The sequence below is a fragment of the Megascapheus bottae genome, chromosome 32 (genome assembly GCF_031878675.1).
Source record: "Megascapheus bottae isolate mThoBot1 chromosome 32, mThoBot2.hap1, whole genome shotgun sequence".
In the NCBI taxonomy this organism is placed as follows: Eukaryota; Metazoa; Chordata; class Mammalia; order Rodentia; family Geomyidae; genus Megascapheus; species Megascapheus bottae.
The window spans coordinates 6,426,426-6,480,537 of NC_143540.1; the positions used below are offsets into that span (position 1 = coordinate 6,426,426).

At 54.9% G+C, this 54,112-nt stretch overlaps 2 protein-coding genes and 1 long non-coding RNA gene across 4 annotated transcripts; 2 read left to right on the forward strand and 1 right to left on the reverse strand.

Moving 5' to 3' along the window:
* The first annotated feature begins 580 nt into the window (after window positions 1–580).
* On the forward strand, window positions 581–39,259 carry Poc1a (POC1 centriolar protein A). Of its 2 annotated transcripts, XM_090323103.1 has the most exons (11): window positions 581–744; window positions 2,537–2,621; window positions 3,386–3,557; window positions 4,196–4,375; window positions 5,675–5,782; window positions 6,164–6,279; window positions 9,897–10,030; window positions 14,485–14,553; window positions 17,347–17,445; window positions 30,733–30,876; window positions 39,116–39,259. In XM_090323103.1, the coding sequence occupies exons 1-11, from the start codon at window positions 727–729 to the stop codon at window positions 39,212–39,214; spliced, it is 1,224 nt and encodes a 407-aa protein (XP_090179229.1). In that variant the 5' UTR covers window positions 581–726; the 3' UTR covers window positions 39,215–39,259. The 2 variants fall into 2 exon arrangements, with proteins under 2 accessions (XP_090179229.1, XP_090179230.1); XM_090323104.1 differs by lacking the exon at window positions 581–744 and having other exon boundaries at window positions 2,536–2,621; window positions 3,390–3,557.
* LOC150043112 (uncharacterized) lies at window positions 19,356–22,039 on the reverse strand. The gene is made up of 2 exons (XR_016533448.1): window positions 21,927–22,039; window positions 19,356–19,623 (listed from the first exon to the last, which is right to left on the reverse strand). It is a non-coding gene; the product is annotated as an uncharacterized LOC150043112 (long non-coding RNA).
* Window positions 39,260–48,323: 9,064 nt separating the features above from the next.
* On the forward strand, window positions 48,324–53,903 carry Dusp7 (dual specificity phosphatase 7). The gene is made up of 3 exons (XM_090323232.1): window positions 48,324–48,841; window positions 50,179–50,613; window positions 53,188–53,903. Exons 1-3 carry the CDS (start codon window positions 48,343–48,345, stop codon window positions 53,493–53,495), a joined length of 1,242 nt encoding a protein of 413 aa, XP_090179358.1. The 5' UTR covers window positions 48,324–48,342; the 3' UTR covers window positions 53,496–53,903.
* Window positions 53,904–54,112: the final 209 nt, after the last annotated feature.

Genomic DNA, 54,112 nt, shown 5'->3' on the forward strand with positions numbered 1-54,112 from the left:
ATAACAGTTTTTCAGGGCTGCATCGTATTCCCCATAACAGAGAGGCAGAGGCATTTGAGCCCCTGAGGTGCCAGGAAGAATCAGGCCAGCACTGAGATTCGAACCTGTAGATCTCTCCAGTCCACGGCTGAGATTCTGAGCGTCACTTGCCTCGAGCGACATTCGGACGACCGAACCATTCATACTCCCGGAGATGCTGGAAAGGAACGTTCAACCGGAACCTCTCGCTGTTGCCCTTCCGGATCTTTCAAAGCTGTAGCGCCAACGCTCCCGAGGCATCTCGGGAAGTGTAGTTCCACCAGACTGGACCGCTGCAGTGAGGGCAGCACGGACTGCATTTCCCAGAAGGCTGCGCTCCCTCTGACGCGGAGTTGGGCGACGCGCCGGTTTCGTGAAACCCTCGTCAGGGGTTTTATTAAGTCCTCAGAAAGAAATGAATGACAGCGGGCAGAGGCCTTTCGTCATCCAGTCTGTGTATTTCCTGGCCTTGGCGCAGCTGAGCGCAGAAGCCGGAGTATCTGCTGCATTTGTCCTGCTTCCGGTCGGAGGACAAAAAAACCCTCCCCCAAAGCAAAGCGGAAGCCTGTCTCCTTTAATGGCGGTGGGCGGGGCGAAGCCGCGCTTCCCGCGTTGCTATTGGCGGCGGTTGGGGGGGCGCGGAAACTGAACGGGCTCAACTGTCGCCCGGGAGTTCCCGGCGGCGTCTCCGGCGTTCTCAGCCCCGTCATGGCCGCGCCGGGCCAGGTAAGCTGCCTGAGGGGGCTTGAGTCTCTCCTTCCGGACTGCGGTGAGCCGCCTGGCCGGCTGGGAGCCATTGCCAACGAGAGGGGTGCGTGCGTGGGGTGCCGGGTCCCCGGGCGGCCGCGTCCGCCTCAGGCTCCGGGCCGACCCCGCACCCGGACCTGCCCAGCCCGGTGCGGGGACTCCAACGGGAGCGGGACGAGGAGGCGGGGAACGAGCCCCTGAGTTCTAGGGGTTCTGCACGTTAGACACGCGCACCACCCCGCCTGAGGCCTGGGGCCGGCCTGTCACCTCGCTCCCACCCGGGTGGGGGGCTGGGGTCTCACGGGTGGGATCCCCCCCCCCCCCCGCCTCCAGGGTTCTCTCTCCGAGTTCCAGACTCCCTGAGGGACGCGGGGTGGAGGGGGGCACCGGGGGGGGGTGTCAAAAGGAGACTGGAGGAGGAGGGAACGACAGAGAGGAGAAGAACCCAGCACCTCTTCATGAGAGTTTGCGTGTCTGTGGGGCCTGCGGGTTCTGGGGAGTCTTGGCAGAGATAATTCCACCCTCTCTTATTTATTTTTATTTTTATTTATTTATTTATTTATTTTTGGCCAATCCTAGGGCTTGAACTCAGGGCCTGGACCCTGTCCCTGAGCTTTAGTGCTCTACCACCTGAGTCACAGTTTTCCACTTCTGGCTTTTTTTTTGTGTGTGCGTGTGTTGTTTTGTTGTCACCGTTCTGTTTCTGGCTTTTGTTGTTTTGTGTTGTGTTATTGTTCTTTGTTGTTCTTTCTGAGCCTCACTGACTTTCCTGCCTCACCTGACTTTGAACCGGGATCCTCAAATCTCAAGTCTCCTGAGTAGCTAGGATTACAGGTGTGAGTCCCCTGGCCTGCCTCCTCCCCGCTCTTTTTGATGTCCTTCTGCAATCTCCCCCCCCCTCCCATCCTCCACATTGCCTACCCCTGGGAGGGGGGCTGCTTAAGGGCCTCACTGACACCCCAGGTTTCCTGGCCCGAGTTGCACCTGAACTTGCTTCTGGCCCACTGAGTGCAGAGCTGCACTGGTTTCACACCTTATGTTCCTGAGAAGCCCAATGGGGAATTGGCGTTGGAAGCTCTCTGCACACCTGCCACTCTACCTGTTATTGAAAGGGGTGGGAGTGGGGGCTGGGCATAAGGCCAGGGAGCCTTTGTTCTGGTGCAATGGATGGAGTGACAGTGGTTTTGCTCTGTTTCAGAGATTTATTATTATTTTTTTTAAATCACCAAGAAAAATCTTTACTGGATTCTCCGGAAGCACCTAGAACTGTTTTCTGAGGTTGAGATGATCATATAACTCCTAACAGGCTGAAATACAAACTACTGGTGGATGGGAGATTCTGGAATGTTCCCTTGGTTGGCTCTCCTTTAAGCAGTGTTCTCGAGCAGGTCTACTGTTTCTCCTTGGGTAGAGCCCAGAGATGAGGATGACGTCACCAGAGCCTACTAGGGCTGGGGAATCATGCGTAGTTCTTTTCATTCCAAGAACAATTTATGAAAGTTTTTTCTTTTTGCCATTTCTAGGGCTTGGACTCAGGGCCTGGGCACTATCCTTGTACTTTCTGAAGGTTAGCACTCTACCACTTGAGCCACAGCACCACTTCTGGCTTTTTCTGTGTATGTGGTACTGAGGAATTGAAGCCAGGTCTTCGTGCATGCTAGGCAAGCACTCTTACCACTAAGTCACACTCCTGGTCCTACGCTGAGCCCTTTTTAACCTCAAGAGTCTTGACCCTAGGAAAGGCCAGTCCTCACCCAGCCTTCTCTTGCAGGAGGACCCCTCACTAGAGAGGCATTTTAAGGGCCACCGTGATGCAGTTACCTGCGTGGACTTCAGTCTCAACACGAAGCAGCTGGGTAAGAGACAGCATGTTGGCCAGGCACTAGGCTAGGAGCTGGGAAGGTGTTTCTCCCTGGAAGGGGTTGGGTCGCAGAACTTGGTGCTTTGTCTGGACCCCATCTTGCTTTCACCTGCCAACTTTTTTGGGCACTGGTCTTCATGGGCTCCATTTTACATAAAAAGAATGTGACACTCAAATCAGGGACCCTGTGAAAGTCACACAGCCTTGGACAGTAAAGGAATCTGTTGTGTGGCATGGGCTGTCACGTGGCTCCTTAGATTTCCTTGTCCACAATGATATGGTCTCTACCTGACCCCCCCACATCCTTTGGCTGTGTCTTGGGGTGCTGTGGAAATGCTCATACCCAGCTTTCTTGTTCCCCATAGATCAGTCTCATCCCATACCCTGTTGTCAAGTCCTCCACCAAACGCCATTGGTCTGGAATTTGCTATAGGCAGAGAGTTGTTTTGTTTTTTCTCTGTATTGGTTGCTCCGACTGCTGATGGGAGTCAGGCAATTTTTTTTAGTGGTCCAAGGGCCCTCTGGGTGGGGCTGGCTGGGGGTGTTGGGAGAACACAAGAGAATTGTGCCCTCATGCTTTCCGTTGTCACCCCACATGAGTGAGTTGTCCTGGCCCGCAGACTCTGGGTGTCACCAGAAGTGGGCTGCTCCTGGGGAAGGTGGAGCAAGGCTCCTGGTCCCTTGTGGAAGCTTCCCCAGCATCCTATCAAGGCCCGAGACCCCAGAGCCAAGAGTCATGGCATTGCCCGCTCTTCTCAGCCAGCAGTTCCATGGACTCGTGCCTTATGGTCTGGCACATGAAGCCCCAGTCCCGCGCCTACCGCTTCACGGGCCACAAGGACGCCGTCACCTGTGTGAACTTCTCCCCCTCTGGACACTTGCTTGCCTCAGGTTCCCGGGACAAGACAGTCCGCATCTGGGTACCCAATGTGTGAGTTAAAGCTATCGAGGGAGCCAGGTGCCTGTGGCTCACGCCTGTCACCCTAGCTACTCAGGAGGCTGAGATCTGACGGATCATGGTTCAGAGCCAGCCCAGGCAGAAAAGTCTGAGACTCTTTATGTCCAGTGAACCACCAGCACATCAGTGGTGGCTCTGTGGAGCAAAGTGGTAGAGCATTAGTCCAGAGCAAAAGGAGCTCAGGGATAGTGCATAGGCTCTGAGTTCAAATTCCAGGAACAACCCCCCCCCCAAAAAAAAAAAAAGACTTTGAGAAGCTTAACCATTGTGTAGGACCTGGGGGCCAGAGCTGTCCCCACCAAGGTCTACACTGGTCATGGTGGGGCATGCCCTACCGCTAAGGAGGTGCTACCATCAGAGGCTGAGGCTTCAGTGGTGGCCCTCTCTCCCCTCTGGTTGGAATAGAGATTCTGGCTAGCTCAAGTTCCCTCCTGGTGTTGACTCTGTGTGTGTGTGGGGGGGGGGTGCTTTGGCTTTCTTTGGGATATTTAGGGGTTCAGGCCTGGACTGACATTGGGAGGGGTACATGAGGGTGGGAAGAGCTTTGATGTTATCTGTGGGCCTCCTGTCACCATCACGAGATTCCTGAAGGGGGACATCTGTCCTTGCAGCAAGGGCGAGTCCACCGTGTTTCGTGCACACACAGCCACAGTGAGGAGTGTCCATTTCTGCAATGACGGCCAGTCCCTCGTGACAGCCTCGGATGACAAGACAGTCAAGGTGTGGTCCACTCATCGCCAGAGGTTCCTCTTCTCCCTGAGCCAGCACATCAACTGGGTCCGCTGTGCCAGGTGAGCACGGTCCTGTCTGGAGACCCTGGAAGGACCTGTGATTGACAGGACATCCGCTTGTGACCCTGGGCTGTCCCTCAGCCAGCTTCTAATCTTCCCAGTCCTTAGTTTCCTCATTTGTAAAATGTCAACAACAGTTGTTTTTTTTTTTTTTCTTATTATTTTTTGAGTAGTTTATTGGAAATAAGAGGCTCACAGACGTTCCTCCCCAGGCTGGCTTTGAACCACAGTTCTCAAATCTCAGCTTCCTGACTAGCTAAGATTATAGGCATGAGCACCAGCACCTGGCTGTCACTGTTAAATCCACTGAGCTGGTGCCCGACACCCTGTTAGCCAGCCAAGATCTCTGAACTCTGTGTGGGGTCCACAGGGGCCACTCTTTAGAGGCTGTCAGAGTTCCCATTATGCGGTTTCTTCTTCCACCTCGCCGCAGACCCTTCTGCCAGCTAGGTGATGTCATTCCACTAAGTAGATAAGTAAACAAGCTTGGAACAGCACTGTTTCTTCCCCAGGGTGCCTGGTGGGAACGTGGCAGAGCTGGGGTTGAATCTGGTGCTCCCTGGCACCAGCTTGCCCCCTTTCCTCCAGCCCTTCTCCCCCTCAGAGGCTGATTGTGCTCCAGAGCAACCGGATGGGTTCCTTGGGGCTGCTGAGGGGCCCGGGCTCTGGCGTGGGAAAGGCAGTGCTGTGTGCTTGGGGACCCAGGTATCCTGAGGGACTTTTCAAGGTCCCCAAATTGCGTGCACAGAGAAGCCTGCTTCAGCTTATCCAGTTCCTTCAACAGAACTTCCTGTTTCCAGTCTCTTTGCCCCAAAAGAGGGGGTTCAGATAGTCTGGGGACACTAGGACACGGATGGGGGCTACTGAGCTGTCTTCTTTGGAGAAGCAGGTCAGGTTCACTGTCACCTAGCTCCTTAGTCCTGAGATGTCTCATAGAGCCCTAAGAGCAGGAGGGACCAGGCGGCAAAATGACACCATGCATCCACGGCAGGCTTTGAGTGGGGGCTGGGTGCCCTTTAGCACTGTGGAGCTCTGCCTCTTCCTGTGTGGATGGACGACACAGGTGTATCTTCATCTTCAGACTGGTGACGGCATCAGGTGGCACTGGCTAGGCATTGCCACTTGCCATGTGCCTGCTGGGCTGTGGGGGTGTGTTGCGCCCACTCCATGCTTAGCATGAGGGTGGCCAGTGCTGTCTTCCGTCTCATGGAATCCTCTGGTGTAAGCGGGGCTGGTCCTGAGGAAAAGGGGCGTGGAGTCTAGGGGGAGTCCGCTAACGGGGTGTGACCATTGACTTAGGTTCTCCCCTGATGGGCGGCTCATCGTGTCTGCCAGCGATGACAAGACTGTGAAGCTGTGGGACAAGACCAGCCGGGAATGTGTCCACTCGTATTGTGAGCATGGCGGGTGAGTCTCCAAGGCCAGGGGCCCTCCTGAGACAGCCTGAGTGTCTCACATGGACACCTGGGAGGTGCTTGGCCTGCCCGCAGGTAGATGGGGCCAGCAGTCCTGCTCACCCCCCCCCCCCCCGTGCCTCTGCTAGCCCCTCAAGGGTACCAACCGCACCTCGGGAGCCCAGAGCAGCCCTCTGGCTTGTAGGTCTACAGACGACTTTCCCCCCTGTTTAAAAACAAAAGAAAAGGCAGCAGTCCGTCCACCCTTCCACCAGGTTCTTGCTCTTCCTTGACTGCCTAGTAAAGCAGCATGGCAAAAATGCAGTGCCCTGGGCGCAGGGACACATGGGGTGGGTGGTTCCCTCCTGAGCTGGCTCTGACCCCGTCCTTCCAGCTTCGTCACTTACGTGGATTTCCACCCGAGCGGGACGTGCATCGCTGCCGCCGGCATGGACAACACAGTGAAGCTGTGGGATGTGAGGACCCACCGGCTGCTGCAGCATTACCAGCGTGAGTGTTGAGCCGGCCACGGAGGCACTGCACGTGTGTCAGGCGTCTGAGTCCCGACCCACGGGCCTGAGGTGGGGAGGAGTCCTGGGGCAGATTCTCCAAGGCCCGGGAGAAAAATTCAGCATGAGTGGAAGATGTTGCTATTGAATGTGGCATTGGCAGGTCACTCCTGGGACAATGATGGCGGGTGTGTGTGTGTGTATGTGTGTATGTGGAGGTTCTGTGAATTGGTTCATGTCAAGAACAAGAGCAGCTGGCACAAAGTTGGGAACAAGGTACCTGTTAACTGGGGGGAAAGCTGTGGCTGAGTCTTAACTTCTGCTGTCCCAGATTGGTCCAGACCTGTAGTTCCCGACAACGACCACCAGGCGGCAGGGTGCAGCCACCAGAAGCAGGTCTTTCTCACACCGCCACCTCCGCCCTGGCTCACCCCATGCTCTGCAGAGGCTTCAGAACAGAATACAGCACTGGGGACTGTCTCCACTTGGAGATGTGTGGTCTGTGCCTTCAGGCTTCCAGGCTACTCTGCCCTGGTCGTGGCGGTCAGGCACTTGTGCACCTTGACTGATGGTGATAGTGGGCGGGTTCTGAGCAGGAAAGGCTTGGACGGCGAGGCACTTGTTTACCTCGTGGCTCTCCTGTGAAAATTTGGTTAATGATACGGTGGCATGTGTCCTCGCCTCCCCATTGTCAGGCCTCGGAGGCCATGGCTGGTGCATGATTAGTGTGTCGATGGCTGAGTAGTGGTCCTCGCAGGCAGGGTGTTTCTTGGCTCTGGCTTCTTGTGTAGAGTCTTTGTGATTTCCTAACCCATGGAAGTGGGTTAGGCTCCTCCATATGCTCGGAGCCCACGTCAAGACTGTTCAACCATCTGAGCAGCAGCCCCCGTCCAAGCACCCAGAATGCTTTGTGCTTTTCAGGCTCTTGCAGGTTGGTGATCCAGTGACAGGCCCCAACAAGGCAGGGCTTCCGCCCATGTCACCAGTGGGGTGAGGACATGACGCTAGCCCACAGTCACGCGGCTAGGAGGCAGAGACCCTGGGTCTCAGGGCCTCTGAGTCTGTTCTGCCCACTGCTCGCTCTCACTCAGAGTTCCCTGTACTGCTATGACCTGAGCGCGTTATTCCCCAGGCGTCTGGGAGAGGTCGTCTCCCCGCCTGGCTTGGCTTAGTCTTTTCCAGACGCTTGATTTGGAAATCCAAGCCCTGGGTTTTCATCAAGCTCTGGACCGGATGGAAAGTGGGTTGTTGTTCAGAGTTTTAACATAGAAGTAGCCTCCCCCCCACCCCCATTGCCAGTAGAACCCCTGTGGGAGTACTGTACAGGGATGGTTCTCTTTCTTTCTTTCCTTCTTTCTTCCTTCCTTTCTTTTCTTTTCTTTTTTTTTTTTTTTTTTGCCAGTCCTGGGCTTGAGCTCAGGGCCTGAGCACTGTCCTTGGACTTTCTCAAGGCTAGAGGTCTACCACTTGAGCCTCAGCACCACTTCCAGCTTTCTTCTATGTATGTGATGCAGAGGAATCGAACCTGGGTTGTTGTGCATGCTAGGCAAGCACTCTACCACTAGGCCAAACTCTCGGCCCAAGGGATGGTTCTTAAGACTAGGACCCCTTGGCTGGGAATGAGGCTTAGTGGCAGAGTGCTTGCCTGGCATGCATGAAGGTGCTGGGGGAGCCTGCACGTCCCAGAACACACCCTTCCCTCCTCTTACTCCCCTGCCCCTGCTGTTCCTCTGCCAGCTTTGTCTTACTGGGGAGGCGTGACGGCCACCCCCGTGCAGGCTGAGGGGTCCCTACACCGGGCGGCAGGACCCTTGCATCGTCCCCAGGCTGTCTCCCGGAGCTGCTGGCACTAGAGTATGTTGTGCGGCTATAAATACCGTGTTACGTAAAGCTTTGGCTGGCTCTCCTAAGTGTGCATGGGAACACTTCTCCGCACTTGCCTGCACCTCAGTGGGGTTGGCCTCGGAGGGGCTCTGTGCACCCCTGTGGGATCTGCTGAGCACTGTTATTGGTGGGTGTGTTTCCTGGTCCAGCAGTGCTTGGTCTAGCATCTCAGTGCCAGGCTGAGGGCTCTGGGCCTGCCCTTACGTGTGGCAGTGCCAGCTTGGCAGAATCATGATTACCTTTGGCCACACTGGTTTCCCTTACCAGGCCTGTGCCCATGGAAACAAAGGCCCTGGGGTCTTCTGTTCCAGCAACACTAAGAGGCTGTGCAGGGCAGGTTCACGTACTGGCTGTGGCACAGCTCCCTGCCACGTGGGCTGCATGGGCCTGTGGCTCTACCCATTCCATGCACACACAGAGCCTTGGCCTTGAGGAAAAGCTGTAGACCCTATGGAGATTCTGGACACCAGGCAGATGCTCCCCAGCCACTGTGTGAAGCCTGCTCAGTGCCAGGCCCTGAGCCAGGACCAGGGATCAACTTACCCCTGCCCGATGAAGTTCATGCTGTCGTGGAGGTGCAGGCGTGAATGTGAGTCACCGTGCAGTGACTTGGTGGGAGGCTGGTGGTGCTTTGCAAGGACAAAGGAAGGGCAGCCCAAGAGGGCGGTCACAGAGGGAGGAAGCCTTCTACTGGAGGAGTGACGAACAGGCTGGCTTTGCCCTGAAATCCTCAGACCTCAAGACCTCAGCCTCCTGAGTAGCTAGGATGACAGGCGTGAGCCACTGGTGTCTAACTGCAACTCTGTGTTGCTACAGACCGCCCCCCCACCATCCTTGGTCACGTCTGCCATCTATTCTGGTGTTCCTCACTATAAGACAAGGCCACCCCAGATTTGTGGGTTCTTCCGGCCTGAAGCCTTTCCACCCCTTGGGTCTAAGTGCCTCTTGCCTTCCTGTCCCCCGGCCACCTGTTTGTCACCAGAAAATGGGAAGTGCTGCTGTGGTTCTTAAGTGGTAGAGCTCTATCCTTGAGCAAAAGGAGCTCACAGGACAGGGCCCAGACCTGAGTCCAAGCCCCCTCACCACCACCACCACCACCACCAACAGACTCTTGAGTTGCACGGGCCAACTCCAGGGCAGAGAAGAGGGACATGCCATGCAGACTGCTGAGGTTCAGGCCTTACCTTTGTGCGTTTAGCCTGACAGCATGCCCATGGCACCCCTAACATGGAGACACTGACTGCCCATTTCGGTCAAGGGTTTTGTCGAAGGTCGCACGAGGTGAGCCAGTGGGGAGGTTGGGGTGGGAGCCCAGGCCCAGCTGGCTCCTGAGAGCATCCTAGCCTTCACATATCCTTTCCTGTAGGACAGTGGCACCATGGTGGCACGGTGACCATGTAAATTATACTCAGCTGCTCTGTTGGGGTGGTGTTTTTGCCTCCCGCTTGACTGCTGAGTGTTGTGCGAGAGGGGAAAGATTTCCCCTGGCTTGCACATCTGTGTCCTTGTCCCCATGTCCCCATTGCCTGCCCTCTGCTGACCAGTCTTCTCCCAATCCTTGATTGTACTGCTCTCTGGGGAAATCCACGTGGGGCTCCTCACAGCTCTTTCGAGCAGTGAGCGACCTGGCCCAGCTCTGACAAACATGGGCCAAGGTCCCATTTGCCCCAATTGTTTGTCTCCAGCTGCTGAGGGGCGTCCGCTGGCACCTGACTCCCTGTCCGCCCTTTCCAGTGCATAGCTCAGCCGTGAACTCCGTCTCCTTCCACCCCTCCGGAAACTACCTGATCACCGCCTCCAGTGACTCAACCCTGAAGATCGTGGACCTGATGGAGGGCCGGCTCCTCTACACGCTCCACGGCCATCAGGTGAGCGGCAGTGTCCGGTACTCAGTGGCACCGAGTGGGTCGAAGCCGGGTCTCCAGGCCAGTGTGCCTGCTGAACCTCAGCTGATGTTTTGTTGTGGTTGTTTTCCCCCTCATTGATTTTTGTTTGGTGCCAGTCCTAGGGCTTGAACACAGGGCTTGGATGCTGACCCTTAGCCCTTGTGCTCAGGGCTATTGCTCTACCACTTGGGGCCTCAGCACCATATCTAGCCTTTTGGTAGTTAATTGGAGCTAAGAGTCTCACAGACTTTCCTGCCTGAGCTGGCTTTGAACCATGATCCTCAGGTCTCAGCTTCCTAAGTAGCTGGGATTACAGGCATGAGCCATGGATGCCAAGCTAGGGTTTTCCCCTTTGTTACCGACCATTGTTTTGTACAGCCTGGGCAGTAGAGTGAGGTGCAGAGATGGGATGCATCTGTGTGACCTCCAAGGGGGAGATGGAGGTCTTCCCATGACCTTGGCTAGTGACCGTGGCTAGTATGGCTGAGAGGAATAGGAAGTCAAGTTGGGAGTCCAAAAATTGTGACGTGTCTCCTGCTATGCAGAGCGGCCATCAGGATGACGTTCTGTTGGGACAGAGTCACCACACTCAAGTGGGGCAGGGGAGAATGGAGCCCACAGATTTCAAGTTTGCCTCCTCCTCCACCTATGACCTGGAGACAGACCTGGGACAGGCTGCCAGGGGCTGCTGGCAGTCCTGAGAGTGCTCATGTGTCCCCACCCAGCAGTCAGATGTGAGCCGTGGTTTAGGATCCCGTTGCCTTCTGAGATACTGAGAGCTGGTTGGTCAAGGCTGTGGGGTGGGGATGGGCCTTTTCCTCTGCTTCCTTGGGATCTTGAGCGTCTCAAGGGCGTTCTCTCTGGACCAGCACATTCAGGTGTACAGCAGAGCTACACTGGGCTGGGGCGACTGTGACCCTGCTGGCGGCCACCTGGGCTGTCCCAGCTGTTAGTCCTTTAGCAAACTGGTGAGCTAGACAGACAAGTAGCCAGTTTGGGGCTTAGAACCAAGAGTGAATGCTCCTACCTCTTCTGCTTTCCCTGAATAGAACTAGAACAAAAGCACTTCTGAGAAATCTGCTAGCAGGTGCATGCTGAGTGATCACCACGACTTCTCTTTGTGTAAGGGTCTGTGGTGTGTGTGTGTGTGTGTGTGTGTGTGTGTGTGTTTGTGTTTGTGTTTGTTTGTTTTCTTTTATGAGAGCCCTTTAAACAGCTGACATCTTTCTTAGCCCAAGGACCCTTCCCCGTGGATTGTAAAATGTCATTCCTCCTGTTCTTGTGCATTATCCAGCACATCAAGATAAAACCAGTGACCTTGTTCTGGCTCTGAATCACAATCCTCCAGGTCTCAGCCTCTTTAAGCAGACAGGATTACAGGTGTGAGCAGCTGGCATCGAGCTCTTGGGAGCTGAAGGGTGAGGTCACCTGGTTGGGCTTTTGCCAGGATGGCTGTTATGGTCTCTGTTGTCAGAGGTGAGGCATTCAGCAACATCCTTGCCCAGAGCTGAGACCTGATGTATTAACACCGCATCCTAGAAACTTCTTGGATCTGAAGTCATCATCAGAGATGAGTTTATAGCCTTAAGTGAAGATACTTAAAGAACAATAAAAGAACAAAAAAACCCCATCAACTTATGAGCTTACTGAAGGAGGCGGCGACAGAAAAAGCAATGAGGAAGAGAAGACCTTTAAGAACCCAGCCTGTCTGGTGGGCAGGAGCATTGGTGAAGGGAGAAGAGCGAAGGCTTAGCAAGGTAGACAGGGCCTCACTTATCTGAGTCCTCAAAGGCATCACCATTAGAGTCCAATATGTGCAGTCGCGTGGTGCTTAACAAAGCTGACATGCTCTAAGAAGTTTGTCATGGGTGATTTCATCATTGGGCAAACATCCATAGCAGGTACTTGCACAAACTAAAGGTGACAAGACACTGGTGGTACAATCTGATAAAATTGCTGCTTACCCCCACCCTCTGAGTTCTCTGGTGTGAACATTTGTTTGGCATCTTAATTTACTCCACGAAGTCAGACAGGCAGAGGGCCCATCTTTGTTTGAAACTCTTACATACTGGTTTCTTTCCCTTCTCTTTGATCCTCTTTTATTTTTCCTCCAGGTCAAAACCATTTTGGATGATTGTGTGCTTTTCTATTTATGTAGTAATAGCATATACTCATATAAAAAGCTAAAGGAAAAGCTGAGTGCGGTGGCTCACACCTGTAATCCTAGCTACTCAGGAGCCTGAGATGTGAGGATCACGGTTCAAAGCCAGACGAGGCACTAAAGTCTGCGAGACTCTTTATCTCCAATGAATCACCAGAAAATCGGAAGTGGCACTGTGGCTCAAGGGGCAAGGCAGTAGCCTTGAGCTGAAGAGCTCAGGAACAGTGTCCAGGCCCAGTGTTCAAGCTCCATGACCGACCCCCGCCAAAAAAAGCTAACGGATAGCTGGGCAGCAGTGTCGTCTATCTGAAAGCCTAACTACCCAGGAGGCTAGGAGGCTCAGATCTGAGGATCACAGTTCAAAACCCAATCAGGGCAGGCAGATCCGTGAGAAGAGCCTCAATAAACTCGAGTAAACTACCAGAAAGCACCCAAGTGGAGCAGTGGCTCAAGTGATAGATCATTAACCTTGAGAGAAAAACAAACAAACAAAAAAAACAAAGTGCCTACGCCGTGAGTTCAAAACTGAGGGCCACTAAAAAAAAAAAAAAAGCTAAGGTATAAACATGCCAAGTTACCTGAGATTCCACCCTCTCCATCTGTCAAACCCTTTGTTTGCTTCCTGTGCACTTGCTCCCTGCCCTGTCCCGCTCGGTGCATGCGTGAACATTAGTGTTACGCAGAAGGAGGCACGTGGCTCACGCTGTCTTGCACGCTGTCTTGCACGCTGTCCTGGTATTTGACTCTCCACCCATGTTTAGTGGGCATTGTCCTCCATCACTTAAAAGTGGATCCACTTTATCCTGGTTAATGGCAGCTTAAGATTCCTGGGGCTGGGGGGATGGAAGGGGCATGCCCAAGCCTGGGGTTCCACCTGCGTCAGGCAGGCATGGGTTAGCGGCTTTGTTGCCCAGCTCGGGAGAGCAAGCGCCCAGATTGTCCTCCGATGAAGTGGATTAGTGCAGGTGAAGTGGTGTTGAGTCTTGTCTTCTTTGTCATCCTGTTCTGAGCTCCTCAGAGAGAAAGAGAGAGAGAGAGGAAAAAAGCATAGCTGGATTCTAGAAGCATGAGCAGGCATGTGTCCTCCTGTCTGTGCCCAGGCCGAGCCCGGGTGATGTCTCTCCACCTCCCCCTCTCTGGAGGAGCAGAAGCTGCTTTGTTCCATGGCCCCCGACACAAGCCAAGGCTGGTCCTTTCTGGTGCTGCATACAGGAGCTTCCCAGCACTACGCCATCTCCAGGCCAGGCTGTCCTGCTTAACCCCCTCTTGTGGGCCCTTGGGCGCTTCTCCCTCCCGGCCTTGGTCATTGTGACAGTAGCAATACTATCTGTCACCTAAGAAAGAACTCTTTCCTGATTTGTCACGGGGAATACCAGGTACTGGCTCTAATACAACTTCGGGGGGAAGAAGTAAGCGCCGCTGTGGTTGGGTGGGCAGATGCTTGCCCAGGGGCATTCTTCTGGAATGAGTTTCAGTGCTGTGAGGAAGAATTGTCTTTCTTCTCCCAAGCTGGGTGTGCTTGCTGGCCCTAGCATTCCCCCGTGGATGGTCATGCCTGTCTGCAGCCCTGCAAAGGTGGACAGGCACATCCCCCACCCCCCGACAGGAAAATGGCAGGTTATAGGATTGAGTCCCATTGGTTCACTGCCCAGACCTTCCTACCACCCCTGCCCCAGATAGCACCTTGTTCTGTGAGCCCTTGGCTTCTCAGGACTGCTACTTCTCTGGCCAGCAGTAGGGAAGTGTTGGTCCTAAGTCTCTCTGGTTCCAGGGCTGTGGTCTTGGCAAAGTTGGTATGCATCTCTGACATTCCACGTGTGTGTGGGGGGAAAGGGGGTTGGTGTGTTGGTCCTGGGGCTTAAACTCAGAGCTTAAAGTCCCTGAGCTCTTCTGCTCAAGTCTAGTGCTCTGCCACTTGAACCACAACACCAGCTTTATCAGGATGCTTAATTGGAGATTATTGGACTTTCCTGCCCAGGCTGGCTTTGAACTGTGATCTTCAGATCTCAGCCTCCTGAGTAGCTAGGATTACAGGCATGAGCCACTAGTGCTCGGTAACATTCTAGTTGTGATTGGAGAAGCGAGACCAGTGATGCCAGCCCCACAGAACTGCCCATGTGAGCCGTCCTGGCGACACACGGCCTGCTGAGATGCCTGGGGGCAGAGAACCCAGCACCTGGCCACACTCGAGATTCCTCTGGAAAGGCTCACAGAGACTTATTAGCCATTGGATAGTAGACTAACCTTTCTGTTCATTTTTGTATCTTCTGTTTAGGGACCTGCCACCACTGTTGTGTTTTCAAGAACAGGGGAGTATTTTGCTTCTGGAGGCTCTGATGAACAGGTAAGAAAAATAAAAAGGCTAAGGAATCTGAGCTGATCTGGAGGACCCCACAGGGGGCTAGAGGTCGCCTGGGGGCGAGGCAGGCCTTACGGGCTTTCTATAATTCTGTCAGCATGACAAGTGTTAGATACCTCACTTAATTCTCATGACTGCTTTATCGTACAAACCCTCATCTCCTCACTCTGAAAGTAAGGAAACTGAGTCTCTGCACATGGCAGCGCTAGGACCAATGCCGGGCCCCTGCCCCTGGGAGCCTCAGCTCCCCTGTTCCCCTGCCCACCTGGGCACTGTTGGAGAGGTCAGCATTTTCAATGTCCTTGGCCATGGAGAGAAAACAGTGCGGAAAAACTCGTATCCTGCCCCATTGTCCTTTCTGCCCTGGCTTTGCCTGTCAGCCCTGGAGCCTGTGTGTCCACATTGCTGAAGGACAGTTACCTGCAGATGGGTGCCTTCACCTGGAGTCTGCCAGAGCCTGGCATGGGAAGGTCTGAAGCAGGAAGGAGTCCACATGGCAGCCGTCTTACCCCCATAGTGTGAACTCAGTGCCCCTCATGCAGCAGTGGCTGCTGTCAGCTTCATGGGTTACGTGTGCCCACCTCTCAGTCCTGTTGGCCCTACATGAGCCAGGCACCAGCCAAATGGACCCATTTTGGTTGGATTTTGCCTATAAGGTGCAGGGGATCTTGAGGGTTTTTTTTGATCACAGCCTAGTGGGCATCTTCCCATCTGCCTGGGAAGGCTGGTGAAGAAGACAGAAGGTAGAGAAGACCTTAAAAGCTCCCCTGAGCATGGAGGCCTGGATAAGAAGTTGTTATAGGGGCCGGGAGTTTGGCCTAGTGGTTAAAGTGCTTGCCTAGCATGCATGAAGACCCGGGTTCGATTCCTTGGTACCACATATATAGAAAAGCCGGAAGTGGTGCTGAGGCTCAAGTGGTAGAGCTCTAGCCTTGAGAAAGTCCAAGGACAGGGCTCAGGCCCTGAGCTCAAGCCCAGGACTGGCAAAAAAAAAAAAAGTTGTTACAGAAGAGGCATGGCAGCTATAAGTAGATTGACATAGCACAAGATGCAGCTCATTCTGACCCCTCCACCTCTCTTCAGGCAGCCACCACTATCAGCTCTCTAGCTACCTACCTTCTTATTTATTTACTTTTTTGTGTCAATCCTGAGGTTTGAACTCAGTGCCTAAATGCTGTCCCTGAGCTGTTTTGTTTAAGGCTAAAACTCACTACTTGAGCCACAGCTCTATATCTGGTTTTGGTGTGATAGATTGGAAATAAGAGTCCCATAGACTTTTTCTGCCCCAGCTGGCTTCGAACCACGATCCACAAATCCCAGCTTCCTGAGTAACTAGGATGACAGGCATGAGACAGCGGCACCCAATTTGCTTGTTTATTTATTGTGCTGGGATTTGAATTCAGGGCTGGCACTTGCGAGGCAGGTGCTCTGCCCCTCGCGCTGTGCCTTTGCCCTGGTGGCCACCTTTGTTTGCTTTCGAGAGCGTTCTGGAGTGACTGTGGGCCTTGCCTCTTCATATTCACGCCAGCCACTCTGGCGAGGAGTTTAATCAGCATTTGATCTGCCCAGCGTACATATATGCCAGTGTACCTTTTGTAAAGTGACCAACAGGAGCCCCTAGGCGGCCGTCACACAGCCGTGCTGGTTGCTGGGAGGTGGAGAAGGGCGATCAGCTGTGCAGCCACAGGGCTGGCGGCCAGGGCACGTGGAGCGGTAAGTTTCTAGGTTGCCATGGCTCCCCATGATTGCTTGGCCACACTCCACAATTCCTGTTGATGGCCTAAGCCAGCCATCCTGGAAGGGGTCCTACAAGTCCCCCGCTGGACATGGCCTCTTGGCCTCCAGCAGGGAGCGCTCTTGCTCCCCAGCAGGGCTGGAAGCAGCTCTGTGCATACATAGGCAGATACTGTGCTGTGTGTGTATGGCCCAGCATATGAACCTAGGATACCAGGTCTCTGCCTTGCTGGGCCCTGGGACCCCCACCTGCCCAGCCCCTGTGAAGTAGGACTTGGGGTTCTTTTCCACAGAAGAGGGATACTATGGTAGAGGCTGAGTCCCTTGGCTATGGCCTCATAGTGAGGAGCATTCTGGTCTGGTGTCTATATGTCCACCACTTCCCCCGTTGTCCTAGACCACACCACCACCCCAGACACAGGGGATAAGTTAGAGCTGAGGCTAGCAGGGGTGTACAGGATGTGTTATCCTGATGCTGCTGCCAGGGCCTCAGCAAATGAAATAAGTCATTTGGATCTTAAAAAAAAAAAAAAGAACATAAAAGAGGGTCTGTTTTGGGGTGAATATGACCAAAGTACATGGTACACCTAAATGCAAATGTCATCATTAAACCTATTATTATTTTTTTTTTTTGCCAGTCCTGGGGCTTGAACTCAGGGCTTGGCACTGTCTTTGGACATTTTTTGCTCAAGGCTAGTGCTCTCTCTGCCACTTGGGCACATGGTACTGAGGCATCAAAACCCTGAGGCTCTGTGCATGCTAGGCGAGCACTCTACCACTGGAACCACATTCCCAGCCCTTGTCCAGGGCTTGGCCTCAGGGCCTGAGCACTGTCCTTGGACTTTCTCAAGGCTAGAGCTCTACCACTTGAGCCTCAGCACCACTTCTGGCTTTTTTCTGTGTATGTGGTGCTGAGGAATCGAATCCCAGGTCTTCATGCATGCTAGGCAAGCATTTTACCACTAGGCCAAAATCCCAGCCCTGTGTTCAACTTCTTAAAAGGCTGACCTGTTTTCCCTCTCCTTATTCTATGTACCTTGGCAGGTAATGGTTTGGAAGAGTAACTTCGATGTTGTTGATCATGGAGAAATCACAAAAGGGCAGAAGCTCCCAGCCACATTGGCCAGCTCAGCGAAGACTCTGGTAAGTGGCTTGTCTGGTGTGTCACCTTGGGCTCTGTGATTGGGTAGGTACTGGAGACTTGGATTGGTTCCAGGAAAGCAACTCTGGTGAGATCTGTAATCACTTACCAAAGACTATTTTGGCACTTGTGCTTGATTCTGATCTAGAATAAGGCTGGAAGGAACCTGGTGAGTGGCACACCATTTGATGGGGGCAATATTTCTGTGGCACATGCTATTACAACATTGACACCCGAGGAAAAGACTGCCAAAGCCTTAGGCCACAGGACCCCCGAGTGGGGTTCCTAGAGGGCTCAGGACCTAGTCACTGCCAAGGCAAAGGGGAAAAACCTCTCCTCTTTTGCTTTTACTTCTCCCTTTTCTTTTAAAACCACGGAGAGCAAGTTCCTTAGCCGCAAGCCATTTTTAGTGCCTTTCTTGGTTAGAAGGACATTCTGTGTTCTTGAATACAGAGAATACATTTTGACAAATAATCTGGGGAAAAAAATTGATCCTGGGTACAGTCTCAAGTAAAATCACATTCATCTATAGCTGAAATGAACACAATGGGGAGTCTCAGGACTATCAGATTCCTGCGAGTTTCAAGTTCATGTGCGCCTCAGGCTGTCTGAAATCTCTCCCCCACACTGAACCTTAGAGGCAGCATGGCCTCCCCCACGGGCGGAAATTGGCCCGAACAACAGGAAGTGACTCGCCCAAATCCACCAGCAAGTCAAGGCTGGGGCCCAGAATAGAATCAGGAAGCCTCCTTAGTCTGCCCGTACTCTGCACTGGGCTGACTCTAGGAATAGACCCAGGTGGGTTCTGTAGCCGTGTCCGGGATTGGCCCTTCCATCTGACAGCCATCACTGGGACGGTCCATTCATTCTTGGCACTTGTTCATTAGCCATTGGCTTTTGGGTTTGTTGAAATGATTGGCCTGCACGATGACCTTGCTGCCAGTTCATATACCACCTACAAAATCCTTCCCAACCACAAGGTGAGGCGCCTCCAGCAACCCTGCCCTCTCCCCTGACTCCTTGCCTGTGGGCCACTTCTGCTACCCCACTCATTTCCCCCTCTCCCCTGTCCTGGGGCTTGAATGCAGGGCCTGGGCATTGTCTCTGAGCTTTTTTTGCTCAAGGCTATCACTCTTACCACTGGAGCTATGGCACCACCTCCAGCTTTTTCTGTATGCATGGTGCTGAGCTTCATACGTGCTAGGCAAGCAGTGTACCATTAGGCCACATTCCCACCCCCCTCCTCACTTCTTATTCTTTGTCATAATGAATGGTCAAGGTGCAACTCCAGTTTACAGGGGGCCATCTGTGCTGGCCCCTTGATCAGGGCAAAACAAAGTAGCTACTGCAGGTAGCAGGAGGCTGCCTAGAAGCTCCCCTCCCCCACCCCCATCCCGGGTGGCACTAATGTAGGCACTAATGTCTGCTTCTTGGCAGTGGTTAGTAAACACCAGGTGGAGTAAATTCCATGTTTTTTTCCTTACGGTTTCTGGGGAAATAATCTTCCCTGCCTTGCCTCTTGGTCCTTCAGTACTGATTCTGAATTGGAGTTTGGGATATCCTTGTTCCTCAGAGCTTTGGGGTCCTAGTTCTTTGGATGAAGTCATAAAGTGGTGGGGTGAGCAGGATGGGCTTAGGGCAGGGTGGGCCAACAGCTCAGTGGGGCTTAAAGCCAGCCAGTGTCCCCCTGAGACCCAGAACAGAGCTGGCGTCGCGACTCTGCCCACTGAGCACCTTTGTTTGGGGCTTGACTGGGGGACAGGATATGGGCTCGACCCCTGCTAAGTACCCCCTCTCCTACATCTATTTCCTGGGCCAGCCCCCAGACAGGCTGTGAGGACCCCATGTCTATGTAACATCTGCCTGCCTCTGCAACCCCCAAGCTACCTGCCAGCCCTGCAATGATTCTGGGTTGACATTGGGGCTCTTTGTCATAAGCCCCTTTGAGAGTCTTTTCGTTTATTGGTTTATTCTTCCTGACGGGGCCTTGATGACATGTAGGCCATGGGGGTTGTTAAGTTCCCCGCTCCCGCCTCAGCCTCCCAAGTGCTGGGAGTACAGGGGATTCAGGGGTGTGCTACCATTCCCGCTTGGCGCCCGGCCCTCTGCAGTTCCTCAGCAGATGTGGAGGGTTCCCCTGGGACATGCCACTGCACAGCACACATGCCATGTGGGGCTTTCTGAAGAGAAAAGACAAGAGGGCTTGGGTGTGTGCTTTTATGTTTTGGGTTGTCAATATACACATATAAAAAGGGTCATTTTAGCCTCTTTTTTTTTTTTTTTTTTTTTTTTTTTTTTTTTTTTTTGCCAGTCCTGGGCTTGGGCTCAGGGCCTGAGCACTGTCCTTGGACTTCTCAAGGCTAGAGCTCTACCACTTGAGCCTCAGCACCACTTCCGGCATTTTTCTATGTATGTGGTGCCAAGGATAGGCAAGCACTCTACCACTAGGCCAAACTCCCAGCCCTCATTTTAGCCATTGTTAAGGGCAGTTCTCAAAGTGCCCTTAAGCAAGTACAGCTGTCACCAACCAACTCCAGAATGTTCATCCTCCCAGACTGAGAATTGGTGTTACTTTTTTGCATCTGTGCTGGTCCTGGGGCTTGAACTCAGGACCTGGGCTCTGTTCCTGAGCTGCTTTTGCTTCAGGCTAGTGATCTACCACCTGAGCCACACAGCTCTTCTTCCAGCTTTCCCGGACATTCCTGCCCATGATGCCTTCAAGCCTTGATCCTCAGGTCCCTGCCTCCTAAATAGCTAGGATTACAGGTGTGAGCCACAAGTGCCTGGCTATAATTTTCTGGTTATTTTATCCGCATATATTAGTGGTTGGGGGAGGGGATTTACGATGATTCTGAAATAGATGTATATAGTATACTTTGAGCAAGTTCACTCTTTAGTAATTTGGCTTTCTTCATTGAAAGCTGGGGTGCATTCCTGGCCTTGCTGCAGAACAGTGCCCCAGGCTAAGAGATAATATCTGAGGTTTAGAGGCCAACCCAGATAATCTGATTTCTCAAAAAGCCCATAAACTTGTACACAAGCCCGTGAAGCCAAGAGTGCGGATGTCCCCTCCCCTTTCAGCTCTTTCTATTGCTGGACTCACCCAGCACAATTAGGCATTTGGAGATGTTAGGAGCTCCATGGAGCAAGGTATGGGTGCTGAATTCATGGCCAAGAACTTGTTGTTCCACCGTGCCCATCAAAAGCCAGAGGGAGCCGGGCGCCAGTGGCTCACGCCTATCACCCTGGCTACTCAGGAGGCTGGATCTGAAGATCATGGTTCAAAGCCAGTCCAGACAGAGTCTCATCTCCAGTGGATTGGTACTATGGCTTCCCTTGGTCCAGTGCTAGCCTTGAGCACAAAGAGGCTTAGGGACAGCACCCAATCTCTGAGTTCAAGACCCAGGACTGGCCAAAAAATAAAGCTAGAGGGAGGCAGTAGCTCATGCCTACCTGGAAGACCAAGGTTCAAGGCCATGCCAGACAGAAAAGTTCACTAGACTCCAGCTCCAGATAACCAACGAAAAGCAGTGCTGGAGAGCACGGCCCAGACGGTAAAAACGTCAGCCAGCCCAGCAAGCTTCAAGGCCCTGAGTTCAAATCCAAATCCTAATATTGCCCAATAAAAGGCTGGAGGGGAAAGCCCTGCCTGGGTCTCCACACTGTGCTTCTCACCAGCCCTGTGTGCCTTGGCAGCCCCTTCTCTCCAGAAACCTCCCTGCCCATCGTGACACCCTGTGCCCCCCTTCCCCGGACTCCAGCTCTCAGATCTTGGATTGAAGGCTGCCCTTGAGCCCACTCGGCACAGTCTGCTCACTGCAGAGCTATTTTCAACTTCTGCTTGAGATTCACAGGCTTATTTTTAGGCGCATTTCGTGTTGAAAAGCAAAAGCCATTTCCCTCAGCCATTCAGAATGAGAATAATGGGTTCCATTTTCCCTCTATTCTTGGCAGAGCAAGGCTCAGGGCCAGGAACTTTCTCTGCTCACAGGGCTCTGAGGGTGGGCTGGGAGCCCCACATTTACTCCTGGGACACCCTGCAAGCCTGGAGGAGGGTTGGAAGGGCTACTTAGAGGAGGTGTAAGTGGAGCAAGGCGTTCAAGAGCCTCTCCCCGCCCCCCAGCACTGCTACAGCAGGTGCTTAGACGGTGTTTTCAGAGTCTAGTGCTTGATCCCTCTAATTCACTCTCTTGCTGTTTGTGCCTTGGGGGCACCCCTGAAACCAAAAGACACCTATGTCTTTTAAAATTTTTTTGGCTGGTCTTGGAGCTTGAACTCAGGGCCTGGGCACTGTCCCCAAGCTTCTTTGCGCTCAAGGCTAGAGCTTCACCACTTACCACTTAAGCCACTGCACCACTCCCGGCTTTTTTCTGTGCATGTAGTACTGAGGACTCGAACCCAGAACCCAGGGCTTCATGCATGCCAGGCAAGCACTCTACCACTAAGCCACAGTCCCAGCTCTGACCCGTATGTCTTGACTGACCTTGGAGTTAGCATCCCACCCAAACTTCTGCACCCCACAGCCAGATTTCCTCCTGCAGGGGAACCACAGAAAGCACTTTAGCAAAATCTGCATTTATTTGGATGTGCTCTTACTTTTACCCTCCCTTCTGTGGCCTAGAGGCCCATTATGCAATTGGGAAGGAAGGCTGGACTGGGCGTGGTGCGTGAGGAAGAACACTGAGTTCTAGGTAGTTCAATGAAATTGAAAAAAAAAAAAAGGAACAAAACCACTTCCTGAGTTCTCTGGGTTGGCCAGTCTCCTATTTTGGCATTAACCTTGAGTTGTGGGGCGAGGGTTTTTCTCTGGCTCACCTCAGTATTGAGTTTGAAAGGAACAAAAGCCCACCTGTGGTTTAAAGAGCCAGGCTTCTGGCTTCCGACCAGTCTGAGATTGAATACTGCCCCAGCCCCTTGCGGTCTGGGACCCTTGATCCCCAGGCTGGGTCTCCCAGACCCCATTTCCTCTCTGAAATGGGGGAAAAGCCAGACCCTCCTTCATGAGATTTCACAAGTGGCATGCCAGAGCAGTACTTGGCACTGTGCCTGGCACATGGCAAGCACTCACCACGCTGTAGCTATTTTAAAAATGTTCTTTTTTTTTTCTCCTGTCCCACTGAAAGATATTCAGGGTGACAGCACTACCAGGAATGGAAAGATAGGGACACGACCTGAAGAGTTTCCACAGAGCTGTCTAGGTCCCGTCTGCTGGGCTTAACCTAGTGGGGCCACCCCAATGGGAAGTGGCTCTCCTGCTGCCTCAAGCAGGAGTTGTTTTGATTTCGGTGCTCCGTAATCTCTCCCTTCCTGCCTCTGCGCATTACATTCTCTGAGTATTTTCTATATTATGGGACACACACACACGCACGTGTGTGGATATGTGTATACATAAATGTATATATGTGTGTGGTGTGTGTGTGTATATATATACTCAGGAGGCTGAGATCTGAAGATCTCAGTTCAAAGCCAGTCTAGGCAGGAAAGTCTGTGAGACTCCTATCTCCAATCAGCCACCAGAAAAAGCCAGAAGTGGCACTATGGCTCAAAATGGTAGAGCATTAGCCTTAAGCAGAAAAAACTCAGAAACTCAGAGACAGTGCACAGGTCTGGAGTTCAAGCCCCAGGACCAGCAAAAAAAAAAAAAAAAAAAATGAGAATTCATGGGCTGAATTCTGAGGCGAGCTCAAACTGAGAGTACAAGGCAGGCTGTGACTAGTAGAGTTTTCTTTTTCTTTCTTCACACTCCCAGATTAAGTGAAGGAAGTCGCCTTCCAGCCTTGTCAGTTTTGCCGCAGATGAAGGGCCGTGTAGATAGTGGGCAAGCCACAAAGGGTAGTAGAATCTGCATGCTGGGGCTGGAATTCCAGATCTCCCCCCACCAGATTGGATAGCCGTGTGGCCTGTGAGGTACAAGTGTGTTGGAAAACACTTGTGTTTGTATTCTCACTGGTTACCATAGAGAAAAGGAAAGAAAAAAAAAAAACCAGAGTAGATAGTTTCCATGGATATTATCTTACAATTAGCTTCTTTAAAGGTCCGGAAGTGGCTGGAGGGTTCAGTGAATACTGTGGGTGCCATATGAGGGGCTCGCTCTCTCGGGGACTTGAGTCACCTGCCTTCCATGCTAGCAGGCTCCCAGTGGACCCTGGGGCCCAGCTTCCTGTTGGGGTCCCACCCCCCCTCACCTAGCTCACTCCAGTCACTAGAAAACATTTTATTAAACACAAAACAAACAAAAAATTCTTCATATTGTGGGAATGTTCAAAACTAGCACACATGCTCAAAAAAATAATTTTAGACAGGCAGAATAAATGTAGAGCATTAAATGAGCAATTGACCCTGGATAGATTTGGGGAGATGTATTGAATACTGACAAGCAATAATGCCTTATGTACTGGAAGCTTAAAAATAAATGTGCATTGGGCCGAGAGTTTAGCTTAGTGGTAGAGTGCTTACCTAGCATGCACGAAGACCTGGGTTCAATTCCTTGGTACCACATACATAGAAAAAAGCTGAAAGTGGTGCTGAGGCTCAAAGGATAGAGCTCTGGCCTTGAGAAAGTCCAAGGACAGTACTCAGGCCCTGAGCTCAAGCCCAGGACTGGCAAAAGCAAAAAACAATAAATATGCATTAATTTGAAACAAAATAAAAATATAGCAACCCACCACATATTCCTCACATATGTCCCAGTCTTATCCCCCCACCCCTTCCTGTCATGGGGCTTGAACTCTGGGCCTGGGTACTGTCCCTGAGCTCTTCAGCTCAGGGGTACTACTCTACCCCTTGAGCCACAGTGCCACTTCTGTCTTTTTTCTGGCAGACTTTTGTGCCCAGGCTGGCTTTGAACCGTGATCCTCAGATCTCAGCCTCCTGAGTAGCTAGGATTATAGGCGTGAGCCACCGCACTTGGCATGTCCCAGGCTTATTTCCATCTTCTTTCCCATACTTTTTAGAAGTTAGTGGTGGTGGTTTTTTGTTTTGTTTTAATTCCAGATACATCATTTTACCTCAAGGATTTTTCTTGGTTATATAATAGCAAGGCCTTTTATCACACCCAGCAAAATGAACAATTCAGCCCAGTGCTGGTGGCTTGCCCCAGTCATCCTAGCTCTTCAGGAGGCTGAAGTCTGAGGTGCAGGCACCGATCCAGAAAGCCACACGGACACAAGTCACACAGAAAAGAGCAAGATGTCATGTCCCAAGTGGACAGGCCAATCTCCCGCAGGAAAGAGAGGAGTGAACTGCTCTCAGGCAGGGGGAACAGTTATAGGATATAGGGGCTTGGGGTCCAGAGAAGGGGCTGGGAACAGGAAATCTCTGTGACTGCAGCTGGACAATGGAGATACCAGCCGGGCAGGGCCAAACATCCTATAGCTGGCTTATCGCCAGAAAAACATCCTATAGCTGGCACATAGCTGAGACAATACATTCTACAGCCTGCCCACAGCCAGGGAAAACATTCTATATTGGGGCACACAGTCAAATGTGGGCATCTTGCGTCTGGACACTAGAAATAGCCTGTGACCGGGAACGGGTACCGGGACAAAGGCGACATCATGATGCACGCCGTTGGGGCTGGGGTGGGTACAGTTTGGTGGGAATGGGTGACTGTGGCCTGGCCGGGCCTGCGGACGTCCCAGGATGAAGGCTCTCAACCTGAAATGTGGCAAATATGCCTACATGAGGGTGAGGATGAGGATCGTGGTTCACAGCGAGCCCAGGCAGGAACGCCCACGAGACTCTTCTCTCCAGTGAACCACCAGAAAACTGGAAGTGGCCCTGTGGCTCAAAGTGGAGGAGCACTAGCCTTGAGCAAAAGAGCTCAGGGTTAGTGCCCAGTTGTGAGTTCAAGCCCCAGGACTGACCAAAAATGAGTAATTCCTTCATATTCAATAACTTGCACACTGCATTCACCTTTCTCCACGAAGGGCCCAGAATGTCATTTTGTGCTTCTTATTCAAATAAGGAGAGGAGAAACTTGGACAGGCACATGTCCTGACATTGTGTGTCACCCCCCCTCCCCCAGAGGGGTTGAGAGTCTTTAGCTTACAGCTTTGCCAGGACTGAGGGGAGAGTCTTTGGGCCAATGCCACCCATCCTGTCCTCAGGGCTGGCATCTGAGACTGATGTAGGCATCATCTGGCTCTCTTTGCAGCCATAAGGGGGAGGGAGGGAATGAGGTGATGTAACCCCCTCTTGTACCCTCTTTTTCATGTTCTAGAAAAGAGACTCTGAAACACCTCTTCTCCCCACCCTCCCCACCCCAAGCCCAGGACACACACACACACACACACACACACACACACACACAGAGGTCTCTGGGAAGCAGGGGGATGTAAGCCTCAGATTGGCAAGTTGGGCAGATTCAATGTGGCTATCAGTCTTGACTCAGTGTGAATTACTGAGCTTGGAAGTGGTGTCTGTGGTATGGCCTGGGGCTCTAACCCTCTCCATTGAACTAAGTGTAAGGAGAGTTTAAAATAGCCAGCCTTTGTTCCTGGGGGTTTTAACAATTCAACTCCAGTAGTTCCAGTGAGCTGTTTTCAAGTGGATGTATAAATAAGCTGCTGCTGTTCCTCTTTGTCACTGAGAGAGCCTCGGTGCCTTCTAGGGGCGTCTAATAGGGACATGCACTGCTGGCTTCCTCGTCTTCATTACGTGCCTCTCTTCATTTGGGCAGCCACAGCCAGTAGTAAGCTAGGCTGACACGTGGAATTAGTAAGGGCATTCCTTTAAAAAAAAAATCCAGTTCCCCAAATATGAAGCACTCAGGGGAAGATGGAGGCTTCAGCATTCTTCCAGCGTAGCAGAGCCAAGTGTGAGTGGCTCACACCTGCCATTCTAGCCACCCAGGAGACTGAGATCTGAGGATCACTGTTCAAAACTAGTCCGGGGGGGGGGGGGCGGGAGTTTGGCCTAGGACAGTGCTCAGACCCTTAGCTTAAGCCCAGGACTGGCAAAAAACAACAACAACAACAAAAACAAACTAGTCTGGGGAAGGAATGTCTATGAGACTTTTTTCTTTTTAATTTTCAATTAACCACCAAAAAGCCAGAAGTGGAGCTGTGGCACAAGTGGTAGAGTACTAGATGTGAAGGGGGGGAAAAAAAAACCCAAAAACTCTCAGGGCAGGGACAGTGGCCATGCCCTTGAGTTCAAGCCCCAGAACTGGCACACACACACACACAAAAAAAAAAAGCATTGAAGGAGTCATGAAAGCAAAGTGACAGACACTGCAAGAGGCCAGGTCTAAAATAAAATGTGAATGAACCTCTACTAGACTTGTTGTATCTGCACAGCCCAAGGGCTATGTCAAGAAAAACCCGGGAAGCTCATGTAGGGTGCTTAGCTTGGTTGCTGGTATTTCCCAGTGTTCGTTTCTGATCATTGTCCCTAGCTTACGTAAGACGTTGACGCTGGAGGAGGAAGAGATGGAAATTCTCTGTACCATTTTCTGCAACTCTTCTCTGAGTCTAAAATTAGTTCCAAGCAGTTTTAATTTAAAAAGAAAAAAACACTACAGTCAACACTTGGGATTTTTTTCTTTGTTTAATCAGAAGCCTCAGATCTTCTCTCTCCTTAGGTATCTTGGCTGTGGGGAGGGAAGGGAGAGGCTAGTTTTTGTCCAGGTAGGGAGAAGGTGAGCTCAGCAACCAGGCCCCTTCCCTATCAGGGAAGCCCACACCTGTTCCTCTTACTGGGGCTTGAGCCACGAGATTCAGCCAACTTCCCCCCGCACACACATACCTCCAAGGTAGGGCCCTTTTGCTCTTTGGAAGAATTGGGGTATGTGTCTGTATGTCTGTGTGTCTTGGTAATCTTGTCAGAACGTGGCCAGGAAGGCACCCAGTTAAATTCTTGGGGCAAGGAGAGGCAGCCAGAAATGAAGCTGTGGCTCAAGTGGTAGAGCACCAGCCTTAAGCTTTAAAAAAAAAAAAAAGGCACAAGGACAGTGCCTAGTCCCAGGACCTGCACAAACAAAACAAGTGACCCTTAGTTGAGGAAGTGTGTGTGTATGCCATGTTGCCTGTGGGCTTGGAACCCACATTGTTATGGCTGTGTGGGTCACTCTTCCTCTTAAGGATATCTTATCAGTTTCCCAGGGTCAAAGGGCAGCCCTGGGGCCTGTGACCTGTGGTACAGGGTCACTGACAGAATGGAGACTGCTGCTTTGGCCCCAGGCTCCGTCTGCCCCCCTGGCCTTGGACACTGACTCAGTACCTCCTCCTTACCAGGAACAGGAAAGGTCCTTCTCCATGTTCACGCCACTAGATCAAAGCCAGCGGCCTTCCAAACCACAAACTCATGTCCCCTGCCGGCTGGGGGAAAGCCTGATTGAGTTTGCCAAACAATTAGGATTTTTTGAGAAACCAGAGTTCCTGGTTGGGCTCAAGGCTATGTTTAGAACCAGAAGTTTCTTCTCGTGTTGGATTCCAGGCCGGAGCCCCAAATTATAGGGCAGATAACACCAAAGTGTATTTAGTCTGCAGATACGTATGGTAAGTCCAGTACCAGGTTTCTTTGGAGCTTTGATTAGAGAGAAGAAAGCTAGACATGAAGCCATGCTCTTTGCCCACTTTGCTCACCAGGCCCAGTGTTGGCCTAATGTGGAGAAAACTGTCTCGTGGCCCCAAGTCACCTCCCTCTCCCATCTTTGGCCTAGATTCAATCCACCAGTCACTTCCAATACTTCTGTCCAGTAATTTTTGCGTGTGTGTGTTGGTCCTGGGCCTAGAACTCTAGGGCCTGGGCACTGTCCCTGAGATGCTTTTGTTCTAGGCAAGCGCTCTACCACTTGATCCACAGCTCCACTTCCCGCTTTTTCTGTGATTCACCCGACATGAGAGTCTCACAGAATTTCCTGCCCCCATCCAGCTTCAGAGGGCAGTCCTCAGATCTCAACCTCCTGGGTAGCTAGGATGACAAGTGTGAGCCACTGACACCCAGCGGTCCAATACTTTGTATCTACTACAGAGTTTCTGTTTTAGGAGCAGACCAGGCAGAGGACCAGAGTTAAGAGGGTTTGGTTTTTTTTTTAAGTCAGAAATTTGTATCTTGAGGGTTGATCAGCACCCTTTCTACCCACCAGAGTGTTGTGTCATGTCAGCTCATGACATCTGTGGTCAGACTCCACCCACCGCTGGCTGCCGGCCCACTGTTTGCTTCCCAACGTCCAGCAATGTAGCTAAGTAGTTGAGGCAACTCCGCCTGCGTCCGCTGCAGCAAGAAGTAAGGTTTCCAGACCTATGAGGAGCCGCCTGGGTTCATCCGAGGTCTTCAGCCTGGGGTTTGGCCCACTGGCAATGCCCTAGGGCAGGTGGTTTTCACTTCAAGGTAATCGAAGTGGCTGGGCAGGCATCTAGGGCGGCTATCACTAGACTTCTAGATGCAGTTGTAACTGCGTCTTCAGACTTGTTTGGGACAGGCTTCTCACGTGTGTGTGCCCACACATGCACCAATGCTAGGGCTTGAACTCAGGGCCTGAGTGCTGTCCCTGAGCTTTTTTTTTTTTTTTTTTTTTTTTTTTTTTGGCTAACACTACCACTTGAGCCACAAGCTCCATTTCTGGCTTTTGTTGCTTCATTGGAGATAAGAGTCTCATGGACTTTCCTGCCCAAGCTGGCTTTGAACCATGACCCTCAGATCCCAGCCTTCTAAGTGGTTAGGATTACAGGCGTGAGCCACCAGCACCTGGGTAGCAATCCCTATTTTACAGGCCCATCATAAGGATTTAGAATTACCAAGTAAGTGTTCAATAAAGGAGTCTCCCGTTCGCCTCACACTCAAGTTCTCCCTTAGTCATCAGGACCTCTGTTGTCCAGAGTGTCCTGAAGAGTTTGTGGTTCAGGAGATGAAAGCTGCCTTGGTTATCTGGGAATCTCCTTTTCAAGACTTAAGGTGAGCATGTCCACAGTGGCAGAGCATCCATCCAGCAGAGGAGCTAGAAGCTGCTGAGGAGATGCAATCAGCTGTTGATGGCAAGTCGCCATCGATAGTGTTGTCAGGACTTAGTGAAGGCCTAAGTTGTCGCCAGTGAAGTGCCCTGGCCCTGGCACTAGGTGTTTCCCGGGCTTGGCAGTAGAATTTAGCCTTGCCTCTGTGGCACATGGGTAATTGGTAATGTTTGAGAAGAGGAATGATGGGTGGAGAAAGGAAGAAAGAAGGAGCCTTCCATTGATATACGGGTTGGTGGTAAGCCAGCATTGATTCATCCAGTCACCATGTCCTGGTCTTTGCCCTGGAAAGGCAGGGGGCATTCCTCATTAGGAATGGGGAGAGATGGGGAGAGGAGGGGAGCACTGGATTCTTGGAGCAGAGAGGGTAGAAGAGCGGCATTCCATGGAGAGGGCCCTGGAAAGGGGTCCCAAAGGTGGTAGAAAGCCCCAAGGGACTGGCAGAACTAGGCAGGGCATCCCATTTGAATTACGCATTAGTGATAGTGGTTTAAAAATCCCAGTCCCCCCTCCTCAAAAAAGTTGGGGTCACTGAGGCTTTGTGGCCGGCCAGGAGTGTGACATCCTTGCTAGGGCACAAGTCCACAGAGGGCTGCAGCTTCTAAAACCAGAACCTAGGTATCTGTTGGCCCAGCCCTGTGGTCCTCATGGCTCTAAGCATCCGCTAAACCTGTGGGTCTAGAGACACTTCCCTCCCTGTAGTGCAGGAGCCCAGCCCTGGTGATCTGGGGGTTGAAGAGCCTTAGGTCAGAAGCACCAGGTGCTGCACATTCCTAGAGTTCTGTTGGCCGGAGTCCACGCGGTGCCTCTCCTGTGGATTCCACCCCTACATGGACATTACCGAGAACACTTTGTTTTCCCTGGGGATCAGGGACATTGGACCATCACCCCTTTCTAAACATCCCTGGTTCTGGAGGGCCCCTGGGCCCAGCTGCTCATCTCCGCCTCCCAGACTCCTCCTAACCTGGACTTCCAGCCACCAATTCCATGCCTTGCCCATGGCCTCTGCTCTGAAAGATGGGGTACGTGGATCTAGACATGAGGAACTTGTCACAGGTGACTTTTTTTTTTTTTTGCCAGTCCTGGGGCCATGAACTCGAGGCCTGGGCACTGTCCTTGAGCTCTCTCAAGGCTAGAGCTCTACCACTTGAGCCACAGCACAACTTCTGGCTTTTTCTGTGTATGTGTACCAAGGAATGGAACCCAGAGCTTCGTGCATACTAAGCAAGTACTCTACCACTAGGCCATGCTCCTGGCCCTTCCTGGTGACTTTGTAAGGTGTTTGTTTTGACGAGGCTATTATTCTTACTTTGTTGGGTTCTTTTTTTTCTTTAGTCAGAAGTGGATATGCCAGACCCACCAGGCCAAGTCAAGAGTCTGGAGTCAGTACAGACCCAGCCCCAGGACCCCACCAGCATACCCCAGACGCTCACCAGCACTCTGGAGCACATCGTGGGCCAGTTGGACGTCCTCACTCAGGTAGGCCATCTCACTGTGCCATCCTTGCTCTGGCATGTGGACCTTTGGAAGTTGACTCATAGGTGCTGGGTTATTTTATTGTCATTTTATGTTTGAGCCAGAGTCTCACTGTGTTGCTCAGGTGAGCCTGAAAGTCCTGATCCTCTTGCCCCCGCCTCTTGAGTGCAGCACCACACAGGGCAGATTCTAGAATGACTTAAGAACCTAACTCCCATGGACCTGTTTTCCAGCCGAAATTAATGAACTAGCAGTGCTTTTCTCTGGGATCCGACGTATTTCTTAGTACTAAGCAAAAGTCTCTGGAGCCTGGGCTAAGCGAGAAGACTTCCTATCTCATGTCATTGGTCAGTGAAGTCTCCAGAGGCCAGGTGTCAGTAAATACGGGGTTCAGGGGGTGGGGGGAGCACTCCAGGCCATGTTGTACTGGCATTTTAGAAAGCCTGTGAACCTCTGGGATTGGGGGGGAAGGGGAGTACTAAGAGAGAGATGTGAGCAGCATGGAAAGACTTAAAAACAAAAACAAAAAAAACCCACTTCAAACCCATCAGAAACCGCCTAATGTTCTTCACAGCCTTGTCAAGTGAGAGATCAGGGGAGGTGGAATCAATTAGAACTTTATAGGATAAAATTGGAAATTAAGTCTGAGAAGACAGGTTAAAAATAGCTTTCACTGGATCCAGAGGAGTATAAGACTTAAAAAAAAAAATTTCCTGTCACTGGAGGGGGTGGGGCCGCGTGGAAGCTTTTGTTATGTGTTAGCAGTTAGGTCTGTAGTAACTGCAAGCAGAGGGTGTCGCCGTCACGCCCTCCTGTGGCCTGTGTCCGTGTCTGGATGTCCTGGTGGCACTTCCACCCCCACACTGACTCCCCCCTCACCCCTTTACAAATCACCCCTCTACACTGCTCAGCAGCATTCCTCAGCACTGCTGGACAAGTCCTCGTTCATGCACACCGAGGCCACTCTGGTGGCCTTCGTCCCACCATGCTCTCCCGGGGCTTGGCCGTCTGTGGCCTTACAGGCTCACCTTCCTCTCCTGGCTTTAGAACTCTGGGCTTTTGTCCCAGACAACAGCCAGGCCAGGGATTTTAGGTTTTCCTCAGCCACCTCCCCCCCCCAGCCCAGGAGCCACCACCCCTTGGCCCTCAGAGTCCGGGTAGAAGATCCCTCACTCGCACATTCACTGACCGGGTCCCTGTGTGAGACCCAGGCCACCCTCACTGCTCAGCAGAACTGGATCTGCTAGGGATAGAGTCAGAGTTCTGAGGAGGAGCAGACAGATGGAGGCCATGTCTGGCTGGGTCAAGGGGGCTTTAGGCCCTCCGCAGCTGTGTTTCCACACATCCACCTGTCTGTCTCCTGAGGTCAACATCGTAGGTCAGCATCTCAGGTAGGGCAGGCCTTCCCTTGGGACCCGACTTCATCTGCTCGGACCCAAGGGAGGCAGCTCTATTATGGCTCCCAGCTGGACCCAGGCGTGGTACCCCAGAGCCCAGAAGGCCGCTGTGGGGCCCGGCACGGACTCAGCTAGCAGCTTGGCGGTTTTGCCTCCAAAGCCCACAGCAAAGTTATTTTTTGCTCCAGTTTCACATCTTGCTGCTTTTTAAAAAATACTGAACCATGAAATACTTGCTCCAACTGCTTTTTTATGGCACCCAGCACTTGAGGCTGGCCCCAGTCTATGTGTGATATCACATTCAGGCTCCTATGGCTCATGGAAGCTTTGGGGCTCCAGGATTTGAAATTCACAGGGTGGCAACAAAGCCCACCTTGCTTTGAGTCTCTTTAACAGGTGACCCAAAAATGTCTAGATCACCAGGCTCTGTTGACATAGTTGATTGAGACCAAGGACTTTGCCTGTTGGACGTTCTGAGCTTCTCTAAGCATCCCACGTGAGGTATCTAGCTCTCCATCAGTAGGGAAACTGGAGTTGCTGCACTCCAGGCAGCTGGGGGCTCAGCTGCCAGACTACTCTCTAGGGCGCTTAATGTCCTGTGCCAGGCAGGCTAGCCATTGTTTGTGGAAAGAAACTCGAGGTGTTCAAGTAATGGCACATTGTCCTCGTGGTTGGACCTCCAAGGGACACCGAGACTCAATTTGTTGGGGAAGTATAGAATAAGTCATCTCCCGAGGCCGCCAGTATTCCTGTTTCTATAAGACCAAGCCAGACACCAGTGGCTTGCACCTGTCATCCTAGCTACTCAGGAGGCTGAGACCTGAGGATCGTGGTTCAAAGCCAGCCTGAGCAGGAAAGTCCATGAGGTGCTTACCTCCTGAGCTTCTCTACCACTTGAGCCACAGCACCACTTCTGCCTTTTTCTGTGTATGTGGTATAGAGGAATCGAACCCAGGGCTTCATGTGTGCTAAGGGAAGCACTCTACCACTAAGCCACCTTCCCAGTCCTCCTCTTTATTAAAGAGACCATTTCCATGTTAGCATTTTGTCCATGGGGCTCGTGTGACTCTGCCACAGTGGGGGACACCGGGAGGCTGTGCCTTCCCAAGTAGCAAGGCAGGGTGGCATGTGGCCTCCCTGCTAGCCTGCTCCAGAGCCGGCTCATCTGTGATTGTACGGAGACCGGGTGGCAGCTCCCACAGGGATCTGGCAGAACACTCGTGCTTTCCATTTTCTACCCAGTCTGCGGTTGTGTGGCAAGAAGCACCCCCCCTTCCCTAACAAAGCCCCCAGCCTCCAGCTGGGCCCCAGCAGCTGCGGTTACCTCTGGAGCCTGGGAATCTTCACAGTGGGTCATTGGAGATTTCTGGGGATGAGGTATGGGGAGCGTGGAATGAGGCTCATGTAGGGACAACTCACTCGTGAGGACTTGGGGTGAGGGGACTCTTAAGTCAAACAGTCTTGGAGGGCCTGGTGCTCTCTCCCAGTTAAGCACTTTACAGTGGGTCAGGCCTGAACATCCCACCACTCCCTCTGATCCAAAAAGCACCCCTGTGGGTGTAGACGCTCATCAAACCCACAGCAGCCTCGGCCGAAGGAAGGAGGGAGAGCATTGAACTTGGAGTGGCATGGAGGATCATTGAGCACTTAGAGGAGGCCTGTGAGGCCTTGTGATTGTCTGGAACGGAAGGCAGCAGCCACATCTGCCAGGCTCCACAGGTTTCCCAGGTCTGGGATGAGCTGTCCAGCTTGGGGCAGCCGTGTTCCTCGAGAGGGTCTTTGTGTGGATTGTTGGTGAGACCAAGCCTCTGGAGAAATGGGAGCAGAGCCAGGCTACCAGTGGCCCACGCCTGTCATCCTAGCTACTCAGGAGGCTGAGAGCTGAGGATTGTGTTCGAAGCCAGCCCAGGCAGGCAAGTCCATGAGCCTCCTCTCCATTGAACCACCAGAAAACCAGAAGTAGAGGTGTGGCTCAAAGTGGAAGAGCGCTAACCTTGAGAGAAAAAGCTCAGGGACAGCACTAGGCCCTGAATTCAAACGCCGAGGATGACAGAAAGAGAAAGGAAGGGAGAGAGGTCAGGAGGGAGGGAGGGATGGAAGGAGGGAGGGAAAAAAATAGGAAGCAGAAGGCAGGATTCTCACCCTACGATTAGCTCTAGTGGATTCCCTCTGGAATCAGAACACGGCAGAGCCCTACGGCAAAGTATGGCTGGCATCACACACCTTGTCACTGTCACATACCTGGCTAGGGCCCAGGCCTGCGCTGGCAGCGTCCTGGGTGTGGGGATGAGCAGCCACCCTGCAGGTCCCAGAAGCATCTGGTTGTACAAATGGTGCTGTGAGCCCGCTTATTTGTTTTGTTTTATTTTTTTTTAAATAGTTTCTCCTTTTAAGGAAAGCAGTGTGCCATGTGGGATTTGCTTATTTTAAAAAGGATTTATAAAGAAGGCAAATTAGCCAAGATTCCTTAATCCAGTAGTAATCCACTGATAGAAAATACTGCTTCACGTGTACTTCCGGGAGAGAGCTAATCCTCGGCCAGGGTGGGGGCGGGCGAGGGAGAATGCTAGCTCCCTGAGATAATGGGAAACAGCCCTGCTCCCATGAGCTCGAGGAGCGCAAAGCCTCATTCACATTCTGTGCAGCCCACTATGGGCTGACGGCGAATGGTTTAAAAAGATGGCTGCTGAGCCCCGAGATTGCAAGGAATTTCTTGAGATACTTGCCATTGTGGCCCAGGTGCGATCCTGGGCTCTTTAGTAGGCGGGATGGCAGCACGGAGGGGACTCTGTTTCTTCCCCCCAAAGTCCCAGGCCTTGAAGCTGTCAGTCATCATCTCAGGCCTGAGATGGAAAGGGATGGACAGGGCCGTTCCTCTGCTCTCAGTCCACGGCTAGCTGCCAGGCTCTGCTCCCTCCTGCCGCCCGCCCTCAGGCCTCCGCCCTTGGAATGGCTCCTCCCCAGCCAGCCTCTCCTACCCCAGACTAGGGCTGGCCTTGGGCCGTGGGGGCCTGTGTCCTCTGGCCTCCCACAGTGCTCAGGGCCCGGCGTTTTGTAAACCCTGTCCTCACGGTGCCAGCGCTGGAGTGACATCAAAGGCTACTTGGGGACCAAGCCAGGGGCTGCACCCTCTGACCCGACACACAGGTATGCATGTGCACACACGGGCACACGCCGGGAGGCGAAGTGACAGCTGGCAAGTCAGTGGCCCAGCAGCCACTGCTTTGTTTAGATAGCTCGCAAGACCCCACAGCACAGAGACTCCCCTGCTAGTGCATCTGTTTTAGGTCTTCAGAATCCAAGTGAAGTCAAAACCATGCCACGAGGGAGATTGGTTCCACATTTTCCCTCTTGGCAATGAAGCCAAACCAGTTAGGCTTTTCCCAAAGTGCCGCTGAGATCCAGCGTGTGGAGCGGGTGGCCCTCCCGCCCTCCCCCGGGACATTTCCCCCAGTGGCAGAGCAGGGTGACTCTGTCCCTTCCCTTTGACCCAGGGATGCTGGGGGGTCCCCTCCCCTCCCCTGAAACCTGATTCCTGTGTTTGTGGGGAAGGGAGCTGGAGACCCCCAGCCCCTCCAGCAGGCCTCCTAGGGGCCCCACGTCAGCCACAATCCTGGAAATGATTAAAAGCAACTTTCCATCACCAGAGAACTAAGCAGCGGCCACACCACCATGTGCCCCAGGGGCTCAGACCCTCCCAGACATGCCAATGTCTCCCTTTTGGGGACTTCAGTGAGCCCCGTCCGTGCCGGGGCTTTCCCCATGATGTCAAATCTCAACACAGCCGGGGCAGCAGTTGCGGGGGGTCACGGTGCCCGCAGTGTGCCTGCCCACCTGGGCCAGCTCTTACAGAGGGCGTGCTGGCATGGCACTGGCAGGGAGACTGAGGACAGGTCCAATAAAACTTGCCCAGGGCCAGCTAGCTTGTAGTCAAGTTCAGATCTGAACCCAGGCCATGGAGCTTGTGCTCTTGCCTGCTGGGAAAGAAGGGGGCACAGGCCTGTGCGTGTGGGCTAGGGCCAGGAGGGCATGGGGTCGGGGAGGAAGCAGAGCGGGCCTTCAGAGGTCAGTAGTGACCGGGGCCATGCCACACAGATCCCGCAGAGCTTAGACAAGACAGGGAGAGGACACAGGAGACGCAGGGCTGAGGCCTGAGTTCTCTGCCTTCCCACCGTGCTCAGCGTTTGCCTAGATGAAGGTGAGCCAGGTGGGGAGGGCGGTGGAGGCCAGGTAGCAGGTAGACTGGGTATTGACAGGGCAGTGTCTGGGCTCGTGTGGCCTCTGGACGCTGGGGGCAAGGAGGCCCCTCAGCAGAGCCCACCGCCGCCATTGCCCTCTGCCAGGCCCCTCCCTGGCTTGCCATCAGAACGGTGCCAGTTCTGCCCCAGACTCCTGTCAGCCCAAGGCAGCTGCTGCACCCCATGCCACCGACCCCTGGATGTCAGCCCCCTGGCCTGGCCACGCTGTCTCCATGGAGGAGGCCCAGGGTGGGGAGGGGAGGGCTGCCCTGGGGCTGGAGGGGGGTGCACGGGGAGCACCCGGGGATCTGAGCAGCAGCATGGCCAAAGTGCACACGTGTGCCAGAATCCCCAGAGCAGGCGCCTGTGCCCCTTCAGCAGCGTCTGGGAGATGGTGCCATCTCTCACTGTCCCTCCGGCTCCAGTGTCCACCAGGCTTTCGGCAGAGATGGTGGAACTGAGGCTCCGAACGCAACCGTGACGTGGTGCCGCCTTTAGGGACCTGCGCTCAGCTGTTCTCCCAGACTTGATTTTGGAGCCGGTACTCTAACCTGGCCATCGGCCTCCAGGAGCTGAGCCCCAGGCTCCCTGGCTGTGCCTGCTCACACCTGTGTGACAGAGCGCCCTAGGGGCCACACCAGGCCAACCGCACTGCCTCAGGGCCTTTGTATGTGCTCTCCCTGGAAACCACCTTCTGGTCTTACAGAACCATGATCCTCAAATCTCAGTCTCCCATGTAGCTGGGATGACAGGCGTGAGCCACGGGGGCCTAGAGGCTTTGGACTCCTGTCTCCTCCTCGTGATGTTCTGGCAGAGCCCGTCCCAGCTGCGGTACTGGCTGGCTGGGCTCAGCTATTCCAGCTCCCAGAATCCTTCGTGACTCCCTGCAGGAAGGAGGAGGTGCTATCAGAACAACCCCATGCTCTGTTCTGCCGCTGGGGTAGGGGTGGGGATCCAGGTGCCAGACATGGGGGAGGGGTGGCACTCTGGGAAGCTTCTTTGGGCATGGCTCTAGTGTCTAGGAGACTAAACATTAAAAACCCATCGTGTTCTCGGAGACTGCTCATAAAGGCCCCTGGGGGTGGAGGGTGCCATGTAGCTGCTTCCACAGGGGCGCCGTGAGAGGATATCACCCTCACCTGCACAGGAAATGCAGTGATCACAGATGCATCATGGCAGAGCCCCGCCCCGGCCCCTCTGGACGACTGGGGCCGCCTGGGTTTCTCTCCTTAGTCCCTCAGTCCCTCCATCTTGGGAGTTCACATGGCCGAGGCAGTTTCCTCTGTCCTCTCAGAGGGCTACGGGGTCGACCTGAGGCCTGGCCAGCACAGAACAAGGCCTGTGGCAGAATCCCCAGGGCAGGACACGGAGGGCAGGCGAGGAGAAGGGAGCAGCCTACGTTTCGAGGCCTGGCAGGGGACGGGTCCAGCCTGGGCACCCAGGGAGATTCATGCGTGCGTCTCTCTGTTCTTTATGTTGGGGGGCCTCGCACTCTGCAGGCAGCCTGTCATCCTAGCTACTCAGGAGGCTGAGATCTGAGGATTGTGGTTCAAAGCCAGCCCTGGGCACGAAAGTCCGTGAGCCTTACCTCCAATGAACCAGCAGGAAACCAGAAGTGCTGGGGCTCCAAGTGGAAGAGCACTAGCCTTGAGCAAAAAAGCTCAAAAGACAGCACCCACACCTGAGTTCAAGCCCCATGGCTGACAAAAAGAAAATACCACAAAGGAAAGGAAATGTTAACGGGCTGAGCTCTTCAAAGCAGCCTCGAGTCCCTTCTCTGTCTGTGTGTCCGTTCATCCATCTGTCTGAGAGGCTGGCTGGAGAGGGATTTTGACTGTGAGTTTTGCAGCAACTAGTGGAAACTTCCAGAAATGCTGCTTGGACCAGCCAGGCACTGTTTCTGCCACCACTTTTACGAGATGCAGGCCTGGTTCCCCGTCCACCCACCCCCTTGCCCTGCTGCCGCCCCGGGTGGTGACCATGGCCCGTGGGCTCCATCTCGTGACCCGGGGTACCGTGTCCTCACGTTTCCCCAGGCAGCTCCACTAGGCACACTCTGGGCAGCTGGCACCTGTGGGGCACTGCAAGAATTCACAGCAGGGCTGGGAATGTGGCTGGGGGGCAGAGTGGAATCCTGGGTTCCATTCCTCAGTACCACGGACATTACCACGTGCAGTGAAAAAGCTGGCAGGAGCCAGGCGCAGTGGCTCACGCCTGTCATCCCAGCTACTCAGGAGGCTGTGATCCTGAGGACCAAGGTTCAAAGCCAGCCCGGGCACTAACCGTGAGACGCTCATCCCCAATTAACCTCTAGAAAAACAGGAAGTGGGGCTGTGGCTCCAAGGGGGAGCATGGTATCCTTGAGCCAGAGTTCAGCGGCAGTGCCCAGGCCCGGAGTTCAAGCCCCATAACCAACAAAAAGAAAAAAAAAAGAAAAGAGAAAGCTGGGAGTGGCACAGTGGCTCAAGTGGTAGAGCACTAGCTTTAAACAAAACAGCCAAAGGAATGTAGGAAGTCAAGGCAAGGAAAGGACCCCCCGTGGAAGAGCCGGCCTTCAGGCCTCGGCCGGCCAGGCTGTCCCGAGCCTGACACCCGCTTGTCTTGCAGACCGTGTCCATCCTGGAGCAGCGGCTGACTCTGACGGAAGACAAGCTGAAGCAATGTCTGCAGAACCAGCAGTTAATCATGCAGAGGGAAACCCCGTGATGGGAGGGGTGGGGCAAGAATCAGGAGTTCAGGCGATTTTAGGGGCGGCGGCAGCGGCAGTGGGGCAGCAGGCCAGGGGTCTGTACCTGGAGACTCGGGTAAATGATAAAGGGAATGGCTCTGTGAGGACCACCTGTACCTGGCTGTGCCAGGAGGCCCCCCACACACACACACATGCAAAGGATGCTGGCGGCAGGCCATGCTTCTCACTGGGCTGTGTCCTGGCAGCCCTGCACCTGGCTTTTTCCCCCTCCTGCCACAGCTACAAAATCCACTGCCCTGTCTGTGGAATGGGCCGAGCTGGCCCCGCATCTGACAAGCCCCACCAGTGGGCCCATCAGGTTTGTGCAGGAAGTGGCTCTGTGGAGCAGTGGGGGGGGGCGGTTCTGTCAGTCCCCCCCCCCCGTGCCCCCCAATGTGTGTGTGCATCGGGCCCGGCGGCTTCCTCCTCTTCTCTGAACGGGTGAGCGCAGAGAATCTGAACATTAAAACCGACTTTGTGGAATGGCTGTTTCTGGATGAGACCTCGCCAGTTTTATTTACTTTTTACCTGGAGCCTTGCTGCGTGGAGAACGTGGGGTCCCAGGGAGTTGGGCGTGGTGGCAGCTAAATTGAGAGTGAGGTCTGGGTGGGTTTGGGGCGACCATGTGGCTTCTCCCCCACACCCCACCCCGCCACCAGGGAAGACAAGTGTCTCACCACCAGGCCTGGCGGCTCACACCTGTCACCCTAAGTGACGCAGGAGGCTGAGGTCTGTGGATTACGGTTCAAAGCCAGCCCAGGCAAGAAAACACCTCAGGAATAGAGCCCAGGCTCTGAGTTCAAGCCCCATCACCGACGAAAAACAACAAAAGAAGTCTCGCGCCATGCTAGCCTTCCATTTAATTGGTTGACACCAATCCTTTCCCCCAAGAGTGGGAGTAGGGGAGGCTGCTGGGCAGCTCCCTTCCCCCTCCTCCCCCACAGGGCCCGGCCTGTGGAAGGGAGCTCCAGTCAGAAGGCCCAGGCTGCGGGGGATGGGGCTTCGGGCCGGCCGTGGACACAGCACTGTGGTGACCTCTCTAGGGTGAAAAGACCCTGCGGCAAAGGCAGAGCCAGTGGCCTTGGCCCCTCATAGGGGACCCAGGGCCTGGCTTCATGAGCCCAGCCCCTCTGTGTATTTGTGTCACCTCCCAGCCAGGCCCCTTCTCCACCCAGGTTTCCTCAGGTTCGGATCAGGGGTGTGTCCCAAACTAGTGGCCCCCTGCCACGGGTGTCTCCAGAGTGAAGAGGTGGCCACCTGTGCAGTCACCAAGGCCCGCCCTCCTAGGGCCAGCGCAGACTTGGGGGTGGGTGTTGGTGATTACTCGGAATCACGGAAACCCAGCCCACTGAGCAATCCAGAGCTCGGTGAGTCACCCCAGCCTCTGCCCTGGCTCCCCCATTAACCCTCTCTCCCTGCGTGAGCTGGCTCCATTAAGAAGGGAACAGAATCTACCCAGGTGTCCACACCAAGTCCCCTGCCTGTCCGCTCTCCTCTCCCCTGCTACCCAGGAGAAATCTGTGCCAGAACCAAGAACCTAGGCAGAAAGAAAGTCCTTTTTCCTGAATTCAAGCCCCATGGCTGGCAAAGGAAGAAAAAAACAAGGAAGCCTAAAAATAATAAGCAATAGAAGTATTTACACGATCAATTCTAACCCCCTGTACAACCATGTTGGTGCTCTGGAAATATGAAATGAAGAGAAAACTGGTCTGATGAGTCAAGTCCCACCCCCTTGAAAGATACCCTAACCTCCTCCAGGGAAGAGTCAAATGTTCCTTGCTGGTTAATTCTCCTACCCTATCCCCTCCAGCCACAACAGCTCCTTACTTTTCCAGCCGCAGGGCCTTTACACCTGCTATTTCTACACTTCATCCCTGGACTGGGTCTTTCTTGCTGATTGCATGGGGAAGCCTCCAGGCTGATGGAAGATCTACAGATCTTGCCAGAGGCCTGAGATCTTATCTTTTTTTTTTTTTTTGTCAGTGGTGAGGTTTGAACTCTGGGTCTGGGTGCTGTCCCTGAGCGCTTCGGCTCAACTCTGAGCCACAGTGCCAGTTTTCTGGTGGTTCTTTGGAGATAAAGAGTGTCTGGGACTATTGTGCCTGGGCTGGCTTCGAACCTGGATCCTCAGATCTCAGCATTCTGAGTGACTAGGATGACGGGACATAAGCCACTGGCTGCCCGGCTTTGCTCAGTTTTCCCCATGAGACTTCTAAACCACTAGAGGCTGAGCCAGGAGCCTCTGCACACACAGCCCCCCTCCCCCCAACTTTACCTGTGGAGGCTGCGGGGGGGGGGGGGGGGAATCTCACCTGCACAGCTCTTACCTTGCCACAGCCACACAGAGCCAGGATTTGGGGTGCTTTTTCCCCCTTGTTCTATTTGAAGGAAAGCAATGGCCTCAAAGGGGCCTCTTTCCTGTCCCCTCCACATCCATCCCCCCCCCCCCAAAGCTGGCCAGTGACCTGGGGCCTCCTCAGGGGCCTGGAGCCTGGCTGCCATCCTGGGAGGTTGCCCAGAGGCTGGGGGTGGGGCGCCGCTGCCTCTTCTCTCCACATGTTTCCAATCCCTTCTCCCCTCCTCCGCCCCTTCCCATTTCCTCTCAGAGGCATCCGCCAGCATGTGCAAGTCATTAAAGTGGGGGGACCCCTTAGGGCCCGTAACCTAACTCTGGCCTGGGCTTCAGGAGGGGGCCGTCCTGTCCCTGGCCCGTGTGCAGAGACATGGCCGCCTTCCCCTGTCTGGCCTCTGTCTGGGCCCAGTGCTGGTGGTGGCCAAGAACTGCTGCTGCTGCTGCTGCTGCTGCTGCTGGAAAAAGCCACAAGCAGACAGCCGCTGCCCCTCGTCCGAGCCCAGGAAGCTCACATCTCTGGGGGACAGCCAGAATGGAGGATGCCAGATAGGGGGTTCTGAACTACGACTGCCTTGGTTACCCAAATACAAGTAACTGTGGTCACCAGAAATGCAGGTTCGCCAGATGTGGTGGCACACGCTGTAATGCTAGCGACTCAGGAGGCTGAGATCTAAGAATCGTGGGTCAAAGCCAGCCTGGGCACTAAAGTGTCCATGAGACTTAGTTCCAGTTAATCCCCAGAAAGCCAGAAGTGGTACTGTGGCTCAAGGGGTAGAGCAGAAATAGCCTTGAGCTGAAGAGCTCAGGGACAGCGCCCAGGCCCAGAGATCAAGTCCCACAACTGATGACAAAAAAAAAAGAGAGAGAGAGAATGAGACAGAAAAAGAAAGATGGATGCCAGGTCACTTCCCTGCAGGATTTGTCAGGAGCCTTTCACACACTCCTACAGTGCAGCTGGGGCCCTAGAGTTATTATTTATAGATGGTATTCAACAGCTGCCATTTTGGAATACTACTCTAGGAAAAGAGGATAAAAACCAGAAAACCGGAAGTGGCGCTGTGTGTCTCAAAGAGGTAGAGCTGCTAGCTTGAGCTGAAGAGCTCAGGAACAGACAGCCTGGCCCCGAGTTCAAGCCCCATGACCAACCTAAATAAATAAAAACAGAAGAAGCAAAAGGAAGAGGGGTAAAGGAGGCAGGAGAGATTGGCCAAAAGCCTCCCCTTCTCCTCCTAATGGGAAATCACTGTACCTCCATCACCAAAGATCTGAGCACGAATGGTCTGCTGGCTGAGAAAAAAAAAGTGGGAATTTAATACAAAGGGGATTGCCACCCAGTGGAATGCTGATGGCTGCAAGTCCGTCCCTACCCTCCTTTCTTCCTGGCCAGGCAGGCAGGTGGCTGAGCTGGCAGGGGCAGAGGCTTGGGCCTTCCCCCAGGCGGCGGGGCCTGCACGAGCAAGCCCAGGAGGTTGGGAGTTTCCAAACTGCCACTCATCACGGCCTGGAGATGGGGTACACGCCCCGCTGGAAGTTCAGAAGATCTTTGTTCAATCTGCTTTTGGGCCCCTCCACCCCACACGGGTGGCTCACGCACGCACGCATGCACGCCTGTCATCCTAGCCCCTGGGGAGAGCTGAGATCGGAGGATCGCAGTTCAAGGCCGGCTCTAGGCACGGAAGTCCCTGAGACCCTTTTATTTCCAGTGAACCACCAGAAAACTGGAAGTGGTGCTGTGCTAGCCTTCAGTACAGAAGCACAGGGCCCGAGTTCAAGCCTTAGGACTGGGATGAAAAGAAGAGAGAGACCTAGCCTCTTGTCTACCCTGCCCCCAGCACAGAGACCCCACTAGAACCTCTCCATCAAGGGACCCCAAGAAGGAAAAGCCTTGGGGTGCATGCGGCAAGAACATCCCTCCCCCCCCCCCGAAACTTTGCCAGTGGGCCATGTGGGGTGGCAGTGGGGTTGGGTGATGAGGCATCAAGCCCACCACCTTGTGCCCCAGTTCCCAGGCTGTTACCCCAGCTCCATCATGATAAAGGTCATTGTCACCAGCCATGCCTCACAGGAGGGATTCCTGAAAAACAGGGCTGTCTGTGTAGGCTGGCTGGCAGGGAGGGGACCAGACTGGCCCAGGCGCGGCAGGATATTAATGAGGCAATTGGGCCCCTAGCAGCTACCCAGAGACCCTCCCACCAGAGGCAGGCCTAGCCCAGGGGCTGGGCACATCCGCCTGCCAGGTGCCCTGGGAAATCCTGCCCTCTCTACTCACCCAGCCTCAAAACCTGGACGGATTTCATTATCCAGATTTCCTCCTATTTTTTTAGGGTGCCCCCCCCCACAACTCCATTGCAGTCTTTACTATTGCTTGGGCTGAGTGCAAGTTAGGGGAAAGAGGCAGAGGCAGAGGATGCTTTCCTGTCCTCACTAACATGCCTACTACGTGGACTTCCAGGCCTTTCTTGGCACAAGTGGCTTTACTAGGATAGGAAGGTTCAAGTAGACTGAGTGCCTTCATGCCTGTCATCCTAGCTACTCAGGAGGCTGAGCTCTGGGGATCACAGTTCAAAGCCAGCCTGGGCACAACCTGAGACTCCAATGAACCACCAGAAAATCGAAAGTGGTGCTGTGGCTTAAAATGGTAGAGTCCTACCCTGGAGCTGAAGAACTCAGGGACAACACTCAAGCCCAGAGTTCAAGCCCCACGACCGAACAAAAAATAAGCCAGAATCGAAGCTGTGGCTCCATTGGTAGCGCAGCAGTCTTGAGTGGGGAAGTTAAGAGACGGTGCTTTGACCCTGAGTTGAAGCTCCAGGGCTGGCAATAAAAAAAAAAAAAAAAAGGAAGAGGAGGAAGGAACAGAAGAAGAAGGGGAAGAGGAGGAAGAAGAAGGGGAAAAGGAGGAAAAGAAAAGCAGAAGAAGCACCTGGCCTGTGAGAGCATGGGATATGTGTGGGAACTCATTCCTGCAGCCCCGGGCAGGAGAGCCGCCACCTCTTCCTGGATCACCTGCGCTGTGTGTTTCCTTTCCATCACCTGGACCACAGTGACTCACCCCAGGCCTGGTGGCTGAGTAACTGACGAGGCACAGAGCCAGGCCCTTGGGCAAGATACTTCCCCAGCCTTGGCTTTCCCGTCTTGTACAACACTTAGCCGAAGGAGCCTTGCTTTGCTCGTCCCCTGGAGAAGGAGGTCACCTGCCCACCTACCCCGGGCTGACCAGCCCAGTAGGCCCCTGGCCTTCTTAACAACTGGAGGACGGGAATGCGGTTTGGTGCTCGCCTAGCGTGCATGAAGCCCTGGGTTCCATTCCTCAGTACCCCACACACACAGAAAAAAGCAGAAGTGGCACTGTCGCTCAAGAGATAGTGTGCTAGCCTTGAGCAAAAGAAACTCAGGGACAGTGCCCACGCCCCGAGTTCAAGCCCCACAACTGGAAAAAAAAAAAAAAAAAAGCCCTGGTGGCTCACGCCTGTCATCCTAGCTACTTAGGAGACTGAGATCTGAAGTTCACAGTTCAAAGCCAGCCTGGGCAGGAAAGTCCATGAGAGTCTTATCACCAGTGACCCACCAGAAAAACCAGGAGTGGTGCTGTGGCTCAATGTGGCAGAGCACTAGCTAGCCTTGAACAAAAAGAGTTCAGGGACAGCACCCGGGCCCTGAGTTCCAGCCCCACGATTGACCAAAAAAAAAAAGTCACTAACTTCCCTGTCCAGGCTGGCTTTGAACTGCAATCCTCAGACCTCAGCTAGGATTACAAGGTGGGAGCCGCCAGCACCCACCCAGCCCACAGCCCTGCTGAGTAGGAGTCAACTATCCTCCATCCTTCCTTCCATTGGGAGGCTTGGGGGAGGAAGGGCTGACACTTCCCCCCCCCCCAAGTTCTGAGGCTTTAACTCGGGGTCTGGGCACTGCCCTTGAGCTCTCTCAAGGCTAGGGCTCTACACTCGAGCCACAGCACCCCTGGTGGCTTTTCTGTGGATGTGGTACTGAGAAATGGACCCCAGGGCTTTGTGCACGCTGGGCAAGCGCTCTACCACTGGGCCACACTCCAGGCCCCTAGCACCTGTGTGTGTGTGTACCAAAATCCTCTAGTTGAGGAAGAGACCCGCACTGTCTTGAAGCCCCCCATCCACCCTGACTGTCTGACATCACTACCGACCCAGCTGGGTGAAAGAACAAGGTGGCTCCCCAGCTGCCCAGCCACTGACAGGATAAGAGTGCAGCCCCAAGGAGGTGTGTGGTGGGGAGAATGCACCCTGCCGGCCACCTCCCAGGGGAAGACCACCTGGGGTGGGGTGGGGGGTGGAGGGGGAGAGCAGCAGAGCTGAGCCGCAGCGGGGGAGCCTGGGTACCTGCGGGATCCGCGCACCTCCACGGCCCCGCCCCTGCCGTGGGAGGACGGAAAGCTCGTCACCGCGCGAGGCCCCGCCCCTTTCCCGCGGTGGGCGGAACCCTGGCTGGGCCCCGCCTCCTCCCCGCCGCCTCCGGCTGTGATTGGCCGTTTGCGCAAAGCGTGCCCGCCCACCGAGGAAACGGATTGGTTCAGAGAGAGGGAGGTGGGAGAAGGAAAGCTGATTATATTGAACGTCACACACACACACTACACACGCACACACACTACACACGCACACACACTACACACGCACACACACTACACACGCACACTACACACGCACACACACTACACACGCACACACTACACACGCACACTACACACGCACACACACTACACACGCACACTACACACTCACACACACTACACACGCACACACACTACACACGCACACTACACACGCACACTACACACGCACACACTACATACGTACACTACACAAGCACACACACTACACACACTACACACGCACACTACACACGCACACTACACACGCACACACTACATACGTACACTACACAAGCACACACACTACACACACTACACACGCACACTACACACGCACACACTACACACGCACACTACACACCCACGCACACTACACATGCACACACTACACACGCACACTACACACCCACGCACACTACACATGCACACACTACACACGCACACTACACACGCACGCACGCACACTACACGCACACACTACACACACATACACACACACTACACACACACTCACACACACACGCACACTACACACGCACACAAATAGTACACACGCACACACTACACACGCACACCCACACGCACACACACTACACACGAGCACACACCACGCACACACTACACACGCACACACCCACACTGCACACACGCACACTACACACGCACACACACGCACGCACACACACACTACACACGCACACACCCACACATACACACACTTCACACACACGCACACTACACGCACACACACTACACACACACGCACACACACTACACACGCACACACTGCACACACACACGCACACACACGCACACTCACACACACACACACTGCACACACGCACACACACTCCACACGCACACACACGCACACACCCACACGTACACACACACGCACACTACACGCACACGCACTACACACACACGCACACACACTACACACGCACACACTGCACACACACGCACACACGCACACTACACGCACACTCACACACACTACACACACATACACGCACACGCACTACACACGCACACACTACACACGCACACGCACACGCACTCCACACGCACACACTCCACACGCACACGCACACACACTACACACACGCACACACGCGCACCCAGGTCCCCGTGGGCAGGTCACGCGCCCCCCCCCCCCGGCCACCCATACCCACACCCCTGTAACGCTTTCTCACGGGGCTCGCGTGCCGCTGCAGGACGGCCCAGCCTCGGAAGGGCGCCCCGGCCCTGAGCGCCGCCCCAGCCCCGGTCACCCCCAGTGACGAGGGTAAGACGCCCGATCCCCCCGCCCCCCGACGGCGAGCTCGGAGCCCGGTACTTCACCGGGGAGCCGCGGGGGCCGGGGAGGGCCTGGCACGCAGTAGGCGTCCGTTTCCCACTGTTGGAGAAGAATGAATGAGGCTGACAGGCGGGTGGAGTGCGGAGGCCTGGGCCCGAGGGTGACCGCAGGTCCGCACGGGTCCGCGCGGGGTGGGGGAGCCCGCAGGGGAGGCGGCCTCGTCCTTCCACGTAGGATGTGGCGGGGTCGGGGGCGGACGGGGGGGGGGGGCCGCTACCCGTGGGGTATGGAGGAGCTGGCCGGGGAGGAGTGGGAGTCACAGCCAGAGGGCTCCAAAGAGGACGGACGTTCTAGCTGGACCTTTCATTCCTCTCCCCCCGACCCGCGGCACCGTCGATTCACACTCGGGGCCGCGGGGAGGGGGGCGGGGCCGCGCGCGGGGCGGGCGCGGCGCCTTTAAGGCGGGGCCCCGCCCCTGCCCCGCCCCCGGCGCCAGGCCCCGCCCCCGGCCCCGCCCCGCCCCCGGAGGACGCCGGGGCGCGCGGCCGCGGGAGCCGCGGTTTCACCGGGGCTGTCAGGCCGCGGGGCGCGCGCGGAGGGCCGGCGGGGCCGGGGCGGGCGGGACGGCCGGGGGGCCCGGGGCAGGGAGGGCTCGGCGGGCTCGGAGCCGCGCGTCTTCTCCGGAGGGCTCGGGGTGGGGCGGGGCGGGGTGGGGCGTCCGCCGCGGCCCGGGCACCCGGGGGACCGGGGTCGTCCCCGTCCTCCCCAGCCCCCCGGCCCCGGCCCCGGGCCGCCGGCCCTGCCTCCCCCCCCCCCGCTCCCCACGCCTCCCATGAAAACCCAGCTGCGCGTCCCCCCGTGGAGGGCGGCGCCCATGTCGGCTCCGGGCAGCGTGGGGGTCGGGGACAGCCGGGCGGGCGCGGAGCCCGGCGCGGGCGCGGGGCCGGCGGCGGGCGTCCCGGGAGCCATGCCCTGCAAGAGCGCCGAGTGGCTGCAGGAGGAGCTGGAGGCGCGCGGCGGGGCCTCGCTGCTGCTGCTCGACTGCCGGCCGCACGAGCTGTTCGAGTCGTCGCACATCGAGACGGCCATCAACCTGGCCATCCCGGGCCTCATGCTCCGCCGCCTGCGCAAGGGCAACCTGCCCATCCGCTCCATCATCCCCAACCACGCCGACAAGGAGCGCTTCGCCACCCGCTGCAAGGCCGCCACCGTGCTGCTCTACGACGAGGCCACCGCCGAGTGGCAGCCCGAGGCGGGCGCGCCGGGCTCCGTCCTCGGCCTGCTGCTGCAGAAGCTGCGGGACGACGGCTGCCAGGCCTACTACCTCCAGGGTGAGCCCCCCTTCCCCTCACTCCCCCCACCCCACACACACACACCCCCAATTCCAAACCGGGGAGCCCCCCCCCCACTCCGATCTCCTCTCCCCTGCGCCCAGGCCAAGGCCAAGGCCCGCCACGTCGTCGCCCCCAGTCTGGGCATCCGCCCTCCCTCTCCTCCTCTTCCTTCTCCTCCTCCTCCTCCTCCTCCTCCTCCCCTCTGCCTTCCCAAGGTGTGGTGGGTTCTGGGGGCGGTGGAAGGGAGCTCTCTCTCCCCCCCCCCTCACCTGCCCCCCTTTTGATCAGAATAGTAGGTGAAACAAACTTTCACACACACACACACCCCACACACACCTCCCCGGTGTGGACTTGCCCTTTTTTCCTATCTTTGTGTTGATGGGGGCCACGGCTTAGCTTCTTCCCAAGAGGGGGCCAGTGGGAGGGCAAGGCCTCTTCTTGTAAACCTTCCCTTCCCACCCCACCCCCCCAAAAAAAAATCAGGGTCCTTCTCCCCCTACATACACACCCCAAAGGACAGACACCTCTCATGGCACACAGCCTAACCTCTAATAATGGCCAAGGGTGAATGGCTTCTGGGTCTGTCTCCCCAAGACCACCCCAGGATTGCCGCCTTAATTGGGAGGCACTTGAGGATGGTCTAGGCAGTGTCTGTCCACTTGGCCCTAGGGTTCTTTCCTTAGGCCTTCAGGTCCTCAGTCAGCTGCTCCAGAGCTGGTGGAAGAGTGGAAGGAAGGGGGTGGGGGACAGGGAGGGAGGCAACACACCACGGATGGGGGGGGGGGGGGGCAAGTGGCTGCAGCCGGTGTTTCCAATTAACATTCCAAAATGGCCTCTCGCTGGCAGCAGCGGGAGCAGGGCAGGCAGGGAGGGAAAGGGGGAGGCCTCTCAGCACCCTCACTCGGGCAGGGCCCCCTGTGCCTACATGATTTCACCCCATCTTTTCTGTCCCTGGATGGCCCCTGACGGCTGGCCTCCTCTAAAGGATGCAATGCTGGGGTGTGTTGGGGGGGGTGGAGAAGTGGAGCTGGAATTGGAGCTTGTTGGGTGTTAGGTTGTGTGTGTGTGTGTGTGTGTGTGTGTGTGTGTCTGCCTGTGTGCCTGCCTGTGTGCACTGGGGCCTGTCCTCAAGTGCCCTGGAGCTGGGAGCTTGCAGTGATGGGAGCAGAAGCTCCATTCTCCGGGCCTCAGTTTCCTCATCTGGAAAGTGTTCTAGGCTCCGATGGCCACTGCAGTTGTGGTGGTTGAGTGCAGGGGGGGGGGGGTGGATCTCTGTCCCCCCCCCACACACACACACCCCGGACCTCATGCCAACCGTCTTTCCCTGGCCACAGGTGGTTTCAACAAGTTCCAGAACGAGTACTCCGAGCACTGCGAGACCAACGTGGACAGCTCGTCCTCGCCCAGCGGCTCGCCGCCCACCTCGGTGCTGGGGCTGGGGGGGCTTCGGATCAGCTCAGACTGCTCTGATGGTGAGTCGGACCGGGAGCTGCCCAGCAGTGCCACCGAGTCGGATGGCAGCCCCGTGCCATCCAGCCAGCCAGCCTTCCCCGTGCAAATTCTGCCCTACCTCTACCTCGGCTGTGCCAAGGACTCCACCAACCTGGACGTGCTGGGCAAATATGGCATCAAATACATTCTCAATGTCACCCCCAACCTCCCCAACGCCTTCGAGCACGGTGGCGAGTTCACCTACAAGCAGATTCCCATCTCCGACCACTGGAGCCAGAATCTCTCCCAATTCTTTCCTGAGGCCATTAGCTTTATCGGTGAGTTGTCCTCTCGGGGGTGGGGGGTGGAGGGGGGGGTCCTGCGCTGGGGCCCAGTGGGTGGGTGTGTGCGTTGAGGTGTGTGCGAGACGCTGGGTGTCGCCCCTGCCAACTGGTACCCATGGGCCTGTTGAGACCTGTGTGCGCCTGGCGTGTGCTGGCATGTGCCCGTGGGTGGGTGTGTGCGCCTGAAGTGACTCAGAGGCCCTCGGGCCTCTACCTGTTGGAGCTTGAGCAGAATCCCCCCCCCTCACCTGCGCCCTGGGCTCCCCCCTTCCCCGCCCCTCCACCCCCGAGCCGAGCCGTAGAGATGGCTCATGGCATTCAGCTCCTGTTGTTCTGGCTTTGTTGCACTTTGGGGGGTGTGGGGGACCAGAGAGGGGAGACTTAATGTGCCGAGCCGTGGATTCCTCAGTTTCCCTTGCCTGCCATGTGCACCACGCCGCCCGCAGGCGTGTGTCTCCCTCCAGGACGGTGTGGTGTCTCTTCCGGGCTTCATTCCATATCTGAACTCCAGTGGGGATCTGTGGGAATGTGATTCCCTCCCCCTCCCAGAATGCCTCTCTGTTGGACCCCAGCTGCGCTTAGCTTAGAGTCAGGGGCGAGGATGGGTCGTGGAGATGGAGGGGAACAGTTGAGGTCCCTGGCTGCAGCTGGCTTGGGCTCCCCATTCTGTTTCCTCTTAGGCCACTTAGAGGCTGGTAGGCCAGCTCCCCAGGCCCCCGGGGGCCCAGGACGAGCGTTCGCCCCGTCCTCTGTAAGCCTGGTTAGGTACCTTGTGCTTCTGCCCAGCCTTCTGTGGCAGAGTGGGGGTGACCTGGCCTGGACAAGCCGCTTCCTGATGGCGCTGGCCGGCTGTGTCCAGTGGCGGGCATCTGGGGTCAGCTGGGCCGGGCTAGTTTTAATAACAGGAAGTGGGAGGTTCCCCGCCTCATCCGCTTACTGGGAACCAAAAAGAGTTGCCTGGCTGTTGGGGGGGGGGTGGAGAGGAAGGAAGGAAGCTGGGGTCTGGGGGAGGGGATGCCACTGGGGCTGCAAGGAGCTTCCAGCCCTGTCTTGGGAGGACATCAAAAGAACATTTGGGCTCCCCTAGACCAGTGGATACCGGGCTTGGAGATGCTTGGGATGGAGGAGGGGTGGTTGAGCAGACTGAACAGGATGCAGAGATAGAGGGGAACAGAATCAGGCCATACCCTGAAAAGGCCCAGGATTGCCTGGGGTTGGGGTCAGGGGCTATCCTGCCTACTTCCTTGTGTCAACCCCCTTCCCCTTTCTTCCTCCCCTCTCCTGTCCCAGCTCTCAAGGTCAGACCCCCGTGACTCCATCTAGGGCCTCTCTGGCTGCTAGTTCTGCCACTGAGTCTGCATTGAGCACCTACTCTGTGCCTAGTCCCTCAGTCTGCACTGAGCACCTACTATGTGCTTGGCCCTGGGAAGAATGGGGATGGGAAGAGACACTCTTCTTGGGCCAGAGGTGAAGAACCCTCCCTCCCTAGCCTGTGCAGCCGCATCTCGTGGGAGAGCAGGAGTGGAATCCCGACAGTGTGCCCGGCTCCCAGTCAGTGGGTTTGGAGCCTGTGAAGACTGCCTAGAGCTGGGCGGGTGGGGCGCCTCACACCTGTAACCACAGCTACTCGGGGTGCTGAGATCTGAAACAGCCCTGGGCAAGAAAGTGTGGGAGGTATGGTTCAAGTGGTAGAGCGCCAGCCTTGAGTGGAAGAAGCTAAGGGAGACAGCATCCAGTCCCTGGCCATAGAGGGAGGGGCCGGGGGGAGCGCGGGAGCTGGCCTGCTCAGCCAGTACCCACTGGGCTTCTGTGTCCCAGAGCAGCACTGGGGGGGGGGGCGTGATCTCCTGGCACTGAGGCCTGCTGGGGATAATCTAATCATGCAAGTGAGAGGGGCCGAAGGAAACCCACTTGCGCAGCCTCAGACAGGACCTGGGTATCGGGGGCTGTGGAGCCCAGCAAGGCAGAGCGCATGCCTGCGTGGCTTTAGAGCAGAGCCACGCAGAAGCCGCCCCCCTCTTTCCCAGGGGACTCTGGGAGAATCCTGTGCTGAGTTGGAAGGGGTCTGTGTGGCCTTGAGACTTGTCACTTTGTCTTTGGGCTGACCGGCCATGGGTAGGTGACCCCAGAGGATGTGGGTGGCGCCAGCACTGTGTGTGCCTCTTGTGGCACCAGCATGTTGGCAGTGACATGGTTGTGGCTGCGTGAGAGCAGTGTGCATAATAAACGCAGGGTAGCCAGACTGCTGGTGGCTCACGCCTGTCATCCTAGCTACTCAGAAGGCTGAGATCTGAGGATCACGGTTCAAAGCCAGCCCTGGGCAGGAAAGTCCAAACCAACCAAAAAAAAGTTAGAAGTAGAGTTGTAGCTTAAGTGGTAGAGGGCCAGCTTTGATGACCAGAAAAGCTGAAGGACAGTGCCAGGCCCTCCGTTCAAATCTCCCAAGATGGGAGAGGAAGGGAGAGAGGGAGGGAGAGAGGGAGGGAGGGAGGAGGGAAATCACCCAGACACCACCAGCTGGCTCTGGGCCGCAGCGAGCAGCTCCCTGACCCTCGCCATGTGTTGCAGACGAGGCCCGCTCCAAAAAGTGTGGGGTCCTGGTTCACTGCCTGGCAGGCATCAGCCGCTCCGTGACAGTCACCGTGGCCTACCTGATGCAGAAGCTGAACCTGTCCCTCAACGACGCCTACGACTTCGTCAAGAGGAAAAAGTCCAACATCTCGCCCAACTTCAACTTCATGGGGCAGCTGCTGGACTTCGAGCGGACCCTGGGGCTCAGCAGCCCGTGCGACAGCCACACGCCCAGCGAGCAGCTCTACTTCTCCACGCCCGCCAACCACAACCTGTACCCCCTCAACACGCTCGAATCCACGTGAGGACGGGCCCCGGGCCCGGCCTGGCACGGCCTGCCCACAGGCGTCCACCCCGTCACCGGTCTGTACCCAGGCCCAGGCCCTAACGCAGTGGCCGGGCCCACAGGTCAGCGGGGGGGTCTTGGATGGATCGTGGCAGGACGCGCCAGAGACGCCGTGGCCCTCGGATGACGCGTGGCTTTTGGGGGAGCCAGAGAGGGCACCCCGTTTCTGACCCAGGAGACTGCATTCTGCTGATAGCTCAGTCCATCTGGCTATTTAAAAAAAAACAAAAACAAAAACCAGACATTGTCCGTGGATGCGAGTTTACTTTTTACTTTTGGCAGGTTAACAAAAATATCTAAGCTCCCTGGAATACAAGAAGTGTTCAAACTCTTCTTCTTGATATTTTTCCTTTTCTCTCTCTCTCTCTCTCTCTCTCTCTCTCTCTCTCTCTCTCTCTCTCTCTCTCTCTCGTTTTTTTTAAAAACGAACAAAAACAACAAAAAGTGTTATTTTCAGGCGACATGCAGCAATGGATTGTATAAACCCCAGTATGGCATCCCTCTCTTGACTCTAGGAGAGAGAGACAGAATTTTCTTCTGATTCTTTTCTTTTTTTTTTTCTCTTCCTCTTTTGTT

Excerpts from the sequence above, each read along its gene's own strand:
- Dusp7 (XM_090323232.1), top strand. The coding sequence starts at position 48,343 with ATGAAAACCCAGCTGCGCGTCCCCCCGTGGAGGGCGGCGCCCATGTCG. Across the intron at positions 48,842-50,178 it reads CCAGGCCTACTACCTCCAGG|GTGGTTTCAACAAGTTCCAG; the intron begins GTGAGCCCCCCT and ends CCCTGGCCACAG. Across the intron at positions 50,614-53,187 it reads TGAGGCCATTAGCTTTATCG|ACGAGGCCCGCTCCAAAAAG; the intron begins GTGAGTTGTCCT and ends CATGTGTTGCAG.
- Poc1a (XM_090323103.1), top strand. Across the intron at positions 2,622-3,385 it reads TCTCAACACGAAGCAGCTGG|CCAGCAGTTCCATGGACTCG; the intron begins GTAAGAGACAGC and ends CGCTCTTCTCAG. Across the intron at positions 17,446-30,732 it reads CCAGCTCAGCGAAGACTCTG|TCAGAAGTGGATATGCCAGA; the intron begins GTAAGTGGCTTG and ends TTTTTTCTTTAG.